General features: G+C 41.8%; 1 protein-coding gene across 7 annotated transcripts; it reads right to left on the reverse strand.

Moving 5' to 3' along the window:
- Positions 1 to 5619: 5619 nt before the first annotated feature.
- lmo3 (LIM domain only 3) lies at positions 5620 to 50575 on the reverse strand. 7 transcript variants are annotated; one of them, XM_037461839.2, is made up of 7 exons: positions 50203 to 50575; positions 48507 to 48813; positions 47223 to 47288; positions 46681 to 46783; positions 43627 to 43840; positions 18962 to 19087; positions 5620 to 7906 (listed from the first exon to the last, which is right to left on the reverse strand). In XM_037461839.2, the coding sequence occupies exons 4-7, from the start codon at positions 46703 to 46705 to the stop codon at positions 7801 to 7803; spliced, it is 471 nt and encodes a 156-aa protein (XP_037317736.1). In that variant the 5' UTR covers positions 46706 to 46783; positions 47223 to 47288; positions 48507 to 48813; positions 50203 to 50575; the 3' UTR covers positions 5620 to 7800. The 7 variants fall into 7 exon arrangements, with proteins under 7 accessions (XP_037317736.1, XP_037317735.1, XP_062416413.1 ...); XM_037461838.2 differs by lacking the exon at positions 50203 to 50575 and adding an exon at positions 49228 to 49736; XM_062560429.1 differs by lacking the exon at positions 50203 to 50575 and having other exon boundaries at positions 48507 to 49143.
- Positions 50576 to 72089: the final 21514 nt, after the last annotated feature.

Below are 72089 nucleotides of genomic sequence, written 5' to 3' on the forward strand. Positions count from 1 at the left end.
TTGTGAAAGTGCTTTAAATATTTATTCACTGTAGAGATACAAAAAATGCCTAAAAAATGACATAATAAAATTCTATAGATTGCAAAAGCGCTTTTTGTGTTTCCATAACAGCCTAATGTGTGTTTGACAGAGTTAACTCATTTTACTGTTCTTAAAGTCAGATTTATTATAGTAAAATTTTAAGTGAACATTGAATACAAATATTGGATGCATCTTTCTTCTTTGCCAAACTCATATCCGGGGAACTCTTTGATGTGAGTTCACGTTATTTAGCAACTGTAATCTGAAAAGTGGAGGGACCAGAATGGAGGTAGGTATATCATATCACCTGTAACTATTGGACAAGGTTGGACATATCCTTCCTAATAAGAGCACATTTGCGTCCTTTTCACACTTAACATCAACATGGATTTTGGCAGATCCTAAACACTGTGGTTCACACTTGGCATTGGTTTTGAAAAATGGGTTACATAATCAAAACACTATACACTGGATATAATCTTGGGGTTCAGGGCAAACCAAATTTCCCAATTTTTGCATTTATAACATATTTCTATGACCTTTGGCCATTTGTGGTCCAGAATATCTTTCAATGTTCAATCTTCAAAAACTTCTTTCTTTCTTTGCGAGAATGGGCAGTTACATTTTGGAATGCCAATTTCTGGTGTGGCAAGAAACTATAACACCGCGTTGCTAAAAGCACTGTACACATTAGAACAATCAGCAACCACATAGGTTCAATACATTGTTCTATCGTTTTGTGAGTATAGACCTCCTTTACAATGTTAAAGAGAATCTGTGATTTGAATTCATCACATAAATATCAATAGTAAATTTTGCATGATAGGATTCCTCAAAAGGATGTCAAAGCAGTTGCTTTCCATCATCTTTCCAAACTGCTGCTTTAACAGCTACTATTGAGATGTAATAGCAACTGTATTCCCTTACATTACATGTCATTTAGCTGATGCTTTTATCCAAAGTGACTTATAATAAGTGCATTTCAACCATAAGGATACAAACCCAGAAGAACAAGAAACAAAGTGTAATTTCATCAAATAAGCCAATTTACAACTAATGTTTTTAGTCAAGGTATAGTGTGAAGAGGTGTCTCTTTAGTTTGCGCTGAAAGATTCTCTGTGTTCCTAATGCCATCAGAGAGCCAGGACAGCAAAGAATCGTGATCTTGTCGAGTGTCTCCTAACAACATAGACGTTATCTCTAAGTATTTCTTAAATTAAAGGCCATTGTGAAGGAATTATTTTACTGCTCCTGGCCCCCTGTCCCTTCTATCTGTTGAAATGGCTTTGACTGGCCTTGAAGAGTGCCAGAATACAAATTTCCAGCTCAGATAGAACATCTACATATTTTAGTGCTGAGCTACTTTTTTTTTAAACAAATACAACATTGCAGCTAACAGTTGTTAATCAAAGAACGATATTCATTTTATGTTTATTGTCTTTCCATAGATCAAATATAGTTGGTTTTGGCTGCCGGCCTCTTATTGGTGAAGCACTAATGGTGACCAAGTGCGTTTTTACTGATGGCTGACTAATCTTTCAAAGGCCTGTACTCAGTTGAAGTACACTCAAATGAGACCAAAAATACAAAAGTCCATTATCCCTGCAATAAAGAGCTAATGACCCAACAACAGGAATATATTTGCCAGGCACACATCTTCTTGAAAGGGCCAAAGGATAAGGAGTCATTAAAGCAGCGCTGGTCCAGATAGCATTGGCATGTCTGAAAAGATCATTATTTTTGCCCCTTGAGTTGCTTGGTAAAGGAGAGCAGGGCTAACTGCACACCCAGCGCTAACTCCAGGGTCAGCTGTAACACAGGGATGAAGACTCTAATGATACGCAGCCTGGCAGATAATGCTTATTCTAAATGCTCTTAATGACTGCAAACCCTAGTGCGAGATAGTTCTCTGTTTTGCTGTGCTGTGTCAACTCACTGCAGCTGACAGGGACTTGGCTGAGTCCTTACTTTTTCCTTTTCTGTATTTTTTAAGGGTTCCTTCTATTTTGATGTTATTTTTGCCAAAGAAACCAAGGGCACTTCTCACTGTGTCCAGTGAGCTGCAAGCAGCTGATATTGTAATAAAGGCTCTTAAATAAAACTGTGGCTGTCTAGCCCTCCCTTTGGTTAGCTGAGTGTTTATGTGAAGAACTACTCCAAAGCGACTTACAATAAGTGCATTTCAACCATGGGTGTGTATGTAGGTGTATGTATACATGTGTGTGTGTATTTCCGTATATATATGTATATGTATGTGTATGTGTATATATATATATATATCTACTTCTGTCACAACGGGGTGGCGGAAGCAGGACCCAAATGCAAATTCGCAAATAATGACTTTATTATCAAATTGCCTAGGGACAAAACTTGACATGGACGGGGACCCGGAACTCACAAACAGGGTAACAACATTCAATGGACCGACTAGAGACATGCATGGTGTAAATACACTGGGAATATGCAGGTGATTGGACACAGGAGTAAACAATCAGGGCCACAGCAAATCACAGGGGATGACAAGACAGGGCAGTGCAAATAAAGCTAATCCAGGGACACAAGAGGCAGGAAACTACAAAATAATACCAGAAACAAACCCACTCCGTGACAGTAGACACACTATCTAATGGATTTATAATTTAATTTAATGAGAGGGTGCGTCCAACAACAGGGCTCGGGCGGCCAGGCTCTGGGGGAACCGGCGAAATGTATATGCACAGACCTCACCCAATGTGTAGGTCTGTGCATATACATTTTTCCACAGTGGTCATAATACCATCTCTTACATATATAAAGTAAATGGCTGTAGTATTTTCAGGGGTTTCCATCAGACTAGCCATAACGACACATGTCTGCCATTAGTGACACTATGAAAAAAAACAGGGTTGCCATGGGGGGGTTTTCCGACCAGGCTGTAACCTCCCTGTGTTTTCATCTACTAAAGAATCTCCAACAGCTTGAGCCTAATCAAAGACTTTCTCTTGCTCTTTTGTGTCTCTGGAAAAATAAATTCAATTAGCTTAATTGGCCAAGATATTATGCTCTGTAATGTGATTGAAGCATCAGTGTCGACAAACTTCACAGGGCACTTTGGAAGCACATTGCTAATTAGAGCAATAACTTTAATCCAAACGTTTTACTTTGACATTCCGGATGATTCTAAATTGAAATACAGGTAATTAGCTGAAACAACCCATGAGGAGAAAGCTGCTCCCCTTTTTGAAAGCTGCTGAAGGCAACATATAATGAAAGCATTGGTTCATTCTCCGGTTGAGTTCTGACTCATGGCAATCCAACTACTGAAATAGAAAGATGAAGTGTTTTTAAACTTGAACAAAGAATGAATTTGAAAAATAGTTCTCATTTGAATGCCGAATTGAAACCCTACAACCAATGCTCTTAATTCAGGTTTTGTTGGCTCCCCATCACTGGGACAAAACAAAAGTTTCTATGAATGCTGGAAGCTGCCAGAGGCAGTGCTTAACATACTTCTATGATGCCCAGTGCTAGGCGCTCCATTACATATGATCCCCAATCTGTGCAGTATTGGCCTGCATAAACTTGGGAAAAATTTACAATGCTCATTTATTCATTTATTAAATTCCTTCTAAAAATCTGGAACAGGATGAGAGGAAATAAACTGCTAATAATTCAATGGTGTGGCTATTATCCGGAATTCAGACCAAATGAAATTATAAATGTAATTCCTGTATCCGAAAAGGTATAACATTATATTCCCTGACAGGATACAATTAAAGTACATTCAATATGTGAGGAAAGAATGTACTAAGAATGTTGTATTTAAGATTAGGAATACAACAAACCTTCATGACCAAATACTGAAAGTATTTCTTGGTGCCTACCAAAATGATTCCAATAAAGGAATTATCTTTTTATTATTACTGAGCCTCCCACAATACAAGAGTGGATAGATATTGTAAAAGCCATGGAAGTAATGGAAAGGATAACTTTTTCTCTTCGTCCTCAGATGAACGTGTTCATTCAACTCTGGGACAAGTCGGTGAGATTTTGTAGAAAAAGGAATGAATGACCTTGTAACATGTCTTTGGCCGAGCAAGCCTCACTGACCCCAAACCCACACTCTCAGGTCTCCCTCTGTCTGATGTTTTTTATTTTACTAGGGCCTGAGCCGACTGAGTCGGTAAAGGCCCTATTGTGTGTCGAAATATTCTTATTATTCTTTTACAGCTTCAATTACACTTTTGAGGCCTCTATCATATTCAAAAACCCTTGAATTTTGGCATGTGCATCAGAAGGAATGGGACAGCCGAGCATACTTGCCAACCTTGAGACCTCACGGGGGGGGGGGGGGGGGGGCTAGCGGTCTCGACGGGGGGGGCTAGCGGTTTTCTTTGCGGCGCTATTTTTTTCCACTCTAATTGCCGCACTTGACTTTAAGGTGTAACCTTTATTATTGTTCGGTCTGAAACGGCGCGCCCAGTGACGGATGGTGTAGCAATATTGTTGTCTGGGTGGAAATCGGGAGAAATGTCGGTCTGGGAGATTTTCGGGAGAAGCTTTGAAATTCGCGAGTCTCCCGGAAAAATCGGAAGGGTTGACATGTCTGCAGCCGAGTCACAGCCAAAGTGACGTATGCGGTCGACGAATGCGTCCTAAAGGTGGGCCTGGGAAATTAAGACATGCCCTATATTTAGGATTGGATGTAAAACCATTAACGCCTGTGACAATGATCTAGTGAGCTGTTTTGAACACAACTGCAATAATTACTTATTATACAACCACAAATGAATGGCTGAAGTTTCACACTTCCACATACTACTGTGAAGGCACCGTAGCATCTGTGTAATCTGTCTGAGTCTGAGTTCAGTAAAGTTGATAATTACAAATACAGACTTTCCCGGTTCAATTTTTTTTACTGTTTTGTACCTGTATCTGAACCTTGAGTCTAAAATAAAAGTTTTCATTGATTGATTAGCTCGTCAGCAAAATGTTAAAACACAAATGACACCTCTGTCATCGTGGGGATGTCGCTTAGCAGACGGTCACTAAGGTCTCAGGATCACACTGCGCGATTTTGAAATGAATCGTGTTTAATCCCTGGGAGGAGTTTGGTATTGTACAACTGTAAGAAATCATGAAAAAAGGCCTAAAAAAACAGCTTGTTTAAGCTTTAAACTACCAGCGATGAATTTGGACTGGAAGAAAAAAATGGAAGAAATTAATAGTAACATTAGCTGTGTGTGGGTACCCCGAGCTCTCTCAGTGGCCGCGTTTAGAGACCTAACGTGAGTAGGACTTCCACAACAGGTAGAGTCGCTATGTCTTCCATGGTGCGGAAGAACAATGGCGTAAAGGGTGATAAGTCACATCCCCTCTCCATTGTGTCTAGTGTGAATGACGAGGTTCATGCCAATTGAATGCAACTGGTCCCCACAGAGTCCACAGCGCTTTTAGGGGGTTTGAGACGACACAAAACATTAGCGTCGTTTGGTGTGAACGTAGCATTAAAGCAAACTAATTAATTTCTAAAGGGCTATAAAAAAAGTGTATAGATATAACTCTTCGCCTGATAAAAAAAACTGTATAGAAGAAGTCATAGAAAAAAAGACACCACACTGAAGTAACACAATAAAACTGTATTACATTTGTGCTTAAAATCATTACAATTACAGTATTTACAAGCGTTGTCCTAAAAATAAACATCTCATGCTGGATGACACATAAAAAGAAATCAATGTACAATAGCAAGCAAAAATGAATATTTCTTTTATGTACACCCACAATTTACAAATGAAAGAACTTCGATACGGTGCTGAGCTCTGCTGAAAGGTCCTACTAACTTCTCTGCAGCAGGGCAGCTACCGAGGCCAAGATGAGCAGGCCTGAAAGTGACTGACCTGCCGCACGGTGCTGTTACCTGAACCCAAAGCCGTTTAGAGCTTCAGACAGCAACCATCAATATAAGCCAAATGTAGATTTAGAAATCCTTTAAATGGATTCTCATGTCAGCTTTACGAATTTTGGACAACAGGCGCTGCAATGTTTATCAAATAAATAGTGTACAAAATATTAACCAACACCACCATCCCAGACCAATCGCTACACTCCTGACGACCACTAAATAAACCCGGCCCCATGGCCATTTACCCACGTTTCCATTTGACAAGTGTGAAAGAGGTTTTCATAAAAGACTGTCTGCAGCAAAAAATACACAGCCGTCTCTCAGAGTCACAGTCCAGACCCGGGCTTCCCAAATACTGCTTATGGAGCTCTGACGGAATGCATTTCAGGAATGGAATGGTGACTCAAGTCACCCCATGACACACAACTACATGTTCGTCCACCTGCATTAGGTCTAGTCCTTGACGTTAAAAGCCGCTTCAGTTCTTCATTCTGACCACCTGAGGGCAGCAGAGCTGAAACGTCTGAAAGAATGTAATCCTTTAATTGTAACGTGTCAGCTGTCTATTTACACATCCAGGAGACACGGAGCATCATAAACCTCTCCCTGGAGAACAGGAGTCTTGTGTGTACCACTGAAGAACAGAAGTTTTAGCTCTTTTGGGGCCTCCACCAATTGCTGTGAAAAGAATGTGGCTCTTTTGCAACTAAATGCTGCAGCCAGTTGCTAATGTTGCTTGCGATTTGTTGCTAGGCAGGCAAGATGACGCAACGCTCAGAAGAGCTGAATGTTTCAAAGATTTTCTGTGGCCCAATCAGAAAAGAGACGTTTTTTTACTGAAAAATCAGGGGACATATCATTAAAAACTGACATACATTTGCGTGGGGCTGTGATTTTCTATTCAGACGATTTTCTTTGCAAGCCAATCAGAGCAGACTAGATTTTCTTTAGAGATGGGGGCTTATGCAGGTATACTCATAATGAGAAAAAAATATTTTTTAATAACACATGTAAACATTTTTGTGAAAACACAGCAAAAAAGTACGGCCCTGAAAAATAGCTTGATATGTCCCCTTTTATGTTCTCAAAAGCTGCCTACTTATATCAGCAAGTCTTTTTAACTAACAATAGAAACACCAGTCGTAAAGGATCAACTGTCTTCAAGTGACACAATGGTCTCAAATCTATAGATGTAATGGCTGTGTGAACGATTTCATCCATCCAGACAAACACACTGATTTAGTCACAAACAGATTGTTTTCCCTGGAGCCAATGTAGGAGTGTGATTTGGAAGAAACGTGTTACTACTCGATTCTTGTGATCAATTTTGGACACACACATACACACACACACACACACGCACACGCACACGCACACCTTTGTTTACATTCACTTTGTTTTAAATCAGATATCATCTAGTAAAAAGATTACTTCAAAATGACATTGATTGACAATAAATGTCAGATTCAAGTAGAAGTTCTCCTTCCTTTTCAGATAAGAAGAGACAAGACTGCTTTCTATATATATATTGTTTTTTCTTTCCATCGGCTGAGATGAGCCGTCGGTTAGAAATCTGAGCTCTGAGCTCTGCGTCTGTTGTCCAGGAGGGAAGAGGCAGCATCCGTCACAAACAAAGAAATCAACAAACAATTTTTTCACACTAGTAGTTTGCCGTAGGCTCCCCGGTCTTCTCCCTGCCACATGTGGCGTCTCTATGGCTATTCTGTACAGCAGAGTGTGTCGTTATCTTTCCGGGGAAGCCTGCTCAGGTATTTACATGTGGACTGGAGCTGGGCAGGAGGCAATAGTGCTTCTTGTTGTGTGATGAAAGCTCTACTTCAGGTCTCTCTTCCCTGCTCCTCTTCCTCCGCTTCCTCCTCATAGGTCTAAGGGGGTCAGCGGACCTGGGGAGCGTAGCCCTCCTTCATCAGCCCCTCCTCGTAGTCTGTCTGGCACAGGATCATGTTGTTCTTCAGAAAAAACTTGTCTCCCACACAAAACCTGTGCAACACAAAGAGACAAGTGTGAGGGGGGGTTCAGTTTACATAAGCATCAAAGCAAAAATAATATCAGTATGAAGCTGTAGGCTGGCAGGCTTAGCCTACTGCTAGCTTCTCTAAGCATAACCTTAACACCACCCCCCCCCCTCTCTCTCCTTCTGCTACAACACAGCAGACTGAGGGGTTGGCGATTCACCTCCAGTTAACAGTCAACTCAATTATATGGAGGCAAATGCAGTGCTTGAGGGGCAGAATTATCTCTGTTCCAAGCCTGGGTTCCTTTCCACCTGCAGCTTTTACAGAAACACCCAACGACCTCGGCAGCGGCCCGTCCTGCTCCAGCCAGGGGGGGTTTACAGTTACAGGAGGGTGTACAGTTACGCTTGACCTTTAAGCGCAGTGCTGATTGGAGATTATGTTGAACACGTAAAAGCAGAAAGTATCTCTGTATTGTCCTGAGGGCTGCTTATCTCCCTCACTCTGCAGGTTAGACAAGGGCGAGCAGAAATGCCAGTGTTTACCGGGGCTTAGGGGGTATAAGGGGACGCAGAACATTTGACTTGCTTGGATGTTTAGACTGCAGACTTCAGTGCTAGGACCGGCACTGAGCGAGTAGAACTCAGGTACCTGACGAGCTCAGGCTCCTTTGCAGCATTTATTCAGGCCTGTAGGGCAGATTCGCAGCATTATTTGTTGTATCCATTTGGGACCAATTAGTAGGATTCAACTACACCGTAGGTGTTGGCACAAAGTACCAAAAAGTGTGAGAGAATAGTTTCTAGAAATTATTTCCAAATGGGCTCTGGGGAAGTTGCACATACATTGCACATGACGAAGCTCCTTGAACTGCGGATTATTTCCTTTATTTTAACGTAAGACCTGAGCGTTACACTCTGTCAAACAGTACACAAGAAATGAAATGCCACATTAAGTTCTTTTCAGAAGCTTTGTTAAGAAAACTCCTTGTAACATCCAAAATATCATGAAGTACTTCTAAACTGTGGCCATAGGACAAAAAAAGAAAAGGTAAAAGGTAGCTTTTCAACCTGAAATCAGTCTTCTCCAGCTTTTTTTAATTTATTAATATATTTGTTAAATTTTTTCAAGATTGTAATTTCTGACACAAAGTAATGCATGTTTTTAGATTAAAGAACATTTGACACATTAACACTTAAGTAGGACAAGAAACACACTCCTATGAATGGGACAGAATGTCGCTTATCGTCCGTGGAGCTTTCAGGAAACAGCACTTAGTTTCTCTCTTTTAATAAGCTGAACCGGTCTTCAGGGGGCATTTCTCATTTAAGATGAGCTACCTTTTTGAGAAGGTGTGTGTGTAGGGGGGGGGGGGGTATTCTCATACATGCACGGTAGTGTGGTTAATGCCGGTCTGTTTGACACGGTAACTAAGCCAAGGCAGAGATGCTTTTTATGGAACGCCGTCATCCACTAATAAAAATATCCTGTTAAAATGACACCTCTCCTCAGATTCTATTAGTGTCTGGCTTTACTGAGGCCCGGCCCACTCCCACTTTAACTTGATCCCCTTTAGTTAGTTTGATTACACCCTCTCTCCATTCCCAATGCCACTTTCTCCCTCCATGTCAGCCCCTTCCCCCACTCCTAGCAGCTCTTATCCCAGCCCTCCACTTATTTTGCACTGCCAAATCGTTTCTGCTCTGTGAAATGTCAACAGCATATGTGACATCTGTGCACCAATTATGATGAGAATATTACACAGCCAAGTCTGATAAAGGACAGGGTGTTGCCCTAGAAATTTCTCCTATTTTAAAACTGTTGAATCTTTCATACTCTGTGCTCTAACATCTTATCTTTAGCTTTATTCTAACATATGGTTTGGACCTGACTTTCAGTCAAAAAACATGTAAATGGTGTGGTTGTATTGACTTGTTTTATATCTGTAATATTTCTACTTTTTAAGAAATATATAAATGTCCGTAACTCTAGTGTATGAACAAATATTGTGTGAAAAATGCCAATACAAACTCTGTAACCTCTTAAACAGCGCTGGTTTTGACAAGGTTAATGTGTCCTTTGTTGTATGCCAATGGAGTCAATGGGCTTTTGAAGAGAACAAATATACTGTATGTCTTTTCACATCTTACTCTGAGAATTATTAATTATTTCTGCCAAACAGAGTTGGTGCTTGTTGGAACAGATGTAAGACTAACCAATGATGAGTTTTATTTTATTTTCTGGTGAGTTTGAAAGGTGTTTCGCTGATGGGCGCAGTATTATCAGAGCCAAAATACTCCTGTGGCTTTGAGAAGAGAATTTCATTGTTATATTTAGTATGTTATATATCTTGTAAATCAGTTTTGTATGTTAACATTTAAAAAAAATTCCAAATCTCTGTCAATTTTCTCTATCATACAATCTAAAAGTAGCGGGATTATTGTGGCCACAACGCTATCGTGTTTTCATCACTGCAGTTTGGAGCTGCAGCCGAAAAAATACCTGTAGCTCATTTCATTGCAACAAATAGATTGTAACCTTTACCCTTAACCTCATTTGAAAGTAAGTTTTGCACTTTCACATACAGTACTAATCCAAACTTTGAACTGGTAGTATATTGTTATTCATTCTAGTTCAGTAGTTGGAATGCATTGATGCATTCCAAGTATTGTTCATTGAATCTTTATTGTTGGAATGCTCTCAGTAATTTATACACCATTTGCAAACTTTTGAGGCACTCACCAACCATGCAAAATGTTTTTATATTTTATCTTGACCTGTTGGCAGGATCTTCTCCCGTCTTGTTTGTTCTGTGCACATGGGCAGGTGCCACTGTGTATGGTAGGTCCTGTCATTAGTGTATTAATGGGTGAGAGATTTCATGTAGTATTAAAGTGCTTTGAGTGGTCAGAAGACTAGAAAAGCGCTGTACAAGTCAATTTACCAAGTTCATTTTCGTTTGAATGAAAAACATTCTCTCCCAACCCCCCCCCTCGCCCAATTCCATTATTTCAAAATAAAAGTCTCAATGATTATCTCTACCTCAACAATAGGTACACCACAATTGCTTTCAACTAATAGTGCAACTAGTACTTCTTCTACTGCTAGTTCCACAATTACTATAACTAGTACTAAACCTTATATTACTACAAAAATGTATTTTTTAATTCTCAGCTTTTCCTATTTCTTTTAGCAGTGTTTAAATTAATTTCAGCGTTTATTAGTTCTGTATTTTTTCCAATTCATAGAAGCTTCTCCCATTTCTGAAATAAACTTGAAAGAATTGCAAAAAAACAGCTTTTCTCATTTCTGTATTTTCAGCAATTTTTTAATTCATTTCAGCTTCTATTTTTATTCTTTCAGCAATGTTTAGAATTAAATTTCAGATTTTTTCATTTCTGTATTTTAAGCAATGTTTTGAAATTAATTTCAGCTTTTTGCATTCCAACGCATTTTCAGCAGGAAATGCATTTTCTAGTTTGACGCACTTTCCATGCTGCTCCAAGATCTGAAATCTGTGTCCAATTAGGGTTGCGATATGTTGACGGTAAAGAGCATGGCATATGATTTAATTTATTAACCAACAAATGCAGTGAGACCCGGAACGCTTTGTGGGAGCATCTGCTTTCATTATCTTGTATTTACGATTCAGGTTTTCAGGTATTTTGACACCCATACGGAATGTGTTTGTAACACTGATAACGGTGTGAGCAGCTCATTGGAACTATACCTCAACCTTAGTTAAAGGCCCTGCTTAACACCACATCTGTTTGTAGCTACACAGTTGTGCAATAGTATCATGGTTTCTATCTTCACAGTCAGTCAGCTTCTCTTCCACTCTCCTGGTACTGCCTTCACTTTCCTCCTTCCTCAACTTAGAGGTGATTGTGACTAATGAGTCTTTAGAGACCTATTGTTGTAAGAGGAAGAGAAAGACTTCTACTGGGGCACACACTTAAAAGATGTATTGCGATGCCAGCGCGTTGCCTCAGAGGCCCGTGTTAACTAGAATATTCACTTTCCACTCAAATGAAGATGAGGTTGTCAAGGAGAGAAAATAGTCTCAACTGCACCAAATATAATTACTGTTAGGGTGCTTACAGGTTCAGAAACACTTGGCCGTCTGACACTGATTCCTAATTGTAACAGCATGTAACAGCAAATCTTTGGAGGATTGCTGCTGGGCAATCAGACTACAGGATAAGGACACACTGAGGATGATTATGTGTCTATATAAATGTCCGTAACTGTAGTCACTAAACGCTCTGGTTTTATTTTTCGGTTTGTGAGGATCAGCGGCCACAGTTTTCTGGTTACTTTATCACTCAAAAAAATCCATTTTCAATGAGAACAATATTAGTTGTATTAACTGCCTTGTTACTATAAGTTTAATAAGCAAGTTAAATATGCAAAAATATATTAACTAAATCAAAAGATTAGAAAAAACAAATTAATCGCATATTTTGAAATGTATTAATCACGATTAAAAGTTTGTTTTTCTTGTAGAGCCTACATCTTACGTAAGTAATGAGTAATCAGTTCAGAAAGTGCGTACTTTCATTTATTATTATTATATTTATTATTTATTTTTATCACAAAATTACACATATTTGATCATTTTTGGAGACTGAATTCCACTGGGTGGAACAAGTTGACCCAGCGACTCTTGCTCCTGCTGTCCTTGTGCGCTTTGCTCTGCTCACAACTCTTCATCATTTGACGGCTGTGTTTGAAGTGCCAACAATCTCCCAACATTTAGCCAGGATGCTTTCCATAACATTGTCTTTTAGTACATCAGTGGTGGTCCTCTGTCTGCTGCGGAGGTTAGATGTTGAGATGGAAGTAGCTTAGCGGCCAGATAAATCACATAGATTAACGGGTTCATTTTGAGAGCTCTAATATATAAAAAAAAATCTCTGGACTGATTTGAATATTTGATTCAATAATCCTACACAAATGTAGTCCCTAAACGTTGTTATTTCCCCTTTGCATTCTTTGTAACACAGAGCCCCTTAAAACGTGCAAATGACTCTAGTCAACTCATAGTGACAACACCTTGAGGAAATGATCTTTGACGTTAACACAGCTGAGGTCTTTATAAGGCTAAAAATATATTTAGCCGTTATTGGTTAAAACACTGTTCTCTCAACTCCGTGAGTGAAGAGACACTGACATTTATTTGTAATAAATATGTCCTTTGTGCTTGAAATTGGGCAGGATAACGCAGTGAAATTGTGTTCTCTAGTAGGGTGGCTGCACAGGCTCAGAGTTCTCAACACCAATCATACACAAACTGACAACTGTGTCCCTTATTGGCTATTAGGCCCTGTCTAACAAGCCTTACTCGTGACATACAAGGCATCAGTGGCTGAGCTTAGCTGTGCTGAACCCAATTGGTGTCAGTCTCTCCTTCCAAGGCTCCAGTATGGAGCCTTCCTCCCTTATCAGCACTGACCTTCCCCTACACTGTCACCCATCCTGCTCTCCTCTACGCTAACCTTCCTTCAGCCTCCCTACTGTGGCCTCCAGCTCATCAGGGGGAAATTGGGCCAGCACTGGCTAGATGATGAGGCTGGACGACAGCCCCATCGATTAGCTGTCCCTCAGGGCTGATCTGTGGCTAACTGCTTGCTGGATGGAGTCTCATATCTCTGTCCTTATTCCCAACACCCCTACCCATGCCAACAGCTCCTTCACCTTTCAGAACTAGCCCTCCTGTCCCTTTGGCTCTGAGACCACATTGTTGCTTAGCTTCTTCTCGATCGGTAAGAAAAATAACAGGTCTTGCAGGTGGGAAGGTCAACACTGTAGATTTATGTCCAGTTTAGTAAAGCCACATTGGGTGCAGACATGAGCAATCAGAGCCAATGTGGGATCCTATATTTTCAGTGATAGAACAGGGACAGGAGCTATTCACTCCCCCAGCTTGATACCAATTTCAAAGAAAGGGTTGCAGATGGACCTCCGCAGATAAACAAGTAAGATAACTGGTGAGACTGTTCCATTTATCTTATACTTGAAGTTGGCTCATCTTGCAATGCTTCTGTTGAGGCAAGTAAGAGATTGCTGCCAGTTTTATGGTGATAATGACGAAGGAGGAAGTGGGTGAGTCATGACTGCCCCGACACGTCCACTCTCAACCGTCGGGCCAGTCTTTTCGTCTGGTCTTTTTAAGCAAGGCCCTTAATACTTTAGGAATGACCATTAGAGTCTTGCAGAGAGCTTGTGATGAAATCAGAATAATTACCGTGGATAGTGTGGGTACAGTAGGGTGGATGTAGTGGAACAGACGGCATAGATTGACGCATGAGTGAGTATGTTTCTGTGTGGGGGAAGGGAGTGTTCATAGTTAATTGTAGCGATCCAACCTTCAAACAGCAACACAGGCTGACCCGCCGGAGCGACGGATAATTACACGGCGGGACCCCTGCTGACCTTGTGATGGCCTGCTCTGTTTATCAGATTTCACATTTTCTGATGATGTTCCACAGAGAAATCTCTGGGCCATTTGTGAGATGGATTAGATTTCCTTTTCGAAGGGCCCCGTCGGGGGAAGGTGGGTTAATAGGGGGAGGGGGTCTTTCATGTTTGTTTGAGGCTGGGAAACGAGAGGGGACAGAACGGGCTCAGATGAACAAGGCAGCAGATAGGTATGCCAGACAAAGACCAGAAGCTCATTTTCAGGCAGCAAGACGCTGAGAAACTTTTCAGGAAATCATAAGTGAGATTTCCTGATAGATCTCAGGCTAAGGCTGGGAATATTTTTAAAAGGTCATTTTATTTATCTGGATAGAAATGTTGAGAAACTTGCTTAGACCAGACTTATTAAGTGATGTTGCAAAGAGAGTTCAAACAGATTTTTCCCATCAAATGTCATCATTCTAGATTGTTTTGGTCTCGGTCTCAAATGCTGAGTGTTGGAGATACCTGTGGTAGAGATGTCTGCCTTCTCTCTAACGTAATATAATTTAATGACAGTGGGTTTTCGATTTTCGAAGCCACCCAAAAATAGAAATATTAATCTTACAAGTTTTTAGTGGACAATTATTTTTCTGCGACAATACAGCTGGCTAGGCGGTTGTAATCCAGTGCTCCTAGCTTTACAAAGGTCATATGGTCTTGCAGAAACATTGAACAAAAAGGAGAGCCTCAAATATTCATCATGCCACATTTCTCTGAGGGAACACCGTCCAAAAACCTTTTTCGAGCAAATGCAAAAAGCAGAATGTTATTAAAGGTGTTTTGAAGGTATGGAAGCCCATTTCCGCCACAAAAAAAAAAAAAAAAGAAGGGTGAGAAAGTCGAAATTATGACTTAAAAAGTCGAAATTATGACTTAAAAAGTCGAAATTATGACTTAAAAAGTCGAAATTATGACTTAAGAAAGTCGAAATTATGACTTAAGATATGCGCATGCGCAGCTTCCAAAGGTCAAACGGTTTTCTAGCCACTGACTATGTGCAATTATTTGACAAGTACAAAAAACAGTCGTAAAGCCTCTAAGCTCCAGTAGCCGATGGCGTAAGGCATCCGTCCTGGATATGTTGTTATTTTGCTCGACATGGTTCGAATCCAGGTTGTGGCGATCTTTCATTAATATATATTTTCTTGAATTACTTTCTTAAATGTCTGTGATGCACGTCACTGTATGACCGTCTGAACATAAAATCCTCTTATGTCCAAATGTTTCGGTGGTTCCAGGCTGCAGCCTCGCGAAAAAAGTATCGATACACATGTTTGCATGTGTTCCATGATACGCCACCAAACCAGTTGTCTTGGCTCACCCTGAACCAAAAGGCTTTCTTGCCACTGACGATGTGCAACTTTATAAGACGTATTGAAATCAGCAGCGGCACCGGACAGCTCGGTTGGCCGACGGCGTAGCGCCGCTGTCTTATAAAGTGTTTCTGTTTTGCTCGACTGCATGGGTCGAATCCAGGTTGCGGCGATCTTTTAATAAATGTATGTTCTTGTATGTTCTGTATTTCTTTATACGTGGCAGTGATGTAGTGCTCACTTATACAATCGTAATCGCTGCATTGGATATGGGATGCATTTTGAACATTTTCAGCAATATGTTTGCGAATGTGTGACGGATCAGGTGACCGAGGCAGACAGCATCTGCCGCTGTCGGGGCAAAACAAACACGCACGCGTAGCCAAACCAGTAGGTTCAAAAACCAGTAGCTATGTTGATGTTGCTGTAACGTCATCCCCCTTTGAGGAATACAGAAAACACATCCCTGATTACTAACAGTATTAATTTCCGTGTATGAATCAACATCACAAAGGATAGCGTATACATTGAAAAACCAGCGACGTTGTGATCGCGTCACGGAAGCTGCGCATGCGCATATCTTAAGTCATAATTTTTATCTCATAATTTCGACTTTCTTAAGTCATAATTTCGACTTTTTAAGTCATAATTTCGACTTTCTAACCCTTCTTTTTTTTTTTTTTTGGCGGAAATGGGCTTCCATATGAAGGTTACACCATCACAAGTAGAAAACCTCAGGGGAACGTCAGGAAGGTTACGTATTAGTTTGAATTCTATGTTTTTCTATGTTCTTCTTCTTAGCTCGGTTTCCAAACTTGGCTTTGTTGCAGATGGATAGACACCAGCCTCCACGTGCAACCACACACACACACGACCCTGTTACGCACAATTAGCACTCAGTTATTGTCTTGCCACTTCAGCCGGCTGCACCAGACCGCCTCTCCTAATGGAAGAAGTCAGCTAATCTTCAGCAACCAGGTCGAGGCAGAGCAACTCTGCTCTCCCACATTAGAACACATTAAAGCTTGAACAAATCTTTCTCTTTACATTAGGCCAGTTGATGAACTATTGAATAAAATTGACGCCAGTGTGTTTCACATGGTCAGCTGTGCCCTCGCAAGCCCATTCAGATGCCCATCACAATTTCACTGGTGCCGGGCAAAGATTTATGGCATGGCACCAGCTTTAATAGAAGATGTTACTCAGCTCCGACTTTTTGTTTTCCATTTTATTTCTCTATATTATGAAAGAAAAACCTGTGCAGGAATAAAAGATTGTTCTGTTTGCATTGAATTCATGAGTTCAAGATTTTTTTTTAAAGCTATGGCAAACAAATTAGGGTCCTCGCTAAGACTGGTCGTAGAGGAACCTATTGTATTTCTAGGAATTATTATTAGGGCCGGAGTCGACTGAAAGTTGGACAAAAGCCCTATTGTTTTTTCCGAAAGATTATTATTCACTTCAAGCACAGGCCTTTTCCTTATTCAAAAACTATGCAAAATCAGAACTGCAAAAAATGTAGATTTTCACATTTGGGTATAAAGAAATTGCTTTATACCCAACTTGAGACTACAGCTTGCCTTGAGAGGAACTCTTTTGGGGTTCTATGCCTCAGCAAAATTTGGAGTTTAGAGAAAGTTTAAAAGGACAGTTCACCTTAAGATCAGAACTACATACCTTTCCTCTACCCTGCAGTGCTATTTATGTAATCTAGATAGAAAATACACAAATACAACACACTTACTTAAGCACCCATCCAAAAATACATTAAAAAAAAAGATAAAAGAAACTAGTACCCAATTACTAAAGATAAACCACAGACCTCATTTATGTAATTGATTTCTTTCTATAGAACTTCACCAACCAGTTTTACATATCCTACACATCAGGAAAGTATCATGGTCTGGGTTGAAATATGAATGGTGGTTCATAAACTTTTAAAAACTACGTTATACACCGATTTGGTTTGCACGGGACAAGAACATCCGTCTCCTGAGTGAATGTTTGTTTCCAACCTTCTCTCCTGACTACCCTGCTTTCTTTCTTTCTTGCTCTTTTCACTGTGTCAGTTGCTACTGCTACAAAAATTGATGTCCAAATGACCATCAGTGTGGGAGATTCACAAGGGATCGTGTTAGCTTAATCCACACTCCACAATGACAATGTTTTTGCTGCACTGTGAAACTTTTTTAGTCAACAGGACTTTTTTTTAATGTTACAATACACCTTCCAAAAGCAGAATAATAATTCAATCCACAACCAATAAATATGAATCTACAATGTGCTATCTTTTTTTCCAACATTCAGCAGCACTTTAGATTCACCCATACCTGCAAACTCATGAGGGGGGAAAAAGTTATCAACAAGGGGATGGGGGGGGGGTCATTGCCTAACTTGCAAAATTGTAATTGAAGCTGACTGCAGATGGGAATGCTGCGCAAGCAGCGAGGCATGCTTTTAGCAAGAAAGTCAAAAGGGAGCATGAATTTGGAGTGAAAGGATGAAAATTTGGAAGGGAAATGAAGACAGAGATCTCCGCCAGAATAGCTCAGTTGGGAGAGCATCAGACTGAAGGTCCTCGATTCAATCCGGGTTTTGGCATTTGTAAAATGTGCGCTTGCTATGTGTACAATCAATATTTGGGGCGATGGAGTAGCATGGTGTGCTGGGAGCCGCAAGGCTGGCGGTTCGAATCCCGGCAGTTTTCCTGAGCAAGACACCCAACCCTCAATTGCTCCCCAGGCAAAACGTAACGCATGGGTTATAATGCTTTGTAAGTTGCTTTGGATAAAAGCGTCAGTTAAATGACACGTAATGTAATCTCAACGCTGTTTGGCCAAGGCTAAACACGTCACATCAAGTATGTTTTATTGCAAAGAGTATATATAGCATCACCTTTTCTCCATGTCTCCTCCTATCACTTCAATCTCGGGAACGCTGGGCGGCCAAATGCCCGCCCCCCCCCCCCCCCCCCCCCACGCTTAAAAACTATTTGGATCTATAAAATCCACATGGATGACCTATTTTGATTCCAAAATATTGCCGAAAAAGCAAGCCTGACCAGTCAATGGGGCGATGGTGGTGCATGGAGTAGAGAGGGTGTGCTGGGAAGGTTGGTGGCTTGAATCCTGGCTGTGCCATGTCAGAGTGTCCCTGAGCAAGACACCCAACCCCTAACTGCTCCCCGGGCAAAATGTAAAAACCACGAGTTTGAAAAAAAAGTATGTCGCTTTGGATAAAAGCGTCCGCTAAATGACATGTAACGTCATCTACTTCAACGAAGGCAGTCCAGTCCATTAACTCACCTCTGATTGCATAGCTGGCAGGCAAAGCAGTCCAGGTGGTAGACATTCTCTTTGGCCCTCATGACCATCTCGAAGGCTGGAATTAGCTTGCTGCAGGCTGCGCAGTTTCCTGTGACGCCAAACAACCTGAGATACCATAAAAAAACGCAGGATGTTAGTTATACACCCAAAACCTCAGAACAGCGCAGAAAACATGGTGTCTTTATAATTTCTATTTTCATATTGCGGTACCGTTTGTGTGCTTGTTTGTCAGCAGGATCATGAAAAAAACTACTGGTTGAAGGCTGCAGCGTGAAAACGGTTACATTTTGAAGCAGATTCAAATTACTGGTTGAATACACATTATGTTTGTATGACCTCCACCAACAGCCTTGGTTCCTGCTATTAAGGTCTGGGTCAGAGCGTACTGGTTTCCTACTCTGTTGATGGCATTATATACCATTTAATATGAAAGCACCCAGCTGTCATTCGTGCTCTGGTGAGAGCTTTACACTTGAAGCCATCGGTGTGTCTATCAGTTATTAAGTTTGAAATAAAACCAATAAAAAGTAGGACATCCAGAGAGGGCAGACCTCCACCAGGCTCTATGATCACAATATGATCTCTCAATGACAAAGAAAGTGAAAAGCAATGTGTACGTAAGAAAAATAAAGTATGGGTTCTTCTATGGTCCATGCCAAGCCCTTCCAGAAAATCTCAGGAAAATGGGGCAAGGGAACTCTTTGGCAGAGGTACATTCGGTGAACAAGACACAACATTTCAGTTTTCCTAAATGTTTTACGAACACACACAGTTTAACACCATTGTCGAAATGGACTAAAGTCCCACACTCGCGTCCCATTAGAATTACAAGGGAACTATTGCTTGCGCTGCTTCTCAGTGCCTCTGAGGACCAGAGTGACAGCTGTTGAGGAGATTGCGGTAAACATACTAACATGAGCTGCTGAGACAGATTGAGTCCCTGAATCAGGCAACAGTAGTGCAGTAAAGAATAGCAAGGCAACAGCTTGTGCTGTAGAAATAGATGGGCCATGGCTAGCACTACTGCCCAGGGAAGACCCTATTATTTCTCCTCTTGCTCCAGGGACATTAATGGGAGTATTCATTAGGGATTCAGGGTTGTTACTACCCAGCGACCTAGACCAGACTACCAAGGAAAATAAATCTGATAACGAAATCATATAACAAAATAACCTATTAGGCAGACGTCTTCAGGCACTTTTAGCTGTCGTTGTTAAAATGATAAAACGCAATGCCACTCTCAGAGTCTGTAAGAGATCACAATCTGATAAATGATCTCAGGGCTCAGGATATGCAGGGTTGTTTATTAACCTTCAGAAAGTATGTGTCCCTGCAGCATAGGAAGCAGATAGATTGTGCCCTCATGAATAGCTACAGAATTAAGAGCCACTGTCAACACACCTTGAGACAATGAAGGATATCTCTTGTAACATGGTAGGTGGTAGAAAACAAAGCAGGCCAATTCCACGGATTAGTGCTGACTTAATTAAAACAATGATGACTTTTTCCTTTTGAGCCATCTAAATTCAGATACATATATTTTGTTTTCTGCACAAATAATTATTGCTGAGCGCCTTTACATAAAAACATTTCATTGGTTTCTCTTTTTTCAAATAATGTATCGAAAAAAATATTTTTTTTAAAAAAGAGGAAGAAATTATAGTTTCAGTGCGAGATAATGAGCGTGAGTGTTGAGCAAAACACTTACAAATACTTATGGCATCTTCCTATGGAGAGGTTCCTAATCTTGCAGTAATCAGAGTCATTTTCAGATAGCATTCACTCTGTACTATAAATGATGGAAGGTATTCAAGTAAAATGTGATGTGAAGTTTTTGTCTGCCCATCAAGTCACACCCATTCACGAGGATGGATGGATGAATTAGCTTTATAATTTATCTTATTAAGGAAATGGAATCCATCTTTTGTCGTTCTCAAAAGGGGGCATGTGAAGGCACTCCAGGGGGTATGTGAGATAGTTATTTTTTCTTAGGGGGTACTCGACTGAAAGAAATATTTATTAGAGGGTACATCACCAAAAAAAAAGGTTGAGAACCACTGATCTAAACGACCCATTCAATATGATAACATGAAGAAAAGCAAAAGAAAAAAACAAAACAAGCCAGGGTTCCAAAGAAGAACGTCCAGATAGTGGTGGTGTTTTGCTGCATAATTCATCCCATACCTTTCTATGCTACTTTCAGCACTATGTACATTTTTAAACACCACCTTGAGGGAACAATATATACATTTTTTTGTGTCTGCGACACGCTGTGTTAAGGTTGTGGAACGACTGATAGCTCTCTTCAGAGGTTAACCCAACGTGTGTCTGTGGCAGCGCCAGCATGTAGCCAGCCGGCTCGCTGGGTCTTGTGTTGCGAACACTCCTCAAACCGGCATCCCTGGCTCACCTTGCGGGGAGGGAAGATGGATGGAGCGAACCTGCCACTCGTTTTTTCCCGCTCTGCCAGTTTGATGCTGAAGACGCTAATAGCTCTCAAGGGAGCGTGCAAATTAAGCGCGGTTTGGTTGCAGTGAATTCAACGGCGTAGGCTCACACAATCAGAGAATGGCGGTTTAGAGCCTGGGAATATAATATTACACTTGGTTTTATATATATAAAACCAGATATTTATATATATAAAACCAACTGTAATATTATAGTATATAAAAATAATATATATATATATATTTGATGCATCTCTGTCAGGCGTACAACATTAGAGCTGTCTAGCATATCTGGAGGGCTTCTAACTGTGGTTCTGCAGAAAACAGAATAACATATGTAGCGGGCTACATACACTTCATATCCGTGGCAGACAAGACAGCATATATATTTAAAGGTTGAGGATAAAACATGAAATTAAAATTCATGCTTTGCTTGAATCTGAATTTTAAAGAGAATCAAAGCAGTCAAAGCACCAATACCTTATTTCAGTCAAAAGGCATTCACTGTGCATTAAAGCCTGGTATGGCTCAGTGGTACCTATTTGATGAGGGGAAAACAGACACCAATTAAATTATTCCACAAGGCTGTAGCCCACTGGACCCTAAATCCCGATATGAATGTGCAAGCTTGCGCCCATGCTTTTCCTGAGCTTTGTCAAGCTAAATCCAAAATCCAATGCCAATTACTGGGTGTAGGAAGTAAAATGCATAATGATGGAGAATATACATTGCGCCAGCGATATTGTACGAAGGCAAGCATGTCTGATGGTGAGGTGGTTAAGTATTTCCAACCGTTTTTTTCAGGGGAACTGTTCAGTACTCAAGAAATACTTCCATCAATGCGATTAAGCTGTAGGTAGGGTTGGCACGATACCAAAAGTATGACTTCGATACAATACGCGCCATAAATATCATGATACCACAATTCCACACAATACTACAAATAAAATAAGATACTGGCATATTTATCTATAATGGTAATAAAGCCGAGACGAGCATGTTGATGTCTCCCCTCTAATCACGCGCTGTAAGCTCCTTGCAGTCGATGCGTGGAGGCAGCATGACAGGGAGCAGAGCAGTGAGTGCGTTCGCGCTATTTTGATTGTTTTTTATTTTAATGCAGTTTCGACAGTAAAAATATGAAAAATTGTATTGTTTTTTAACGTACAAGTAATGCTGTACCTTTTTACAACCCAATGAAGGTAATAAAAGAGCGCCAATTCAATCTCAAGTGGTGAACTACAATATAGAGAATCCAATGGGGAAGAACTATTTGGAGAAATTAATGTAATTTGATTTGGGTATTAATGTTTTGCGGTCGTCAGTGCTTGTTGAAGTCGGGCACTTTGTGTGTTGGGGTCCATAGCACTTTGGCACATTTATCAACCACCAAATTTTCATACTCTTTACTCTTATACTTTTTACATGAAAGCCGAAATAGTGATTGATGCCCACTTTTTGCTGTGAGTAAGATTAGACAAAACCCAAAACCAGACAAACGAGGGAAAATATGTTTTGTTGGATTTAGCCCAGCCCTTTAACAATAGAGCTATTGTTGAAATCTGCCTACTGAACAAACTGATCAATATGATCAATCAGCTCCTCCATCATTCACCTGACATTTTGCAGAGGGGAAGGTGAATTGATAGCACAAGTCCCTCCAGTTGGAATTCCATCCACTCCTCAATCTCCCCTTGCCAGCCCCCACCTTTCCATCCCTCCCACCACTTCAATTGCTCCAGCCTCTGCATGCATTCATCAACTGCCGGATTAGAATTTGTTTCCTCTCAAACCATTGATCATCGGCCTATTACTAAGCAAATGACAGTTAATTACCCACTACATTAACCACCGGGACCCGGCTACCGACTCCCTGTGCCATCAGTCAACATGATAAATGTGGCAAGTTCAGTAATGTGCGGCTGTTCCCTCGTCCGCCTGCCACACAGAGAACAACTCCTGGATCTCACGTCCAGGCAACCAGGAAAAATCTATGGCAATCTGCATAATCACAGGCTCAGGGTTAATAACAGACAAATGATTTGTTGCATCTCAACATAGGCTTTTTTAAATGGGACAGTGCTTTGTCCTTTCGATGATCCAACCTGGCATTTGTCCCACTTGAAATGTAATCAAAGTGAGCAGCTAGTGTTTGGTGTCTGTCCATAAGAAAAGGACAAACGAGGCAAGGAAAAGTTGATGTGATTTTTCCATTAGTGATCAGGGCTTCATCTCAACAAAATTTGGACATGAAAGAGGAAAGTGGGGCTGCAGAAATCCGAGGGGCTGATGTGAACTGTGGCACAAGGGCTGAACATTTAATAAGACTGAGCTTTTCTCAATTGTGTCTATCCGTGCACACGTAATTGTCGGTGATTAAACAACTCTGGGGGCAAAATTATTTCAATTACCAGTGGGATGACCTGTGAATTGTTTCTGGAATAAGATTTTCCTCCTTGACTGCCCCAACTTGCCTGGCTGCCGGCTCCATCAGTTCTCATCTGCACCTAGACTCTGATATCCTAATGATGAATTATTGCCTGCTTTCTGAGTGACTGCAGACCATAGAGGGGAACATTCCCCTGAATGATCGGCCTGGGGAGCAGCTGCAGAGTGCTACCTAATTAGCTACTATAGAAAACTCACTGAAAAGGTTGTAAAACATGCGCCTTTCCACATCTGTGTGAAGACTGGGGGCGGTTCTGACCTCAGTTACAATCATCAAAGTAAATGTTTTTAAAATCACATCCTACCGTATACCTTAAAAGACACATTGCCCTATCATCTCTAACCGTTATCTACTCACACCAACATCACATGATTCCTGGTCAAGTCCCACTGTCCTCAAACGATAAACAACTTTTTAAAACAAAAAGCATGAAAAAAAGTAACAAGGGACAGGCTTTCAGCACAGTTTTTTGGCACTGCAGTATCTGTGCCCATTTAAAAGAGGGCATAACAAAATATTTGGAGCCCTGCGAGGGCCAGATGTGCAGTTTGATAGGCACTTCCCAATGCCAACCCACCTGCAATCCTGAACTGGGTGCCAGGCTATGGCACAACAGCCCTGCTATTATCTGCATCAAACACGCACAGTCCCGTGAGTCATTGCTCTTCACAGCTAATTTAGCTAATCTCAACTGGAGGGGATGGTCCAGCAAATGATGTGTCTAGCCAACTAAACTGAAACATTTTGGTAGAAACTAAATACCAGTTTTGGGTCTCGAATCGAGACCGACTGGTTAAAGATTACTTTAGGAAATAACTAGAATGCATTTTAAATCAAGAAGTGGAACAAGGTTTTGGAAAATACTGAAAGAGACTAATTAGGTGGCACAGGGATGTGGTGGTTAGCACTGTCCCCTCACGGCTTGCCTGTGTTCAAAGCTGCCCAGCTTTGAACACTGTGTGGAGTTAGCATGTTCTTATTGTGTACTCTGAATTGAATTTATTTTATTTTGAACAGGCCAAAATCACAAACCTCCCCTCCAGGCTTTACAGTCTGTACACATGCAACATCCTCCATCCCAAAACCCTCACATCGCTCCCAAAAATGAAAAAAGCCTTCAACATGGAGAAAAAAGGAAGATACCGTAGGGTCTCTCTGACCAAATCCATTGTTTCCCGTTGAACACTGAAATCTGCCCATCTATATATACACACACAATAACAACAGTTCCAGAAAATGAATTCACAGAGGACTGTTTCAGAAGCGATTAGTTATCTTAAATGAGTTTAGAATTTTAGTACTCAAACAGATTACTAAAATGTGTAACCTCTACCTATTAATTTAACCCAATTCTCCTTATCCTAAACTATGTTAACTATTATTAACTGCACAGATGTGATTTTGGTTGGTTGCAATCTGCAACAACAAAAAGAAAAGACAGCCCTGAGGAGTAAACCTGTAGTTCTCAATGACAGGCTTGGAATATTGTGAACCTTTAAGGAATAGATTGTAGTAAACTGCAACAAATTCGATTTTTACAGTGTGAGAATTCATGAAAAGCTTCTGTTTGGTACAAGTTAGGAGTGACAATCACCGTCAGTGGTTTTAAACTATTTATGACTGGTAGAGCTTCTCTATCTAGATATTAGAACTGACAACCCTTTAAGAGCTTTGGTTAATATATTTCTTCAAACATCATGCTGGCTAAACTTTAAATGCAGGCTAAATTGTATTGTGACTAAAGGACCAGTAATTGTTTCTATCCCAACGTCATTCCTTCCCTGCTTTTGGGAGACAAAACAAAAAGGTACCGACTCTTGAACTCCCCTTGAGGAAATGTGACCCCTCTCTTAGGGACAATTATGCGCTGGAAAGAAACAAGACCCTTCGGTATTTGTGACCCTCCTTCAGACTCAATTGCTTGTAATTAGCGGGGACCAGTTTGACCCCATAGAATTTGCAGATTACATGTGAAAAGCCCAATTTAAGTACAGGAGCTTCAGAACACACACATTTGCAAACTCAGCATTATTCCTGAGGTAATTGCGGTGGTTGTGTAGTGTTTGGAGGTTAATGGCAGCCAAGCTTTCCAAAGCCAAACATAATAATTATAGGGTACTTTCAGAGCTTTTAACATCTATGAGCCATTTTATTAAACAAGGTACACATGCAGATATGAACGTATCCGCTATTTTAACCTCAATGAAACAGAAAAGTTGGATCAATGACTGAGAATTTGAACAAAAAAGAAAAACACAACTTCCTGTTGTTGGTTTGTAGCTTGTGATGCACAATTCCAAAGCCCAACAACTAGGACTGAGGCATGTAATTGCATCTCCAAATCAGCATCTGGAGGATGAAATGTGCCCCATCAGGTGAAATGTGGCCGATAAACACATTGTTGGAACACTAATTGAGAGTAAGATTATACATATTTCCACATAAACATCCAAGCCACCAGTCCAAAACAATCAACAAAAATATATTTTTAATATTTCTTGCATGTCTCATCATTTTATCTACCTCGCGTGAAGGAAGAAAACAGTCAAATTTGCCACAAATAAAGCTTAAGACATTCTCCTGACAGTCATACATGGATAATTACTTCTGCTTTCTGTCTTCAAGGTAATAAAATCTATATCATATTCTTGAGAAAATGACCAGTTCAACATTGAAGTAATTCATTCAGTGTTAAACAACACTAAGATATAGGATTTTGGATGGTGAAAGATTTGGGATAACAACTAGAACGATTTTTTGGAGAACATTAGTTTAATTATATTTTCTAAATTTATATACAATTGTAACAATCTAGACGCAATGGTTGGAAGACCAGTGACTAGTACGCCTCTACACCTTTCATCAATTTCATTTGTACTTGGCTAAGAAACTTAACAGAGCTTGTGTAGCTGTCATCGGTGTGTGAATGTTATTTCCTCAGGAGTGTTAAAGTGCTTGGAAGCTTAGTTTGGCAACATTAAGTCATGTGACCAGGGTGTAGTAGGTTTAACATTAGTTTTTGCTTCTATTGATTTCTGCTTCAAAAATCAAATGAAATTTCATTTGGGAAAATTATCTTGCTAAACAAAACTTGTAAGTATAATAAATGTTGTTTTGCCATGGAATTATTTTCTGCAATAATCCCATATCCTATTGAAAAATCCAAATGGTTTATCGTTGAGGGAACCAGAGAGACACTCTTTAGGGTTGGCAAAAAGGATATGTCATCCCTGTAGCATTGTAAGACGACATACTGTAACTGAAGGTGAACTACTGGATCAGGCTGGCTGCACAGTACAAAGACACCGTTTAGGGATTAATTGAAACGGGGAAGGAAAAGCATTTCATATCGAAATTGCTATTGACTGAAACACATTTAGTCACTGATACAGTCATTCTGAATAATGATGCTTTAAGGCTGAGTGCATCTGGGTATCAGTGTGGCATTGTGGACAAGATTGCCAACTCATCCTGGGGTTTAATAGTTTTTTATAGTAAAAAACATGGTGATGAGGCAAAAAAGTGTGTGGAATTCAAAGCAAGCTGTGGAACAAAGGAGATATTGATAATGAATTGACCAAGTGCAGCCAATTAAGTTATATTTGGACAAACCTAAACATGTAAAAGCCATTATAATCCAAGAGCAACATTTTAACATTTTGATATATATATCATATATATATTATTGTATCAATAATTGTCATCCTTATTTTATTGGCAATATCTTCTAGACACTATGTTATACCTGGATAAAACCAAAGAAGTCTGACAATAGGAAGATGATGAATATTTCTGCCGCTCATCACCATTGTGGGCGCGGCCTATGGCTGCTGCTCTTGATCAGGCGTCCTTAATGCAGCCTAGGTGGCTGTGAAATTCTCCAGAGACACATGGACGCTGTTCTGCAGCACGGCTCCAAATCGCTTTGATTGCTTCTTTAGCATTTCACAGATTAAAATGCTATAGGAAACTGGTGGAAGAGGCAATCAATGGCGCGGCAGCAGCACCCTTGCAGTCCCTGGTGCTCAGAGCCCGTACTGTGAGCAGCAGTGTATCAGATACACATCAGAAATACAAGAGGCAGGCGTGACCCCGGCGACACATTGATTCTTCTATGCCTCCAAAACCAATTATAGATTGGATGTCTCCTCAATATAGAGTCTTTGTATGGATTTGGCCTGACAGATTTCTTTTCAGTTTTACAAGTCTTGGCATAGATCTACATCTTGAGATTATATGGTAAAAAATATTTTAAGCTAACAAATGTTTTGTAATGTAGCAGCATGGTGGTGCCCAATGCAGTCAGGTGACTCAATGAAGTTGTTAATTCCTTCCCTTGGTGATTTCTTTGTTGACGTGCCTCTGGGCCAAGGGCGAAGCGGTGTATAGCATTAGCATTCTTCTCCTTTTTTTGGCTTGCTAATGAATAATTCAGGCTGTTAAAAATGTAGCATTTACATCTCATTTTACAGCAAGCTCACAGCATGGTGCAGACAAACTGAATCAGCCTGAGTTTACGCAGAGAGCACAGCTTCCCCCCTTGACAGAGCATGTGTTATCACAGAGATCCAGGTTATGTGTTGATCATGGAGGATAGAGAGACATTTTGGTGGCAAACGGTTTTGCGTAAAAAAAAAATATTTTCTGTTTTCTTACTCCCAGGTGGTAATCTTACCAAAAACACAGTTCACAAAAGAATTCTATCGCGGCATGTTCCCACTGAGTCGGCACAAAACGACTTGACCAGCTCCAGGGGTCCAGGTGGCATGCGGTTTGAGGAGGAAGCTGCGGGATTGGGGCTGGGTGGGTGATGGTGGTAGTTGGGGGCGCACAGTAGTGTGTCTGGCAGTTCCGCTAGGCCGCCCACTAATTGAGAAGTCGCTCAGGGGTTCAGCGAAGGCCTCACAGCTCTGCCTAAACCATCCAAATAACGCCTGTAAGTGGGGCTGACACCGACCAATCACCCTTTTGAAATCCTGTTTTCCACAGTGCTGCCCCCTGCCCCAGCCCCCCCCCCCCTCACACACAGTTTTAACAGCTGCAAGCAGCTCCAGTGTCCCTGTCTCCACGTCCTCGTCTCCCATCCCCCCACGTCATCTCCATAAAGGCCATATTAACCAAGGGGTGGCACAGAGGCCTGGCTGAAGCGCACCTCACCCACACACACGCTCATACAGCTCCATCCACACAAACACTCAGGCTGCTGCTCCTTCCACACACACACACACACACACACACACACACCACGGTAATTGCTGGAAAGCTGAGCCGTTCAGGTTCACCCATGCTGACGTGAAGCCTCTGTGCTCCCACAGGACAGCCGGAACTGTGCATACTCATATTAACATTGTGAGGTGACCCCCTCAATGTGGAACACCATCTCTGACACATGTGGGCTGCAGGGCGACCGTTATCAAGTCAAACTAAGTCAAACATCCACTCTGTTTCAGCTACATTTGAATGTGCAAATTATAAAGTCAGGAAGAAGCTGAAATTACACTGCTGGAAAAAGAATACATATAATTTCTTATTTTGGTAAGAACATGTCCAGAGACAGAAAAGACGAGTATGTGAATTAACGTTTCACTCTCTCTGCGCTCTGTCCACCTTTTTTTAGCCTTTTTACCTCAAAAAGTGGGACGTTTTTAATTCACCTCCTTGACAAAACTGTGCGCTAAATGCATCATCTTATAATATAACACGCCCGTCTTGTTCAATGGTAAGGGGAACACTACACACCAACACCTTACCAGAACCCTCTCACACCCACCGCGAGGATGAGAGCTGTGGACGATTCCCAAACACATAACACCCAAAACCAAACAATGCCTGACGCCAAAAACCTGTAGGGTTGGCAATGAGGGGGTGGTGGTCTGCTGCTGCAGCATTTCACCGTGTCGAACAGCAGGGCTGTTATCATACTCCCACATGCCTGCAGAAGAGAGGTGGCAGCCAAATATGTGGCAGCCAGAGGTGTGTTCCAGCCAAGGTACGGGGCCGTGCTGCAGAGGCTGTGACCGCAGATGTAACCACATACACAAAAACAGCAGAGAAAGAACACAGGATGACATTAAGAACACACAGCGAGGGCTAGGCAATGTATCAATATTATATCAATATCCAGCCATGAGACTCCTTCATTGCGTATTTGTATATTTATGTGGAGGAGTAATTGAGTGAAAATCTGTTAAGGGAGCTTAACCGTGACTACCAACGCAATCACTTAAAATCGACTTCCCCTTAACCATTTTAACTTAAGTCTAATGCATGTATTCTTCTCCATTAAAGAACTTCCCACACAGAACATTAAAAACAGGCAATACTCAGGACTGAAACCTCTCCCTAATCTGGACGGCCTTGCGGATCATTGCCTAAGAGGAAATGGCAGGGGGGCAAGCCATTAATATATGCATAGAAATGACCTGCGGCACAACCCATAAAGAGAGGGCAGCAAAGGTCAAATAGCCTCCAAACTGCTCCTGAGTTTAATTAAAAAGACAAAGTAGAGCATTATTTCCGAGAGGACAGGCACAATTACTGTTCGTGAGAAGGGGAGCCGGGCTTGGGCTCTTTCAGGAAGCCCTGCGTTCCTTTTCCCATAAGGCATAGCATCATCTTCCCATTCCTTTGATGTCAGTATAGACCATTCATTAGGGCCATAAAAGGTTAATCTGAAAGGAGAGAGGATATCAAATAGTCAAGATGAGGAAAGAATTCTACACGAGTTGGCGCCACGAGGGAAGTTATATCTAACCCAAGTCCAGTCAGCAGGTAATGGAGTTACCAGAATCTACTTCTACGGTTTGAAAATGAAATGAAGAGCTTGAGCGCTGTAACTTGGGCGCCCTCATGACCAGAGTGGCGGCACTGTGGTTTTCACACGTTTCAAATGGCTTGACTTGCTTTAATGAATTTAACGCATTCTGAGTCAATATTCATTACAAATACTTTTGCCAGGTCGGAGGGGGGTTCGCGACAGGAACAGTCACATGATATACATTATTACAAAAGGATGATGATGAATGTATTCAATTAAGAAAAGGTATCTGACGCAATTAATTTATTCACATTATCCCAGTTGATGTGTTTGGGACAATGCATTAGATAAGCCCACTGATGACTCAAAGCAAAGCTCCAGGCTGAATGGGAGCAGCCCAGCAGGGACAGAAATATTATCTTTTTAGGGGGCGGGGCACGAGGCCAAAGCGTTGGATCTTTGGTTTCCAGATGACCCTTTAATTTGGACGACTTGAATACTTAAAGTGTTATGCTGCGTTCACACCGAAAGCGAAACCAATTTTCGCCACGCTTTACTCGCCCGACTATTTGTAGTTATTTTGCTTCATTTGCGTCCTTCTTTATGCGCGCCTGGAAGGGGGTGTGGCTTATCTCCATTACTTGTCTCCATAGAGACGGTTATCGTTTTCGCTATCCACCATGGAAAGAACCACTATTTTTGTTCTTTATTTGTTGTGTGAATTACACAAACGTCGGCACCGCCAACAGTGTTGCGTTTAGGTTCATGAAATCATCCGTCGCCGAACACAGCTTTCAATTTCACAGACTCCTCTGGGAAGTGCGTCTGGATGACTGCTGCTTCCAGCGCTACTTCAGGCTGACCAGCAGCCGGCTTGATGACTTGTTTTGTTGGCTCGGTGCCAGCGTCTCTCGGTTAGACACCAACTAACTTACAGGCGCTCAGTCTCAGCTGCCTGTGTGTGTCCAGTGAGCGGCAGTTTCATAAAGTGTATTCACGCTTTGGCAGCAGGACGGCAGTGATGATGATTAGCGGAGCATCTCAATACTTTTTGGCCTTAGCAAGACAGTGTTGAGTCCATTTTTTTCGTCAAAAGATTAAATATTACAAATTGAAAGTTTTTTGCGGCCCTCTAGGTGGTGCTTGTGGCCCAATCAGGGGCCGTGGTATGGTTAAGAATCACTGGGTTAGAGGACTTGTCTCAACCGGATTTGGAAAGACTTCCATTTATTTATCTTCAGTCGACTCGACTATTGTAATGGTATATTAACAAATCTATGTCAATGGTTTAGGGCCAGGAATGCGCCTTCAAAATGCCTTTGAATTGACCTTAAACGTTTGAAACGTTTGTCAAAATAATTTAAAAGAATGTTAAAAAACTTTAGATTAATAAGACTTTTATTTTAAATAGACCAGCAGTCCCCTGATGCAGATAAACTACAGATATGTTACTTAAAAATTCTCTTTTTTTATCATCTCCTTTTACTGGGTTGATTTAGAACTTTCTTGTATGCTTGTGATATTTCATCAACCAAAGAACAAAAAAATATTCCTGCCAAGGTGTCCAATGACTCACCTGACATGTCCTCACCCCCCTCTGTCGGCCACGCGCCCCACGCATCGTGGTGCCTGCCCACGTGCGCCTGTGTATCTCTCCCCTACATAACAGTGAATGCGCAAGTCTGTCGTCGCCATGGAGACGGCACAGCTTTTTCCCGGGCTGATCAAAGACCAGAGAGAGTAAACAGGATCTAAAACACACACCTGTAGTACCAATCCAAAAAATAAGGACACGTTGCGAGACCAAAGACTCTGACGAACAATCCATGCAATTTATATGTCCCTGCGTTTCATAAATACCGCTCTAATGGCAGTTTACAAAACGTGCACCTTCTGGTTTGTTTTTTAGAAATAAGTCAGCAGATTTGTATTGGACCATATGCAGCTTGAGACCGACTTTGTGTCACTCTCAGATTTCTGAGTACGACCAGCACAAGCGCAACATCATTTTGGGATAAAATTTAGCAGGAAGAGTTAAAATTCTGGAAATGGTGGCAAAGTATAAATTATTTTTGTACAAGATTCTAAAAAGATTAAATTAATTTCTGAAAATTGCAGAAAATACAGAAACTGCAGAAGCTGAAGTAAATGAAAAAAAATACAGATAAGAAATAATGAAATTACTTTATTACACCAATGATGAAAATACAAGTTCTACTTTTTATAGTAGTAAGAGTAGTGTCACTACTACTGGTAGTAACATTTTTAGTACTACTCGTAGTATTAGTAGCAAGTATTTTTACATTGTCATTTATCAGACGCTTTTATCCAAAGCGACTTACATTGCATTATAACCCATGCATTACATTTTTGCCTGTGATGCAATTAGTGGTTAGGAGTCTTGCTCAAGGACACTTCGACATGGCACATGTAGCAGCCAGGATTCGAACCACGTGGCTCCCAGCGCAGCACACTACTCGATGCGCCACCATCGCCCTATTTTTAGAATTAATAGCAGTTGAAATACTAGTAGTAGTATTAGTAATGGTAGTAGCAGTATCAGTTGTATGGTACTACTAGAATTACTAGTAATATTAGTAGTGATTGTAGTAGTATTTGAAAGAGCAATATGTATTTCAACAAAACAGCTTCATTCTATGCATCATGGTTTAGGTACAGATAATCATTGAGGCTTTTATTTCTAAATGATGGAACTGGATGATGAGGGGTGGGGGGGGGGGTTCGGGAGACAATGTTTGTTAAAGGGGGGGGGGGCTCATGTAAGGGAGGGGGTGCAAAGGAGGTGCCTAAATGTCCTCTGTAAGACCTGAATAGGTCAGACTGCACTAATCAGCTAATACGGAACAGCCGTGAGTCACAGACAGAGAGAGACTGCAGCGCGTGTCTGAGTAACCGTGGTAACGAGCACCTGTGATCATTAAAGAGCTGCTCAAAGCAGAGAGAGACAGCGATTTACACAGAATCCACACCTCAAACAAGTTAAATTAGCCTGGAAACTACAACAAAAAATAAGATTTGACAAGGCCGAAGACTCTGACGAACACTATCTATATACGTCTATATGCTGCATTCCAACAATAAAGATTCGAAGACCAATACTTTGAATGCTTCAAAGCATTCCAATAATAAGTATGTAAGTTTGGCTCTGCTTCGCAGGTCCTCATGCCCTTCAGTGTTTTCTGGGAGAACGGCTGTTCTATATATATATATATTTGTAGGGAAAGCAGAGCTGGCCCAAATCTTTCAGCCTACAAAGAATCAGGGAGGAGAGATGGTTATTACAAACTACATGCAGCTTCCTGCACATCTCCCAGGAGTGCAGTACCTGTCGGTGAGCGGGTTGCGGAGCTGTGGCGGCTCTGAAGTCGCGGGCCTTTAGGTCTTTGTGGAGCCGTTTGCAGTCCATCGCAGCCATAATGACATTTTCGTAGAGTCCAGTCTGCTCCGCCGAGGAATGTATGAATGCGTGTGTAATTTGGGAGGAACAAGGCTGTATCTTTAGCCAGGAAAGGACATTTAATTACCACTCCATTATTCAGTCTGACAGTTACTGCTCTTTTGGTGCTTAATCTGTTATTGTAGCATTGTAATGTTTTTTCAGTCTACTACCGAGTGATGCGTCCATCATTTTCCGTAAAGCTACATTAGCTGTTTAACAGAAAAAGGCTTTTGATAGTAGCTGGTTTCAGTGTTGATTCATGTCAATTACATGTGGTTTCATTAATGATTACACATCTTTGAATAAGCTAGGCTTAATCAAAAAAGTTCCTGCTTCCGTGTTCCAGGAAACAAAGGGTTTCCCCTCCATGCACAGAGTTTCTATTAAAATGCTTGCACTTACTGTCTAATATACGTTACCAACTTTGTCTTGACTTGAAATTAAGCTGCTGTACAACCGCTCTTCATTGTTTTGAAATTCTACAAGTCTACAATGTTTGTCTGATATTTATAAAATCAATTGTGGCTGTGTTTTCAGACTGAATAAGTCTACGGCAAATTTGCATAGGAAGATGGGTCTGCAGAAAGAGTTCTGTAGTTCGTCTAGGTTCAGCTGGAGGCCAAGCGCTTAAACAACACCTTGGTGACATGCCACGTTCCAGCCTGCTTAAAAGCCTCCACCATCATCCCTGTTCCCAAGAAGCCCAGGATCACAGGACTGAATGACCACAGGCCTGTCGCCCAGGCCTCTGTAGTCATAAAGTCCTTTGAACGGTTAGTCCTGTCCCACCTTAAGTCCCTCACCGACCCCCCTCCTGGACCCCCTGCAGTTCGCCTACAGAGCCAACAGGTCTGTAGACAAAACTGTCAACATGGCCCTCCACTTCGTCCTCCAGCATCTGGACTCCCCAGGAACCTACACCAGGATACTCTTTATGGACTTCAGCTCTGCCTTCAACACCATCATCCCGTCTCTGCTGCAGGACAAACTCTCTCAGCTGCACGTGCCCAACTCCACCTGCAAGTGGATCACTGACTTCCTGTCCGACTGGAGGCAGCACGTCAAGCTGGGGAAACACGTCTCTGCCTCTCGGCAGCACCGGTTCCCCCCAAGGCTGCGTTCTTTCCCCTCTGCTCTTCTCCTTGTACACCAACAGCTGCACCTCCAGTCACCAGCCAGTAAAGCTCCTAAAGTTGGCGGATTACACCACCCTCATTTTACTGATCGCTGGTGGGGATGAGTCCGCCTACAGGTGGGTGTCTGACCACCTGGTGACGTGGTGCAGCCAGAACAACTTGGGGCCTGAAGACAGTGGAGATGGTCGTGGACTTCAGGAAGTACGCAGCCCCACTTCCCCCGATGGGCTCCATCATCACCCAGGACCTCAAGTGGGAGCTGAACTTCCGCTCCATCACCAAAAAGGCTCAGCAGAGGTTGTTCTTCCTGAGGCAGCTGAAGAAATTTAACCTGCCAAAGACGACGATGGTGCACTTCTACACGGGCATCATCGAGTCCATCCTCAGCTCCTCCATCACTGTGTGGTACGCTGCAGCCACAGCCAAGGACAAGGGCAGGCTGCAGCGTGTCATCCGCTCTGCAGAGAGGGGGATTGGCTGCAATCTGCCATCTCTCTAGGACTTGTTTGCTTCCAGGACCTTGAAGCGGGTTAGAAAGATTGTAGCCAACCTCTCTCACCCTAGACATAAACTGTTTGTGCCCCTTCCATCCGGAAGGAGGCTGGGGTCCATCGGGACTAAGACCTCGACCACACTAATAGTTTCTTCCCTTCGGCAGTCAGGCTCATCAACAGAGCCCGGGTCCCCCGCTGACTTTCATGTCACTCATGTACATTCACTTTGTCACTTTCACTTGTCACTTTCCGTTTAGCTGGTGCACTTTATTTTTAATTGTATCTTTATTTCTCAACTTACTAACCAATAGCTACTGTCCATTATTGTACTACCTTCAGTCATGCACCAACCGCCAAGTCAAATTCCATGTATGTCTGACATATTATGGCAATAAACGTTTCCTGATTCCTACTTTACGCTAAATGCCAACACTTAACAGTTTAACCACACACACACACACACACACACACACACAGGTTAATGTAGAGGGTGCCTGCTCTTCAATTTCCAATGTAAATCGCTTATCCAAAAACATTCTCACCAGGCAAATGCTTTGAGAGATTTGGGCTTCATTTCCAACCGAATCTCCTGGGCATACAAGCACAAATTGATACACATTGGCCACAAACATCAATTGCCCATTTTTGGCTTATTCAACATGAGCTGCATTTAATGTTATATTATCCTTAACTTCAATATGAGTACACAGTAGGCCTATTTGATTAGTGCCATATTACAAATAAATTACAAAATATGTGTGCCGGTTAATATCACTTTGAGCTCACAGTACGAGTAAACATTTAAATAATAAATAAGATTTGTGGCGGTTAATGTTGCCACAAGAAACAACGCAAGCAATGTATTCAGAGTTTGGCCTTGAACACTTCATTTGAATGTGCGCGCCTGAGCAAAGAAAACTATAATTTGACACTTTGTGAGTAGTCACAAAAAAAGGTGTGACAGATGCTCATAAGGAAGAATGTATCTAAATGAGATTTCTGGAAGAATAGATGAGTTTCAGACAGCCTGAGCCATTTTTCTACTCACTCCCTGTTGGCCCCTCAAGATAAAGCTTGACTTGATGTCACAGTCACGCCTGATGCCGACATACAAACTGACAATGCGTCACAAGCACAATGTGAGATGAAAAAGATACATTTTTAATTTACATATGTGGTTATACAAGGTGGCCGTGGATTGCAAAGTTGATCCTGAAAGGTGGACCGGGGGGGGGGGGAGGTGTAAGTTATTACACTGAACCATGCTCTACATGTTGGTTATCTCTCACTGATAGCCAGCTTTCCAGAACGTGAATAAATCCAGCCGTGTTGACGGCTCTCTGAGTTTACTTGCATTTACAATCTTAGTAAAACCACTGTAGAGGAAAATTGAAGTTGGATTAAAAAGAAATGAATGAATAGATAGATAAATAAATAAGTGTTCTGCTGGGGCTGTCTTTAAAATGGATGCCTAGAATTTACAGTTTTCCATTAACTGATGCCCACCAGCTTTTTTCACGCCTGCACCCGGCCTTGGAACCAGTGCCGTGTGTGTGCGTGTGTGTGTGTGCCACTCAGCAAGCCATCTTCATTTCCACAGCCTTTTTTTACTTCAACGTGTCAGTTTGCCTACTCTCCTGCCTTTGGGGCTTTCAAACATTATCGCTGTGTACTGGGGAAATCGCACATCAGCATAAACAGTGGCGTCGCCCTATTACTGGTACCATCAATGGAAGAGTCCCTTTCAAAGGGGATCATTTGTTGATAAAATCTTGCTGTGTTTCCTCTACATTTGCAGAGAGCAAAGCACAAATCAAGCTCCAGGAGAGAATACCTATAATTATGTTTGCACTCGCAGGTTTATGACGGGATGGCTTAGTTACACACAAACACATCTCTGTACATCATATTTGATCACTGCTGAAGTTTTTTTCTTGCCGTATTTGTTTTTTTCTCCCTCCCTGTCGTTTCTGCATGTGTTCCAGTAAAAGCATTATTTTTTTCTCTGCTGGTGGGATCACATCGCTCATGGTTCTAGACCCCTAAAACATTCTATTAACCCTAGTTATGTTGGGCCTAATAACATGCCACCCTGCTTAGCAGAAAAGGATTGACCTAAGGAGGGTGCGTGTGTGACAATGGCCCTAGTAACTTACTGTGGAACCCGAAGGGAATATTAAAATGGACAGAATGAAAATACATTTGTGGTTGCCTATGGAGTAAGGCTGTGTGCGTGTGTAAGAGTTGTGTTTATTTAGCCCGGTTTTCTCTTTGTCGCTTTGCAGATCTGATGCCGAGTACTGTGGTTTGTTATATTTGCCATTCATTAGCCAGCAGTGAGGAGATGTCAGGGCGCATTCACTGGGCCGGGACACTCCTGTGAGAGCGAGCGTCAAATTAAATCAGTCACCTTGAACTTTGAAGATGAAAGATTATTATGTTGGCACTTGTCTTTTTCTTAGCCTGCACTGCTGTTCTAAAACCCCTTCACCCCCCTCCCTTACTACTACTACTCAATATATTGGAGTTGGGGAAATCAATGTCGACATCAGCTGAAGCCATCTACGGATTTGTGTTATGGAGCTGTGCTAAATGAGGGCAATAGGAAAGTCCTGCGGACACTATTTAGTGGGCATGGTTCTCAGCTTGATGTGGAAAAACATGTGCATTGTAATTTCTACAAAGCACACAACATGAGAAGTTAGTGATGTCTTATATGGAAATTATATGGTTATTGAAAAGGAATTTGAATTGCGATTAATCGCTCAGTTATGTTGGCAAAATTGTTATGTGCACACACACACACACACACACACACACACACACACACGTTTTCTGTTTATTTCGGTTCAAAACAATCTAAGAAACACTTTGAATCTGTAGACTATTGCCTAATAGTCTTATTGCTGCCATTTGATGACAGTAATATCTACAGGAAGCCCAAATATATATTTATTCTTTTTAATAAAAGGTTGCCCCTGGTTTTCAGTCAGTAGGGGCAGAAATTGCCCCCTAAATAAACCTAGACAAAAGCAGTTTGAGTCATATCCAGGAATCTGTATTTTCTAATTATTGTCAACGAATCTTATGAAAATCCTGTTGTTTCTTCTCTTAATGAGCCCATTAATTTCCACTTACGAAGAAAATCTTTAAAAAATGAGCTAAGCTTGGCATGTATCGAGGCAGAGATTTTTTTATGTGGCTGATTAATAAAAATTTAAACCAGCAGGTTTTTGTCAAAATGAACTAGCGTGTTTTAATGGTAATAAATGAACGTGCCACCCAGTGATAAATGTGTGTAGAACACATTTATAAAATTCACAATACCTGCTACCAGCTCTATATCATTGTGTCACATTAGTGGTTCTCAAACTTTTTCTGTCAGCCCCCACTTTGGAGGAAGAGGCATCCTGCCCCACCGCCCCAACAAAACAGTGCATGCTGAATTTTTATTGAAATAACGACATTTAGTGACTCCATGTATGCTTTCATGAATAACACAAGAAAACTTAAATGCCCATTATTTTCATTGGAATTTAAGTATATGACTGATGCATCCATGAGCAGTGTTTAACCAGTAGCTTCAACCTGACATGGTTTTAAAAAAAGATGGTTTACCTAAAACACAAACATGACAGTGTTTGGGTTTTTTTAAACCCTCACTCCAGCCCTTTTCAGTCTTTTTCTTTACTGATAATTCAATCTAGCTCTTTAAGTTAACACTAACACATCTCAAAGAAGTCAATAAACCATTACTGGAAGTTTAACTAAGTTTTAACTTTAACGGTTAAGTTCAAGTCTCAAACTTGTCAGAGCTCTTTGAGTTAAAGAGAAGAAGTAAGTGGACATAACTAAAAACAGGGCTGTGATGTTTTACAGGTCCTGTTCCATCCGTGTTCTCTCCATAGTTTGCATGTCTCAGTGTCCACTGCAATAAGACTCAATACGAGCTGTGTTGTTGACTGACGGTTCTGAACAAGCCACTGAGTACAGAAAAGATACGAAGACTAAGCGACCATTGTGTTCAGCTAGATGACCAACTAAACCCAATCTGCAACATGAAAAACACTCCGATGGTTGTTTCAACTTGCAAAGAAACCCTCAAAGCAAAACCATAACAAGTGCTTTAATTAATTGAACTAACTTAATGCAAAAATATGCAGAGTGAAGCTATATTACGTAGGATGAGATAGACTAGTATTTAAATTACATTTGTTGTGATGGGGTCGAAGTCTAACAACGACACTTCCAACAGAGTTTTATTTCAAAGCAACATTTTTCTCCTCGAAGATGCAGTTTAGTGTTTTACAGAGCATGTGGACAGAGCGAGCTCAGCATCACCCCACAGTTACAAGAAATGAATGGCGGGAGGGCTACAAGCTGAGCTGCAGCCGTTTCTGCATCAGCATCAGTCATTTCAGTCACCAGCAGCTACGTGAGAGGTGCATTTACGCAGAAACCGACTTTATGTCATGATTTAAAAAAAAAAAAAAAAGTCTCAAATATCCCGCCAGCGCCAAGCTACACATTGAGCCATTGTGAATGTGCAGGTTGAGTAAGTAAACTTTACTGGGAGGTGGATAATCCGGCAGTGAGGTTCTAAACCTTTTGGTCGTATTCTCCACCAAAGCAACTTCTCCTCCAAGCATGCAAGTGTGCAGCACACACGCGCACACGTTTAACAGCAGGGTTTTTGCATTAAGTTTAAATTGGGTCTAAACTTGACCTCAAATCCAATGTTTTTTTTTATTTATTTGAAACTTCAATCAGCTGCCATAGCATACCATATTATATACTACTACACAGAAACCTGTCAAGCAATTCAAGATCCATAACTGCACGTGGACAAACACTCTTGTGCACCCTATTCTTTCTGTGATAATACTACACTGTGAACAACTAATCTGTGTGGAAATCTGCAGAAGAACAAGTTAGCTGTTTGCACATGGAGAGCAGCACATTCCTGCTTGTCTAAATAATTGGAGCAAACAGCAGACGTTGCATTGGGTTACGCGATAAAGCATTCAAGCTTCTTTCAGTAAAAATTACTAGTCAAAGGACATAAATCCAAACTATATGGTGTAATTAAAATATAATCTAGTATTTTTTGTGATAAATCAAAGTGTTTGAGAGATGTTCTCACAGTGATAGAATATAGACATTAGAGGGGGAATTACGAGTTGTTTAACTACCAATAGAAGAATGGCAATCTATTTTTACACTAAAAAAATATATATATTGCATTATCTCTACGGTCAACCTGTTGTGTTTTTAGTTAGGAGATATCCGCCACTGGGTGTTATAGACCCTGTTATATAGATCCGGCTTTTCAGTTCCACAAAGCAAGTTTGGCAAAATCACCATAGCAAAACAAAAACTTGAACCTGCTCTGGTGCAGGCTATGTCTGATGGATAAGCTCACCACTCCTCCAGAAAAAGCAGGCAGCTTACTGATGAAGAAGGGATATTAGTTAGATTAACGCTTTACAGGGAGAGAGTTCTCCATGATCACTTCCTGTACGCTAGTGATGCTGCTGAAAAGGAATCTTTTATTTATTTCAGACCTTCTTGAGCCGTAGATTGTGAACACTACACAATGTTTACCAATTAGATACCCTTTGGGCTTGTGTTGAGATCATTATTTCCACTAGCAAGATCTCATTGGATGATGCATGCCATGAAGCCTAATGCCGGCAAGCACATTTAAAGAAATAATATCGTTTAGATTTTCGTAACATTTACACATGTACTCCCCCCAGCGAGGGCAGTGTCAGTTCTTGACATAATAGTTCCATTTTTTTACATAATTATTTAGTTCCATTTTTTTACATAATTATTTAGTTCCATTTTTTTACATAATTATTTAATTCAATCTATAGCCCAAAATCGCAAATCTGCCTCAAAGGGCAAAGAGTAGAGCTGCAACAATTAGTCGACGTAATGGACGACGTTGATTATGAAAAATCATCGATGCAGATTTCTATTGTTATTTTTTCAATTCGGCATTGCAATGCACTACAGGAAGTGCTGGGGGCGGTATCACTTCTATTTTCTACATGCACCAAGGAAAAGCATAATAGCATAATAAAAAACTATGATACTAAAGCCTACAACGTGATAACTATGTGTTTTTCTCTTTCTATTTTAGTAGCAAGCAAAGGCGCGTGTGAGTTTGTACTTCAGTGGTTCGTGCACCCTCAGGTGAAGGAATTCAGACAGAGCATTCAACATGCTCGTCACTTTTAAACGCATAGTTGCACTCACATTTTGTTTTACTAATTTAATGCATCTATTATGATGACATTTGTATTAACTCGTTACTCAAATACATTTGAAGTTCAAAATCCAAAGTTATTGGATGGAAATAAACAGCCACACGTTGTAGCCAAAAGGAATACTTGCCTCGACTAATCAACAAAATAGTTGATAGATTCAAAGTCGATTACAAAAATAATCGTTAGTTGCATCCCTACTTTATAGTCTGTACACATGCAAAATTCTGTCCCGACACACTCACATAAGGCACTAAAGAAAAACTCCCTAAAAAATGAAAAACCTTTCAATTGGGAGAAAAAAAAGGGAAGAAATTTGAGGGAGATCCCTCTCCTGGGATGAACGGACAATGGACGTCATGTGTAGAGAATGGGCGACGTAAAATATGTACAGTACGCTCAATTCGTGCAATGGAAATTATTAAATATAGATATTACGGCCTTGAACTCCTCCTATGCGTTCATAGTTGTCATCATCATCATCATCATCTCCTCCTCGTCAGTGGAGAAAAAAAAGAGGTTCTTTCTTTGAGTCTGTTTGCCGTTGTGTGGTTGGAAAATCATGGTTTCACGCAATTATCCTAATGACTGCAGTCTGGTTCAAATTAACAAGACAGTATAGAGGGCCGATCAGCCTTTGAGGAACAAAGATAGCCCGATTAATCATCGGGATAATTTGAGCTGGCTAATAGAACATTTGATCAACTTTGTTGAACCACGTACAAGGAACAGGGCCCAGGTCTCAGTGCGACCATAACAGTGAAAAGAAGAATCTGCTTGTGTTCACTGACAGAAAAGGAATCTCCCTCTTGACTTTTAACACTAAAAGAAAAACAGATTTACGGGGAAAATGTGCTCACACAAGAAGAGATGATCCCTTTAATACCTTTGAAGAATCAGGTCAATTCACATTAGACATATGGATTTAAATTGTTTGTAAAAAAGGCACAATTTTGACCATTTGGTATAGTTCCATGCAGTGTTTCCCTTAGTTTTAAAACTTTTGAGGGGTGCGACAGATGGACAGCAACATATTTTCAGTGTGTGTGCAATGCAGAGAGCAGAGAGTTGTAAAATGTGCGATCATGTAGAAACAGAAATGACATAAGATAAATACAATATGATTCATAAAACACGAAAGACGTGAACTATTTTGGTGAATTAAAAATCAACCCTTGACCCCTGACAATAAACAGGTGGATGAACCATAGTCTAGCAAATCAATTCAAATAAAAACATAACAAAAAGGTCAAAGTCAATCCTGAAACCCAATGAGATGCTGGGGTTCCATAGGAAAGGCTAAAACTTGAACCGATTCCGTCGATCATTTTACGTGTTTGATTAGGTCTCCTGACAGGTATACGAAACCGAAACAAGTCTGTTGTCACTATTGTATATTGATTTATTATTTGTTGTGCTTTTGAGGAGAAGTTTCATTGATGATTTATTGACTGGTTAACTAGAGTAAAATAATATTGTACATTTACTCAAGGATTATTTCTGAGAATTATTTATTGCTCATCATGCTCATAAAAGAGAGTTCAACTTGACCTTTAAATGTTGCGACTGTGTTTATCTGTACGGCGTGCAGCGTTTGGCCCAGCATGGCCAAGACGGCGCCCTTCTTACCGTAGGTAGTCTCTCCGGCACAAGATGAGGTTGGCTTTGGTGTAGAGCGTGGAGCCCACCTCGCCCAGCCTGCAGTCACAGCAGGCACACTTAAGGCAGTCCTCGTGCCAGTACTTATCGAGGGCCTTCAGCAGGTAACGGTCCTTGATCTTCCGGTTGCAGCCGGCACAGCCTTTTGGCTTGGTGTCCGGCTGGACGGAGAGCATTTGTATACCTGGGAGAAGCACACAAAGAGAGAGACGAGAGAGAGGATTCAAAAGACTGATCCAACACCAGCGCGCTGACTGACAAGGAGGTAAACCGTTCCTCCTGGTGAAAAAGACAAAAGATTATAAGACAGGGGTAATATAAAATGATCAAGCAAGTAGTGTGATACTTGAAAATCACTGTTTCGAATGCATGAGGTAATTTCCCAAAGGTTTTAGTTGATGAAGTGAAAAGATGGATGGATAAAGGGAGCAAAACTCTGGTTTTATTTTAATGTTCTCATTGTGGTCTTCGATCTTTAAGCAGCACTATAAAGTAAGAGAAATACTCATGTATTTAGCAACAATTTCAAAGGAAATAAGAAACCTGCATTTAAGGACAATCTTTCTTCGTTTTCCAAAAACTGATTTGGACCTAAACTGCCATACATACATACAGCTTATTACGTATTATACACTATGTGGGCAATGGTTTTATTAAATGCAATTTTTTTTGTACCACTTGTGTGAACAAAACTGATTATTTTAATCAGTGGGGTCTCATATCATCGGATTAAGACCGGTGACTGGACAACACATTGATCAGATGGTTTTGAGAAACAAAATCAAGTATACTCAAAATGTTTAAACTTTTTAGATATTTAGTTTGACTGTACAAAGAGCTGTAAAAATATAACCACATTGTGTGTGATGAGGCCAGTCTGCTTGGGAGGACAGAAAAATAAAAACACTTTTGCCCCCAGTTCAACTGTGTCTTAATTTTAAAAAATGGCACAATGATTGTAAGCAATTATGTGATATAAAAATAATGTCCAGCATACTAAAAGCAAAATCATAAATATCTTTCACTACGCATAATAGAAGCTACAAGAATGTATCAATTTAGTATGAGACTATATATTGTCTTTGGATATCATAATAGTGCAGCCTCTACATGGTTTTAAAGGCTGCATAACAGTACGAAAATTTATTTTTCAAATATTTCCAGCTGATTTATCATTTCCTTTACCCTTTTTACAGTGGTATTCAAGAAACACCATACAACATATGTTTAGCAGCAGGTGTTAAAGGAAAGTCCCAGTCCCTGTAAAACAACAGCAAGCCGTAGAAAGCCAGACGAAGAAGTGACCGGTAAGATGACAACAAACCGGCGCTACCAGCTGTCCTGCCTCGGCGCTGTGAGCCCACACAGACACAAAGACACTGTTTCACATCCATGCCAGGACACCTTCTCTATTTTTCTTTTTTACTTTGACCTCCTGTGTTTAAAGGGGCGTGGTTACAGGCAAGAGCTTTGCAACAGCCTGCATTGTTTGGCCTGAGCTGACCGTGGAGAGCCTTTGTTGGCCCATTGGGGGCAAGAAGGGAGGGTTCTGGGGGATAATGTGGCCTCCACCGGGCAGGAATTAGTATTCTCCTATCATTCCCTGAGGAGAGGCTCACCCCCACTCTCCTTTGTGCCCCATTCAACACAACATCTCATAGTTTTCGTCCTTTTTACTGCATTTTTTCTATTTAACCTCAATGAAAATCTCAGCAGATGTTATTTCAAAGTACCAAACATGTTTAGTGTCAATGAAATCATTACGGCTGACCATTCCTAAAGCATGTTGTGGCGTTTTACTTTTTGGGGATATTTTTTCATGGGAAACCATCTGATTTTATTGATGTCCCAACAGTTACTTGTAACTGTAAAGTTGTGCATCAAAGATGTACACATCCTGTCAGCTGTCATGGCCGTGGCTGCTACAGTCTGGGTTGACAACACGTGATGTTCGACCAGGGTCATCCTCAAGCAAGTTTCTGTTTTTAGTCAAATGTTGTGTACACACACACGCACACACACACACAATTAATATTTGAAGAAAAAAAAAACACAGGTTTCCAAACTAACCCAATTGCATTAAATAGAACTCATTGCCATTTCAGGAGTCATGTGACCCTTGAATCAAAGTATGTATCACTACACATCAAGATGATTGGTCTCACCTGTCACCCATCTGCAGAGCCCGTATCAAACAGGCCACAGTGGGAGCAGCTCAGCGTGGCTGTTGATTTGTTAATTGGCTGGATTTGGGAGCGTGGCCGCATACGTTCAGCGGCACTGATCCGTCCGGCCCTCGTTAACACTACAAAGTCCCCGCTGCTCATTACCAAACCAAAAGAGGGAAGAGTTTCGACTCACCCTTTTTCTTTTTACTGTGCAATCAACCCGGGGGGGTTAGAAGAAGAAGCACGGCAGGAATTTGACCACTTGGGTTTTCCGCTTGCCGAGGTGAAGTGCTGAACAAAAGCCTCATTTTGTCCGTGAGTGGAATGGGATCACAGCTGCTCGCAGCCCTAATGATATCTGTAGTGTTTGTGCGCCGGCTCGTATCCTCTCCTCTCCCCCATTGTGGACTTGAAGGCGGCTGCAATTGCCGCGCGTACGCGGCCACATGCATCATCACCACCCGAGCCGGATGGAGGAAGACGGCGAGCGGCGCGGAGCAGAGCCTTTTCAGTCCAACGAGATGCTGACATTTCACCCACCCGTTTAATTACTGTTGCCATGGTAGCGGATAGCTGGTAAAAGGCCAATAACGAATACGCAATTTGCCATGCGGCTGTGACAAGCAGCCGCGCGATCAACAGACACGACATCCGAGCACGTCCTGATGAAAGAGATGTCCGCTGAATAACACTGGCGGTCGGTTGGGTTTAGAACGACAGCGGGTCGGACCTGGACGCGTCGCACTCGACGCAGAACGATGCTGCAACTTGCAACGACGCAGAGCACACCAAAACGCACGCACACGAAAACGTGCCGTTTTGCACACAAGCCAAAGCGCAAAGTGAGCGTCCTTACCGAAACTTTTCTCCCTTTTCTGCATTTGTTGAGCCCGCTGAAGCGCCTCACCACGCCAGGTCCGGGGAGCTGCTGTCTGCAGGCAGGCTGGGATCGGGGGGCGCTTTGTTAGAGGGACCGATCCGACACGGCGACCAGCGAGGAATGGGAATGGAAAAGGAAGGCGGTGGGTAAGAGAGAGGAGGGAGGGCGTGCGAAGGGGGAGGTCGGGGGAAGGTGGGGGGGGCGGCGGCAATATGCAGGCGGATGTGATGAGCTTTCACGCAGCGTGTGGGTGCACGTTTTTTCACATCGCCGCCCGGAGATGCACTTGTGGGGAGAGACGCATCTCCCGGTCCGCGCACCTCTTCTTGTCCCGCGGAGTGCAGCGCTAATCATCACCGCTCCCTCGGTCTACTGTTCCCCTTTGCTCACTCACATTGCTTGTTCAAATATCCCAGCACTGCGTGGAAACTGAAATAAGTCTAGCTTGGTTTCGATGATGGAGAGCATTTAAAGCAAGAGCGAAAGGTGACCGTTTCAAAATGATCCAGCTCACTCACCTTTCTCAACAAGTTAAGCAGAATCCTGACTGAACTCCAGCGGCGGATTCTGCTACAGATCCTTCTCTGAACAGGACACAGAGGGGAAAAAAATAACTTTACCAAGCTGACAGCGCTTTATGGGAAGAGGAGAGAATGAAGTCCACGTGGAACGAAGGGAACCAGCTGGTGGGAGACTGTACACCAGCTACAGGTGCTCAAGCAGTGTGAGTGTGCACGAATAGTGTGTGAGAAGCTCAGGCCGGTCGGCGTCCCAAATGTATCAGCGAGAGACGCACGTCGAGTCGAGCTTTATTATCGCCAAAAAAAAACAACCCCTCACCGGAGAATCACAAGCCACGCCACGATAAGGTCGCTGACTTCTTTCTAAGCGCTCCCCCATGTGACGGAGAGGGGTGCGCGTCCCCGGAACGCCCATTTCCGCCCATCTACGTTCTTCAATCTTGGAACTCTCGGTGCGCGCGGCGCTCTCTGTCATATACTGGACTGTCTGTCCAGAGGCGCGCGCACATCGGGCAAAACAAGTTTGCTCACTAATTGTGGAAGTGCAGCATGCTGCGTTCAAAGACCCGAGATTGGACGAGGTAAAACACACAGCGGAGGCATTGTGACACCTGCTGACGCGCGTCCCTACAAGGCCGTGGTTGTTCAGAGTTTTAACAGTCCAGAGAGTATTCAAGTGAGGCAGAGGGACGCGCACACAGCACATTTTGTTTGAAAAAGCTAAATCAAAGACGACTGTTTATTAGGAACTCTATAATGCATCTTAAAACAATTAGTGCACAAAGAGTGTGTGTCAGGAGGAGACAAGTCAATAGTTGTCATGAGACTCCAGCCTAAAACGAAGCGATAATGAGATGGGTCATAAAATGCTCTCTGCGTCATTATGAGTGATGCGATGCATAAAAGCTGACAGGGTATTTACCTGCCAGTAATTAGGTTTTGTCATGGATTGAATTATTTCAAGGCGGCCTATCTCTGTAATCATGCAATTTTCCCGCAGCGCGCCTGTGGAGTGTGGGCCACCACTCTCGTGCATTTCTGATCCGTTACTCCAGAGTAAATGGAAGATGTAGACAGAAGGCAGCGGTGCAGGATGGAGGGACACGCGCTGTAGGCCGGCGCACGGATCCAGGCCTCCAAAGGAAACGTGCACCTGCTTACCAGCTTGCGTGATACGACCGAGCGGACACAAAGCGGAGGATAAGTAATCTTATTTTACCGTACATTGTGTTTATGTGTTATTGAACAGCCAAGCAGCACACCACCGGACAGAAAACCTACCTTTTAGCAGTCCAGAGATGCTCAAAACAGAGCGGCCAGAGGCTCGCTGCAGCAGTGCTCGTCTTCTCAGTCCTCTTGACTTTGACTCAAAGTGTCCACGAAGCAACTTTTTGCCTCAGAGCACGCACAACTCCGGTCTGTCAAAGAGAGAACTTGATGGCGGGTTCTCAAGTTCCCAGACGTGCCTAAAACTCTGCTTCCCACCCAGCGGCTCTCTGCGCGTCCTGGACCCCGGCTCACAGGTCGTCACTCTCCCACTACTTCGCTGCTTCCTCACCCTGTCCGTCTGCGCGTCTCTCTGGCTTCTCTGCCAAGGAAGAATAAAGAACCGCCAGTGAGCGGAGCCTCCTCTCCTATTTAAGCCCCTCCACCAGGTCCCCAGTCAGCCGCACACTCCAGCTCATCCAAGAAGCTGACAAGCACCGTTAGGGAAGGCAGCGCATGTTGCTCTAATGGACCTCATTAAGCTCTACTTACAGATGTTCTCTTAACATAATTGATCTGCAGCGAGTTGAGAGGACGGCAACCTATTCCCCAGTCCCCAATTATGGCCCGGTAATTAGATCCCCAACCTCCAGTTCTCCACATTCACCCTTCTAACATTCCGAAATATCAAAGTATCTCTTCCTCTCAAAGCGACCGCCCCCCGACTACCCCCACCTCACCCCCAAGTCCGCCCCCTCCCACCCACAAGATACTATTGACAGTCAGATCTGCTAACCTTTGTAGTGTAGCCAGACTCAGCAGTGCTCTCTCTCTCTCTCGAATTGACAGAGCTCACTCATTCTTCTCTCATTCGTCTCTCCCCGCCCCGAGAGAGAGAGACAGATTTTTTGATTTTGAAAAAAAACGTTATTTTACGTAAAGCAATATGTAGACAATCTAACGGGTGAATATAATTAAAAAAGTATCTAGTGTAATCAATTAGGCGACCTGGACTCCGGCGTATTCCTCTAGCGTCTCCTTCTGTCAGTGGGCCACCCGCTCAGGATCCTCCTCAGCCGGACGGACGTCTCACTCGGTCGCGGTAGTGCTGCCCCTTTCCCGGTTGAGCTTGAGGAGGAGCTTCCGGTTGAGCTTGAGGAGGAGCTTCCTCAGTCTAAAGACCTCCTGCTGGGTGAAGTCTCTAGCGCCCTTCTTCGTGCTGCCATGTTGGGCGGAGAGAGCAAACTTTCGCCCTGTCGGATAAGTAGTCCTCGAGCCTCACTCCCCACCCCATACTTGCTGGTGCAGTCCCGAGGAGACGCTGATGGCAGAGTCCCCCCCCCCCCCCCCCCTTTGCCTGAGAGCCTCCTCTACTGCCCCTCATATTCCTCTTCAGGTGGGAGACCTTAAAGCCCACACCCTCTCCTCCATCTCCTCCTCGCTGTCGGAGATGCCCATTCCACCATCGAGCGCCCCCCGAACTCCTTTACCGTCCTTCTCCCGACTCACCCCACCCATCCCCTCTTTCACTCCGTCACACACGAGACTTGCCCGCTGAGCTACATTCACCCCCCTCAAATCCACTCCTACACTCACCCCCCTCCCTCCCATGACCCACCAGCTGGGCCTCGCCCATCACCAAACTCACCCCCTCACCCACCTAACTGACCGACCGGCCGGCTCTCACCCGTCCCCTCACTCACCCCCCACCCACCTGACCGAGCCTCACTCGCTCCTTCACCCAACTCCTCACCGACCTCCTGGGCCTCACCTGCCGGTACGAACGACGGAACGTTCGAGACCGTGACTCTGACAGCCGGCTCGGCGAGAGGCTTCTCCACGCTGTCCACGAAGATGACCACCACGTGGTTCATCCGTCCAGCGGACTTCGCGCTACCGGCCAGGCCGCAGTCCTCCACGGAACACGCAAAGCGCGAGCTTCAAGCCGTGCTTCCGCGTTAGCCCCGTGAGGTCCATCGGTGCGGTGCGTGCAGCACGCCGACCGGCTGCAAACACGCACAGAGACAAAAGTCACACATCCACACCACCACACATTCACACCAGAAAGACACAGAAAATAAACGAAATACCAGATAAAAAACGCTACCAAACAATTCACCTCAACGCCATGCTCCGTTCACTCAGCCCTCCTTCCAGAGAGAGAGCGAGACGATGAAGAGGAAAAACCGAGAGGAAAGGGAGGGGGTAATTTTTTTTAAATAATTCCTCTGATGGAAACTGAATAGAGAAGTCGGGCTCATCAACAGAGCCCGGGCCCCCCCTGACTGACTCTGACTCCCATGCTCATCATCACTTAGTCACTTTCACTTGTCACCCGTCACTTTGTTTAGCTGGTGCACTTTATCCTTATTTTTATTCCTAATTTTATCTTATCTCCTCTAACTTACTAACCCATAGCTTTAGTTTTTAGCGTACTAACCCATAGCTTATATTTTATATTTTATTATACTTTTATTTTATTCTATTTTTATCTCATTTGCACTATGTTGTCTTTATTGTACTGTCTTCATGCACCTTCCGCCAAGACAATTTCCATGTATATGTACAACATACAATGGCAATAAACGTTTCCTGATTCCTGATTCCTGAGAAAGGGGGGAGTAATAGTGGCTTTTGTAATGTCAATCAGTGCCATACCAGCCATCTAATTAGCCGTAGTGCTAAAACAAAAAGCACTTGGGGAGATAGTAATGTCCCTATTTTGCATGTTGCAAAGAAATAGAAAATTCCCAGTGTTAAAAAATGTTTGATGGGACATGAAGAGTAATGACCCTTTGGTAGGTAAACTCACTAAAGACAGACGGCATACATGTCCCTTTACCGCACCGTTGTGACGACAAGAGAGCTGAGCCGAAAGGCAAAGGTCTCGATCTACCGGTCAATCTTCATTCCTATCCTCACCTATGGTCATGAAGGATGGGTCATGACCGAAAGAACTAGGTCACGGGTACAAGCGGCAGAAATGGGTTTCCTCAGGAGAGTGGCTGGCGTCTCCCTTAGAGATAGGGTGAGAAGCTCAGCCATTCGCGAGGAGCTTGGAGTAGAGCCGCTGCTCCTTTGCGTTGAAAGGAGCCAGTTGAGGTGGTTTGGGCATCTGGTAAGGATGCCCCCTGGATGCCTCCCTTGGGAGGTGTTCCAGGCACGTCCAGCAGGGAGAGGCACCGAGGAAGACCCAGGACTAGGTGGAGAGATTATATCTCTACAGTGGCTTGCGAACGCCTTGGGATCTCCCAGTCAGAGCTGGTAGATGTGGCCCGGGAAAGGGAAGTCTGGGGCCCCCTGCTGGAGCTGTTGCCCCCGCGACCCGACAACGGAAAAGCGGCTGAAGATGAGATGAGCATACATGTCAGTAAGATTTAAAATAAACCATTGACAAGGGATCTCATTTAAAACAACAGAGAAAACATAACACGAAAACTCATTTAGATAAATAGATGACTAAAATCGTCCGACAGTACCTGTAAATGAAACTGTAGCATGTAGCTACATCTACATTTAATGATGTACATTGCTTTTTACATCATTAAAGCAATGACAATACAAATAAGTACAGTGTGTTTGCTCTTCTCTCAGCATTTCTGTGCGTTTTTTCTTGTCATTTAAACTTTTCGGTCTTCTGTTTGATGCTCCCCTACTCATTTAAAAAATATCAGAAAAATGACAAAGAATTTTCTAGCGAAACAACACACAGACAGCAGGTGTTTCAAACAGCTGAAACCAGTTCTGGCTGTGGTAGTTTTGATATCATCCTGTCATGATTAGCAGATGTGAGCAGTCTGTCCCATCAAGGACTTTTTAGATATCTGTTCTTCCACAAAATCTTCTCACTGAGGGTTTTGACATATACTAGAAGACACAGCACATTTCTGCTCTCATTCTCTCACATGGAGCCCCATAGGTTGACCAGGAGCTTAAGGATTGGATGCTGCACTTTGGTCCTCCAGCACCTCATGCACACACACACACACACACACTTTTCTCCCCCCCCCCTAGGGGGATAAGCCAGGGGACTGTCTACACTAACGACCAGCAGCGACTCTCCTTAAAGTCACAGTCAGTAATTGCCACCAGTATGTGACCTTCAAGTGGGGTCAAGGGGTACGTAATTTGAATGACAACTTTTCTTCTCCCCCGAAGGCCAATTTTGTCTTTTGGCAGAAAGTGGCAGAACTAAGTTCCACAGTCATCTTTCCAAAAAAAATATGAAGAATCACCTTCGGTAATGGGTCAGAAGGGAGCCGTCCAAAAAAGAATAGCTTGGCCAAAGAGTATTGACCCTTCTTATGACTCTGCTGAGAGTTAATGGAGATTACTTAATTCAACAGCCTATTCATTTAGTCTGAATATAAAACATGGATTGCAGCAGTAAAAGAGCTGGGACTTCGGTCAGAGGCCGGTCTGGTGTCTGACTGAAGTCGGGGCCGAGGGGCTATTGGAGGACAGAAACAGCAACCAACGAGAAGAAACGGCTTTAACTTTTGGAGACACCAGACATGAATTGTTTATTTATACAGATCAGTAAGAATCCAGGGCTGCATTGTAATTCCAACACTATATGGTATTCGCACACTGAACAGGAGTGGAGCAAAAAATCAGGGGCTTGGCCCAAATCTTAGGGCCTGTGGGGTCTCATTTACTGCCATCTAAAGTGTTTTTTCTGTAAAGCCATCTGAGGCAAATAATTTATTTTCAGCCATACTAAATAAAATGAATTTAATGGAATCTCCAGCATACATATACAGCGGGTGAATAAGTATTGAACACGTCAGCATTTCTCTTAGTAAATATGTATATTTCCAAAGGAGCTATTGACATGAAATGTTGGTAACAACCCAAGAAACCAAACAAAGAAACCAAAACAAAGGAGTTCAGAAATATGATGTGTAATATTGTGAAATGACACAAGGAAAAAGTATTGAACACGCTTACTGATTTTTATTCAATACTTTGTACAAAAGCCTTTGTTGGTAATGACAGCTTCAAGACGCCTCCTGTTTGGAGAAACTAGTCGCGTGCATTTGTAACCCACATTAAAATATGACAAACGGTTAAAAGCTGCATAAATAAATCTAAGTTAGTTCATCAAAAAGTTAATTAAAAATACTCATACAACAATAATTCAATGTCTTAGATTATAAGTGTGCCGTCAGGAAATCTGTCGCTGCCCCTTTAAGAGACTAGCGACGCTAGAAGAGGCACGTCTGGCGCGAAAACAGAGACCGAAAGCAAGAGAGGAGAGAGAGCGTACGTAGCTTGTTGAGCAGAGAGAGAAAAGTGTTAAAATAGATTTTTTGCAGTTGATAAATATAATCTAACCGGTCGGGAACTGACGGGGATTTTATGAAAACTGAGCCACACCGGTTTGGTCAGATATTTTTGCTTGGTTTGAAGCTCGGTCGGAGCGAAGATTTGTCTGCAGTGTGCGGGCGTGCACATTCACGGGCGGGATTCAAGATGGCGAGCCAGACCCAGACCTTCAACTCATCGCCCCATCGCATCAGAGAGGGAATCTCCCGCGTGTGGTGACTCGCTGCCGGAGCGGTAAGAGTATCAGGAATTGAGTTTGAACTGAACCAAGAATTGATTGAACTATTCTTTTTGCGACTGAATCGAACTGGAACTCTTCATTGAGCTGAATAATCAAACTTAAACTGAGTTTAAGGTGTCATACTTTTATTTTCATATTGAGTTAATGTTTGAATGTGATCTGAAACAATCTGTTCTTCTATGTTTGATTGCACAAATTGAAGGTGTTTTCTCACCTGTAAAGGTAAATGAAAAAGAGTTAACTCAGGAAGTAAAATAGGAATTCAAAAATAGTTGCATCCTAGGAAAAAGACTGGTCTAACTTAGATTAGTTTGAGTAAAATAACTTCGGTAAACTGGAGAGCATAAGAGTGAAATACCTTTTCATTCATCTCACCAACTCCAACATTAAGATCCTGCAGGGTATAATTTTTTGTGTACTGTATTTCATATGTGTTTTTTGCATTCAGTAAATTGCCGGCCTTTTGTATTTAAAGCAGCGGTCTCTGGTGTAATTATTTTTGCTCCCCACTCTTTAGAACCTAGAACTGGTCCAGTGGCGCAGTAAGTGGTGTGACACCAGTGCTACACATTGCACTGGTGTGATTTTGGCCCATTCTTCCACACAGTCTTCAAATCTTGAAGGTTCCGTGGGCCTCTTCTATGAACCTTGATCTTCAGTTCTTTCCATAGATTTTCAATGAGATTTAAGTCAGGTGATTGGCTGGGCCATTCTGGCAGCTTTATTTTCTTTCTTTGAAAACAGTTGAGAGTTTCCTTGGCTGTTGGGGATCATTGTCTTGCTGAAATGTCCGTCTTCATCATCCTGGTAGATGGCAGCAAATTTCTGTCAAGAATGTCTCTGTAAATTTGTCCATTCATCCTTCCTTCAATTATGTGAAGTTTGCCAGTACCATTTGCTGAAAAGCAGCCCAACACCATGATGTTCCCACCTCCAAACTTCACTGTTGGTATGGTGTTTTTAGGGTGATGTGCAGTGCCATTTCTCCTCCAAACATGGTGTTTTATGGCATCCAAACCACACTACATTCTCCCAGTATTTCACTGGCTTTTCCAAAATGTTGTGCAGCAAACTTTAAACAAGCTTCAACATGCTTTTTTTTTCAGCAATGGAGTATTGCGTGGTGAGCGTGCATACAGGCCTTGGCGGTGGAGTGCATTACTCGGTTTTCTTTGAGACAACAGTACCAGCTAATGTCAGGTCTTTTTGAAGTTCTCCACAAGTGGTCCTTGGCTCTTGGACAACTCTTCTGATTATTCTTTTCACTCCTCTGTCAGAAATCTTGCGAGGAGCACCTGGTCGAAACAAATTTGTGGTGAAATGATTGTCTTTCCACTTCCGTATTATGGCCCCAACATTGCTCACTGGAACATTCAGAAGGTTAGAAATGCGCCTTTAACCAATACCATCATTGTGTTTTGCAACAATTAGGTTGCAAAGGTCTTCAATTCAATTCATTTTATTTTGTATAGCCCAAAATTGCAAATTACAAATTTGCCTCAAAGGGCTTTACAGTCTGTACACATGCAACTGTCTTGAGACAGCTCTTTGCTTTTACCCATCATGGGATGTGTCTTGTGTGACACCTTGGCAATGTGAGCTTTTTGTAGGCCACCAGTTGGGACTGAACCAGCTAATATTACTTTGCACATTCAAAATGGCGGAAAATCTAGTTAGGTGCATTTCCATACCATGATTGACTTTTTTTGTAGAGCATGTTGTAGAGCACCTGTGTGCCAACCTTCAAGTTGATCGGACATCGGGGGCGGAAACTGGCCTAGTGTGGTCTTTTTTAAATTATCAAATTTTTGAACAGTCCAGATATCCATGGCAAATTTAACAACTTTTTGGGGCCTTTTAATATGATAAAGGCCCCAAAAAGGCCTGTGGTTTTTGAGAATAATAATAATAATTCCTTGAAATACAATAGGTTCCTCTACGACAGGGGTGTCAAACTCATTTCAGGTTCGCTGACGAGTGGGGGGGGGGGCGTGGCTCACTGAAGCAAAACAATACGTGGACAATACACATCGGAGCCAATAGCAGCGAGTGTAGTCAACTACTGCTGCTAACACATCTAGAGCTGCAACTAACGATTATTTTAATAATCGATTCATCTGTCGATTATTTGTTCGATTAATCGATGAATCGGATAAAAAAATTAAAAATGTAAAAACATTAATTTCCAACCCTTTATTGAAAAATAGAACTGACTGTGCACTTTCTAAATATGTTTTGCACTAACAGATTGCTCCTTGAACATCCCTACGTAAGCATATAAAATGGACTAACACAAAAAACATACACACATCACATGATGTATACTTTACAGCCGCCAAATTAAATATATTAGGCACAAAATCATGAATCATCGCCGTGGTGCTCCCGTGCCAGGCCATGTCGCTTTTGCATATCTTACAATCAGACATGTCAACCCTCCCGAATTTCCAAGCCCCTCCCGAAAATATCCCGGACCGACCTTTATCCTGATTTCCACCTGGACAACAATATTAGATCGCATTGGCTTCTCTTCCTCCGCATGTTTCAGAACAGTAGTACGGGTCTCTCCGATGTTCTGCTGCGCGAGCGTTCAACTTTTTTTTTCTCAGCTCTGCGCGGCGCGCGCAACTTTCTTTTAATACTCAAAAGATAATAGTCGCGCGACACAACGAATCGATAATGAAATTCGTTGCCAACGCTTTTAATAATCGATTTTAATCGATTTCATCGATTCGTTGTTGCAGCCCTAAACACATCCCGTCAGACCAGGGTTATTCATTTATATCCGTTAATTAACTTTTCTCCTCTTGTTACCCTGGTAACCGCTGTCATTACAAACGGTTGCCTCAAATCTTACTGTGAAAATCTACGTACTTCCGGTTTAGCGGCTACGCTTCGTATTTTCATTTAATGGGAAAAACCACCAAAAAAATGAAAGGAGTAAAAAGTTGTTGGTATGGTTTTTACGGTAAAAGGGACGATGATAAGTTGCACAGCGAAAGTTGACACAATCGGTATGTAATACAGAATGTGAGGCGCGCTTTCGCGGGCCCGCAAATGTGCGACGACACACGGAGAGTGCATTGTGGGATTTTTAGTATTATGGTGATGCGTGCAATATACCAGCGGGCCAGCTCTAATAGTAAATAAATTTGATCATGCGGGCCAAAGATAAATCATTGAAGGGCCGGATATGGCCCGCGGGCCATGAGTTTGATACATGTGCTCTACGACTAGTCGTAGCGAGGACCCTAATAAAGAACAAAGACTTAACATGTACATAAGGATTCACAGCCTTTGCCATGACACTCAAAATTTAGCTCAGGTGCATCCTGTTTCCACTGATCATATTTGAGATGTTTCTACAACTTGATTGGAGTCCACCGGTCCTAAATTCAGTTGATTGGACATGATTGAGAAAGGCACACACCTGTCTATATAAGTTATCACAGTTGACAATGCATATCAGAGCATTAACCAAGCCATGAAGTCCAAGGAATTATCTGCAGACCTCTGAGACAGAATTGTATCAAGGCACACATCTGGCGAAGGGTACAGAAAGATTTCTGCAGCATTGAAAGTCCCAATGAGCACACTGGCCTCTATCATCCGGAAAAGGAAGACGTTTGGAACCACCAGGACTCTTCCTAGAGTTGGCCGCTCAGCCAGACTGAGCGATCGGGAGAGAAGGGCCTTAGTCAGAGAGGTGACCAGGAACCCGATGGTCACTCTGACAGAGCTCCAGCGTTGTTCTATGAAGAGAGGAGACCCTTCCAGAAGGACAACCACCTCTGCAGCACTCCACAAATCAGGCCTGTTTGGTAGAGTGGCCAGACGGAAGCCACTCCTCAGTAAAAAGCACATGACAGCCCGCCTCGAGTTTGCAAAAAAGCACCTGAAGGACTCTCAGACCATGAGAAACAAAATTCTCTGGTCTGATGAAACAAAGATTGAACTCTTTGACCTGAATGCCAAGCGTCATGTCTGGAGGAAACCAGGCACTGCTCATCACCTGGCCAATACCATCCCTACAGTGAAGCATGGTGGTGGCAGCATCATGCTGTGGGGATGTTTTTCAGTCAGGATTGAGGGAATCCTCGATGAAAACATCCTCCAAAGCGCTCTGGACCTCAGACTGGGGCAACGGTTCATCTTCCAACAGGACAACGATACGAAGCACACAGCCAAGATAACAAAGGAGTGGCTTTGGGACAACTCTGTGAATGTCTTTGAGTGGCCCAGCCAGAGCCCTGACTTGAACCCGATTGAACATCTCTGGAGAGAACCGAACATGGCTGTGCACCGACGCTTGAGAGGTTCTGCAAAGAATAATAGGAGAAAATGCCAGAAATAGGTGTGTCACGCTTGTGAAATCATACCCAAGAAAACTTGAAGCTGAAATTGCTACCAAAGGTGCTTCAACAAAGTATTGGCTGTGAATACTTATGTACATGTTAAGTTTTCATTCTTTATTTGCAATATATTTGCAAAAAACAGTTGTCACTTTGTCATTATGGGTTGTTGTGTGTAGAATGTTGAGGAACATAATGAATTTAATCCATTTTGGAATAAGGCTGTAACATAACAAAATGTGGAAAAAGTGGTCTATGAATCCCAGCAAGTATCATGGGGCAGGTACAGTAGTGGATACATTGTGATTTTGAATCAGTAAACTGTGCACACAAATTATTATTGGTCACTAGTTGGCAATAGATAGAATTAAACATTAACTTTACCCAGCATTGTTATAGGCAACATAAACAGGTGATGCGGTAGCTGCGAGCTGTCTTCTCTACTGCGCCGCAGTCTGCCTTCTCTACACTGACAATCCAGGTCTTTGCCACATGAAGGAGGCTTGGGAGGTTCAAAGCATGATCATTCAAGATACACAATCTAAGTACATTTAAACATAATTAAATTCCAGTAAGTATACAATTAATACACAAAGTATTCTGCTGCGCAATACATTATTTGATTTATGCCAACACAATTAAAATACCTGAAACCTTTGACTTAATGTCTGATCAGTTAAATCAGTGAAGATAAGTTTCATTTTAATGTGCAACAGGCAGTAACTAATTATTGACCATTTGGAAGAGAAATGATGGAGGAAAGCTTAGCTCAAACATACTGCCCGTAGTCACTCAGGGTGGATTGATTTGATTTTGTGTGGGATGAACATTCCCGTAATTGTTTTAGGGTGGCAAAAATATCGCCTGTGGTGACTGATTTTGGCGTAATTCCCGGATCAGCCGATTGAACTCCATTTTCTGTGCGCCGCTACAAAATGGTTAGAACCCCAAATTATTTTTTTCCCTGTCAGGAAATGAAGGAACTACTCATTGACTCAATTTTCTTCGTTCTAGATAAGCTTTTTTGTTCGTTTTTGTTTTGACAAAAATATAACAACTCAATGGACATTGGACATGTTATGCAAGGATTTCCCCAAAAACCGTCCTTATTCCTGCGCAGGCATTTTTGTATTGCACTGTGAGATAGGGAAACAGAATGTTTTTTATGTTCTATTCTAATAAGTGGTATTGACGGTTCAATATTTTATGTTGAAATCACGGGCCTTGTTCAAGTATAACATGAAGACGATAAAAGAACCAAGCCAAAGCCCTGTCTCATTTCTAGTCCATTACGTTCTTGTGGCCAAGCCACATTGATCTATGAACATGAACATACGTAGGGAAATGATATGTAATAAATACTTTTTTTATTTCCTTGAGTAGTTTTGGCTGAAATTACTCATGTGTTCAGAACTGAGCATTTCAAACAGCCTGCCGTAAACCTCAGGAGCAATCAATCAGCCTTAATCCAAAACCAATTTACTCTGCCTGAGGAGGAAAATATCTTTTAATCTCTTGCAGACAATCCCTGATTGCGGTGCAGAGCATCAGTTGACAGTCAAACTGTGCCGCTTAGAATGGAATATTTATATAATATATAAAATAGCCAGTCCGTCACACTACAATTAAAAAAGGATGTATAGAATTCCACCTGCCGTAGTGGCTAGTAAGAGTGACTGCTTTACCTGACAGAGCTAAATTATACCCACATTTGGCGGGTGCTAATGCAAGACCGCTAAACTACCATGGCAAGTTAAGTTTCTGCTTGATAAACTAGAAAATTGCAAATCAATCTTAAGCTACCCAGGTCATATAAAATAAAAATGCTGTGTAGGTGTAATGTTTTAGGTTGGGTATTTTAGATGGATAAATGAAAAATGTAGTGGTATCTTGCATAACTTTTTTAATACATGTCACTATGAATACCCTCCTAGAAACATTATTTTCTTTCTTTAAGTTGATAGATTGTGGGTCAATAACCAAGGCCATAACATTAAAACACAGAAAAAATCATTCTCTGTGGAGCAAGAAGCAAGTGCCATTTCGGCCTAAGCTAGGTGGAGTCAGCCTAAAACTAATCCTCTTTGAGATTTGAAAACATATTGCATATTGGAAATGCAGATCAGATCAAAATCGCGTTCTGATCTGGTCAATCTGGAAACACACCTTTGTGGTAGAACTCTTGTATCAATGCGTATCTTTTCAAGTAAATTTATTTGGAAAGAGGAAAGTTGAAGGAACTACAACAGACCTGGATACCAAGGTTTGGGGAAAAAGACAAAAGTGATGATTTCTCTTATTAAGCTGTTGATTATAGAAAAGGTCTAAGGCGTGGACTTCAACAATAGCAAGAAGTGTACCGTCTATTGCAGGGGTGTCAAACTCATTTCAGGTTCGGGCCAGATACTGCCCATTTCGACTGAACACGGGCCACTGACGATCGGTACGGCTGACAGGGGAGGGAGTGCGCGCTGACGGTTCGCTGACTGACGGTGACGGCTGTCACCAGGCATACGCACTCTGGACGCCCTGGCCGTGAATTTGACATATGTGGTCTATTGACTCGATGAATAATGAGCTTAACAGATGCCAATAGCGAGGGCAAATGTCTCTACCCAATAAAGCCTGCCTACCCTCGCTTTCTTTCAGTGTTTTAGCTACCAAGCAGAGAAACAGTTGATTAAGAAGGGGCTTGTGGGTGGCTGTTGTTTTACTCGCTATTGATCCTCGGAGCACAACATTCCATCATGTAGAGAAGGCCAGCACCAAAGACAATAGCTAATTAAGATGGCAAACCACTTCATTTAAACTCAACATTTAGATTTACATTGAGATTTACATTTAGATTAAATATTTATATTATTTAACAACTTTGTTACTGCCAAACATTGTTGCATGTATTTACATGATTTTGTCTCTAAATGTTTGAAAAAGTGACATATTATATAGTATATATAGTGAATATTGTCCTGCTTTTTTTATTCATATGATAATGCTAAATGTACCAAAACTGCGCAGGATTTTAGAACGTGCAACATTTTACAAACGGCGCCCCATAGTACACACTTTAAGACAGACCGTATAATGCATATACTGCAGTCCTGGGACAGAATGATACGTGCTGATTCCGTTTGAAGACACTGAAAGCAGCAGACATTTGCAAAGTCTGCTCAAGCAGCATTTTATGACCCAAGTCAACGTTTATTGTTGGGCCGTAGTAATTATGACATAAGGAAGGGGGCATTGTTGGGCGGTGGAAAGAGCCCTTTGAGGAACTCCTAAGACGGAAAACCCTGAAGACTTAGGGAGCGGTTGCGTCCGTATCCCTAGCAGAACTTTCTAAGGTGGTCTATAAGCTCCCTGGTGGCAAGGTACCCAAGGTGGATGAGATTGGCATTGAGTGGCTGTATGCGTTGGACGTTGTTGGCCTGTCTTGGCTGACATGCCTTTTCAAGAGTTAAGACTTTGAGTTATTTCATCAACAGCTTGAGTACAATGGCTCCTGTTGGTGTTAATCCAGGGAGTTAAAACAGAAGTACTCTCAAAAGCCCCGCCCATCTCCTCACCTCATTTCTAGTTTTGTAACACTATCAATTGTCAGGCAGCATGGTGGTGTGGGCACTTTTGCCTTACATCAAGAAGGTCCTGGGTTTGACTCTGCCCAGTGGCCTTTCTGCGTGGAGTCTGCATCTTCTCTCTGTGTCTGTGTGGGTTCTCTCTAGGTACTCCAGGTTCCTTCCACAGTCCAAAGACATGCTCTGGGGATTAGGTTGATTAGCAGAGGTGGGAACAAGTCACTGTTAGGCAAGTCACAAGCAAGTCTCAAGTCATTGCCCTCGAGTCTCGAGTCAAGTCGAGTCAAAGACGAAGCAAGTCTCAAGTCGAGTCACAAGTCAAAGCCAACAAGTCTCAAGTCGAGTCACAAGACGTACCATTTTAGTTTCGAGTCATTTCGAGTCCTTTTATTATAGTGGGGACGGGGAACCCTGGGTGATGGTGCGCTGCCTCACAGACCTAGACTACGAAGGGAAGGGTAATGGTGGATCGACTGTGACTGTGTTATAGTACTGTAACGCTCACCCCAATGCTGCAGCGTAAATAAGGAGGCGATGACTGGCTTGCAACTCCGCTGCATTTATTTATATAAAACAACTCAACTTCGGTCACTGTTGGCCGTCACCACGCCGAACGAACACTTCCGCATACACGGACCCCCAAAACTCGGGTTGTCTCGCATAACTACAGCTGTAACAGAGCATAACGTGAACACATGCAACATCTGCATAACTGATTAACTAATAACTTTAACTCAGCTCATTACACTACTTTAAAACGGACGTTGACATAATGTTGGCGAGGATTTCCATCGGAGTCTGAATCCGGGTTCAAAAATCCCAATTTTTGTAACCATGAACGAGCTGTCTCGTTGATACGGTCAAATGGACTGCAGTGATTGGATGTCGTGCAGGCAGCGCGCGCTCTCTGCATACAGGTGGCGCACATTTTTTTGACAGATGCAGATAAACAGAGCGGCGCGGTGGTGTGAAAATGTTTTCCCCCAGTTTTCATGGGAAGTAGCAAGTCTTCTCGAGTCAAAAGGCTCGAGTCCAAGTCAAGTCACGAGTCATCGGTGTTCAAGTCCAAGTCGAGTTGCAAGTCTTTGTACGTTTTGTCGAGTCGAGTCTCAAGTCATCAAATTCATGACTCGAGTCTGACTCGAGTCCAAGTCACATGACTCGAGTCCACACCTCTGTTGATTAGTAACTTGCCCCCCTAGGTGTGTGGATGTGAGTGTGAATGGTTGTTTGTTTCTCAGTTAGCCCTGCGATTGGCTGGTGACCAATACAGGGTGTACCATGTCTCTGTCCCAAATTAAGTTGGGATTGACTCCAACATCCCTTCAACCCTGCATGAAGGATAAGCGTTTTGAAGATGGGTTAGTAGACATTTACAGACTATTTTACAGAATTGTTCATCTGGATAAACACACATTTCCAAATAGATCTGCGACAAGAAAGGATCCTCTGATTTTTTTTTCATTTTTCAAACCATCAAAATGATCTTTAGCCACAAATACTTATTCAAACAAAACAACTTATTTTGGATCATTGAAAGAAAAGGACATGGCAACTTGCAAAAAAAAAATGCAATCCTATAATTACAAAGGGACAGATACACACAAAGCAGCATGGTGTAGCACCATTTTGCGGCCCCTAATGTACAGACCTGCTGCAAATAAGGCATATAGTTCTTCCTGCTTCGGGTTTGAAAACCCCTCAGGATGAGAGGACCCAGATAACATGGTTGATTTACAAAAAAAAATACATCTCACTCCGTTGACTTTTTTTCCTTTCTTTCATGTTTTAATTGACTGCTCTCTGAGTCAAGGGACCAAGCGTAACAGTTTGCCAATCCCCTTGTGATTATCACACCCCATCCTAGCCTCAGAGGAACTCCGGTACTGCTCGATATCTGTGTGTCGCCTGCAACAACCGCCTTGGAATACATTGTCGAGAAGTGCTTGTTATACTATAAGAATCCAAGAAGAAAGCGAGTCAACTCCGTCCTTTTCAGAATCACTCTCTGTGAGGTATTAGATGCTGCTCTTTATGACAAGAGGACTTATTTTGATTCTCACAGAAAAAAGAGCCAAACATTACTCAACGGGTGAAGGTGGATGATTGTATTTATGCACATTGGGTACAAGACCACCAAGTGCAGAATTTATTTATTTTTATACCATCAAAGCAATATTGATAATAGGGAACTCTATCTGGAAAGCCAACCCCAGCTGTGGTGTCACTACCATATTTATTTGTTCTTTTCGACCATTCTGAAAAGTGATTTTATTGTGTGTGTGCCCGTTCAAACAGCAGAGCTAAGCCCCAACCAGCGCTTATGAAAGGAAACAAACAGTAAATGAATGATTTCCCACCTGGATTCAGCCTGGATAAGCAATTTGAAAAAGGCAGCAGCGCTTTGTGCACCGTCCACTACATCACGGGCAAGGCCGCATATTGCAACATTCATACAGTCTGATGCCACTGCTTGACTGCAGAAAGAAGTCTTCAGTAAAGAGTGTGAGAAGTTGTTAAATCATGCCAAGTGGAAGAATACACAAACTTAGTGAAAAATTAAGGCTGGAGTCACTTCACATCAGGAAGATCCACCAGGAAGCTAATGGAGACAGAAGAAACAGAAGGAACCGTCTCTTCTCACTCTTATCCATTGGGGGGGATTGATATGTTGGGGAAAAAGAAAGGGAATCACAAAGGATAAGGCAGAGAGATGTTCGCTACACGTTGGGCCTGTCAGCCTGTAGCCATTTTTATATTTGCTCTCCGTCTTTGGCTCCCTTCAGATTAGGCTAAGAGCTGGTTTTGCACTCCACTGATGATTCTGGAGGAGGATAGAGATAAGGGAAGGTTTGGAAAATTCCCAAATAGTCTACTGATAAAAAGGAGAATGGGAAATTTAATATCCTTTCATGTAAGGTTTCAGTTGTCAAACACTCTGAAGCTATCTCTGGAAAGAAAGTTGTTTCCACACGTCTAATGGTACGTTCACACCAAAAGCAAAGGAAATTATTTGCGTGAGTAGATTCCATGCAACGTCAATGCACTGACGCGAACAGTTGCGAACAGAGTTTCGGACTACCAATCTAAACATCTGCACTAGCAGAGTTTAAAACCAAACTGGTGAGAGCAATAGTGACAAGTGATAATACAAAAAAAATCAGAACACATTCAGAAAACAACGGAATAACTGTTAAACCTGTTTGTTTGCGATCAGATCAGCTGATTTAACACATGAGGCTGCAGGATTAATCTTGAATGAATGAATTTTTTTTTTTTTTAACTATTTGTACATACTCTTCCATTCCTTTTTTTTAAAGAGCAGAATAAAAAAGCCAAGACATAACACGCCATACATTGTTCGAGAGGGAGTGGGAAGAAGTACAATACTTTTTTGATCTCCCATTATAACTGCTTATCAGTTTTCACCGATAACTTCTCTACATAACCCACCTATATACATATATACACTTCATAAATATCAATATAAATATATAATCACCAAAAAATAAGTTTATACAAATATCCCTGTAAATATACCTATAAATATAAACTTAAACTATCCCATATAGTAGTATTATACCATATACTAAATTACTACAATATGACAATCAACCCTATTCTATTTAAAAGATTAATCCCTCATCATCTTCCTCTTTCAAATAGTTGTTTAAAAAAAGGTATAACATTTTTTGTTTAAACAACTTTAGTCAACCCATAGCTCGATACGCACATGCTTTTCATATTTGTTCGGACCTTTGATTTTTTTTTTTTTTATTTAGGTCTCCTCTTAGATTATATCCCCCTTCCCTTTCACTAAACAATCCTTGTATATTTTTTGGCAGCAGATTATTTCTTGCTTTATACATTATAAGTGCCGTCCGAAATTTGACCAGATCCATAAATTTCAACATGTGATTTTATGAAAAGTGGGTTTGTGTGATCTCTGTATCCTGTTTTATTTTTTGTCCATATTGCTCTTTTCTGTATTGTGCATATCGGCTGCAGAGTGCCTTTGTAGGTGTTTCCCCAGACTTCGACACCATAAGTCAGATATGGCAAAAATAATGCAGAGCTGCCAACTCTCACGCTTTCGCCGTGTGACACACGTTTTTGCCTTTTTTCAGACGCACTCACGCCACACATCCAATTTCTCACGCAAAAAAAAAAATCCGGCCGAGACTGGTTCTTTCCTTTTTCAAAACTCCAAGATGGCGCTGATGAGTGCCACTGAACCATATGCGCTGCACAGAAGAGATACCAGTGGCGCGAAAGAAAACCAAAACTGACGAAGAAACGGTCACTACCGACTAGCTAGGTATGTAACAATGAAATAGCATCCAATTCAGTATTCACTCTCTTAAACTTTAAATCTTGAAGTGTGGTGAATGTAAACTCAGCTGTCAACAAGCAGCAGGAGAACACATTATCACTAGCCTCTTGGTAACTAGCTTAAGTTTTGTAAATAATGTTAATAGTGAGTTTTAATCACTATAATTGACCATTTCCTATAGACTGTTTTAAACTCAACATGAATTTCTTTTAAGTGCTTTTAACCAAAAACTGGTTAGCCAAAATTTCATAATCTGGTGATGGCAATCTGCTTTCCTATGATGGGATAAGAGTGTGTCAATTCAACATTAAGTTGTTGTTAGGGTTAGGGTCACATCTATATAATCCAAAATGTCATGGGCGGTGGACCTTCAGCTATGTCTGCTTAACTAATATTGTCCATCTCCAATAGGCTGCCCCTATCAATGGCTTTGTGCCTCCCCACAAACCACCAGAATGCAGGGTACAACATGAGTTCAACAGCAAATTAATTCCAATTCTCTGATATATGAGCCACCAACTTGTGTGGCTGTGTGTGTGGCATGATTTTAGTCACCCCCGACAAAATCTCACTCAAAGGTTTTTGGATAAGTTGGCAGGTATGTAATGAGTGATAGTGTGCAACGATTTATTATCCAGGATATGTTTTGTTTTCCGCAGAATTGATGAGCACTTCGCCAGTTTTGGTCGTATCTATCTTACATGCGGTTTCCAGCAGACTTTTATTATCCAAGATCACACCAAGGAATTTTATTTCCTGTATCCTTTCTATTTTAGTATTCTATTATTAATGCTAAATTCCAATCTAATTTATGTCTCCCAAACAACATGATCTTTGTTTTGCTTAGATTTAATGATAATTCATTTTTATCAAACCATAGTTTTACTTTATTTATTAGGGTCCTTGCTATGACTAGTCGTAGAGGAACCTATTATATTTCAAGGAATTATTATTATTATTATTCTCAAAAACCGCGGGCTTTTGGGGGGCCTTTATCATATTCAAAAAGTTGTTAAATTTGGCATGGATATCCGGACTGTTGAAAAATTTGAGGTCTCATATTCGGGTACGAAGAAATGTCTCCATAGCGCCCTCTAGAAATTTAAAAAAGACCACACTAGGCCAGTTTCCGCCCCCAATGTCCGATCAACTTGAAAGTTGGCACACACGTCCTCTTGGACATGCTCTACACAAAAGTCGATCATGGTATGCAAATGCGCCTAACTGGATTTTCCGCAATTGGGAATTTTGTGATAAACACATGTTTGGCAATTTCTCCTAAACGCTGTGTTTGATTGTCACGAAACCTTCGGGGGATCATTATTGGTTCAATGTGCCCTTGCTATATCAGAATGGTGCTGATAACTAATTGTTTTGATGAGATATGGGCTAATTAACTTCACAAGGGGTGTGGCTTAATCTGGCAGATATTTAACTTCCAAATGACTTGGCCTGCCCTCACCAAAATTATAGCATGTGTAAATATTGAAGCCCTGAACACACCCTACTTTTTTCATAATTTTTGAAGAATAGAGGGCGCTGTAATTAATGGTTGAAAATCTGCCTTTTTGGCCTGTTTTTTGGCTTATTTTCATGATTTCTTACAGTTGTAAAAGTCCGAACTCCTCCCAGGGATTAAACCCGATTCTTTTCAAAATCGATCAGTGTAATCCTGAGACTTTAGGCTATAGAAATTGCATTTTGCCGGAAGAATTTTCAAAAAAACACCATTCGCCACGAACGTTGAAGTTGTTTTAACTCGACCATACTTTATCTAATCTGCTCCATATTTCTCATATAGCATGAACTTCTTACCCTTTCAACATTCATATGATCATTTCTAACCTGTCTTATGGTTTTAGAAAAAGATATTACGGTTAATGAACTTTGCAAGGGGTGTGGCTTAATCTGGCAAGATTTATAACTAACAAATTTATAACTTGGCCTGCCCTCACCAAAATTGCAGGATGTTTAAACATTGAACCCCTGAATGTAAATGTCTGATTTAAATTGCAAAATCCTCCTACACAATATTATATTCATGTGTTGACAAGGTCCATTCTGCTTTTATTTTGAAAAGCGCCGTTTTCTTCTTATGTTTTTGTGATGCTAACTTCCTGCTACTTACTTTTTTGCAACGTGGAAGTCACGCATCGTCGAAGCAAGGGTAAAACGTGTAAACTTATTAGTTATGTATCGTGTTACATACATTCGAATTATGTAAAGAGAGTTTAATTAGTAATTTATTTCATTATTTTGTATTGTTCGTACCTGTCATTTCTAAAAGCTCCTAATCATGAGGGTGTATCGAGATGCTAGCTGGTGGAGGAAATTCCTTTGATTAGCGCCCTAGGAGAGCGGATTGAGGTATGATGGACGCATGTGATGTTTTATTTGTCATAGCGGTTTAAACATATTTCATTTCAAGTTGGCTAGTATTTCAAATGATTTGTATCGAGGGTAAACATTATTTTGTATAAGTTAATTGTTGAAACTACATAGAAGCATTGTCTATTTCTTCTGTTTCATTCTGTAGTGTTCACGGTGTTCAAGATATTCACGACCTTATGGTGCTTATGGTGCTCGTCGAGAGAAACAAAATGAATCATCACCCGTTGAAACTCTCTGCGTCTTGATCAATCAATCCGAGGGGCCGCTACACTGAAAACACCCTAATCTTTTCATAATTTTTGAAGAATTAACACCAAGTCACATCCTGGTTATGTGTACTCTCTGCCTGAAGTGGAATGGTCATGAAAGTATTGATTGTTTCCTTTTAAATCTATTATGAAAATGACTAAATTTTAATGGTACATCAGAAGCTCCTGGTTATATGTTGACATAAAAGGCCTAAGACCATGATGATGTCAAAGATAAAGTTTGCAAAGCAGCATTCCTGGCGTTGCTCCACATGGTTAACGACCACTGACTTGCAAACGCTTCATCCGACGGCCGCAGGGTTCCTCGGCTGCAATTGTAACCGTCCTGCCACTGCCCCGACGTGCAAGGAGTAGCGAGGACCCGTCTAACGCTGCTCGTTGTTTATTTATGATTTGTCATTAAATTAATACAATTGTTTCCAAACGGAGTTTGGTTTCTAGATTAACCACTACACACAAGTGTAGGAAAAGATTTTGATTTGACTTAAATTAACTTGAATTCACACTTTATTTGATCTGGCTTTTTACAAATCAACCTAAGTTATCAGGAATCACTTACTTTTTTTAAAGCTTCTAGAGCAGGGGTCAAACTCATTTCAGGTTCGGGCCAGATACAGGCTTATTTATTTTTCTTGAAATGATTATTCAGGTTTTTAAGGCCATTAAATACACAGATAAGAAAAGTTTACCACTTGACTGAATTCAATTTACTAATTTAATACTTTTGCTGTACAGTGAGATTGATAATTTCCTTTCCTGCCTGTCACTACACCATATTAGGTGTACATAATAGACTGTATTTGTGCTTCTACAGCTAAATCAGCGATCGACCCATTTAATGGCAAATGCAGTTTGGAAGGCCCACTTTTTTGCTCCATGCATAGGCCTATAGTGGAATCAAACACAGTAAAGTTTATTTCAACTAATTGGCAGCATCATGAAAGGGAGATTGAGCAGCATTGCAAGACACAAAATTAGTTTTTTTATTTTATTCATCTAACTGCTTTCTCTCATACACAAAGCATTTGCTCGTTAATGATGAAAGAGCTCCATAACTCCCATGTTGACTGACGATCACTGAGATGTATGACACCTCTCAACTTGTCATAGAGGAGTTATTTGTACTCTGCTGCGATCCATTCTGTGAGGAAAGACCAGATGTCCCATCTTAATTAGGCCGGCAGTGATGTTTTTAATGACTTCTAGCCCATTACAGGCAACGCAAGAATTTTCAGATCTTCCTCCTGTCACTCCTGTGGGCCTGCTGCTTTTTTTTCAGGCTTGAATGTGAGTTTTGACACATTTAATTCCTCCAAAGACAGTCAAGAAGAACAAGCCCTTTAGTACGTACGTACGTACGCACGTGTGTGTGTGTGTGTGTCTTTGTGCCATAGCAGGCCAAAATGAGAGCTGGAGACAAAGAATGGAAAAAGATGCAACTTTCCCTTATGTGTTCTATGTTGTTCCTTTATCATGCACACTTCATTTATGGGGATATTGTCAAGTATTGTAAAATATATTTATTTCATGTTATATAAACCTCAAAACTAGGCCATGATAGTGCAGGATCTGCTGTGTGTGCTCCTTAAATAATAGCGCAAAGGAAGGAAAAAAGACGCCCTCTAAGGAATCCACGTAGTTCTCTCTCTAAGGTTTTAGTCAGAAAACACCTGCCCCCTCCCCCTTTGCTTCAGCTCTCTTTCTTCTGTTTGGTTCCCCAGATTTTTTTTTCTTTTACTTTTTTGGCAGCCAAAACACCATAATATTGTCAGGGAATGTCTTCCCTCATTCATTATAAGTAGATCATTGCTCAAATTGTGAATACAATGAAATAGAATGGGCATACGGGGCAACCTTTAGAGCTACAGTTCCAATATGAATATAATACATTTGTATTGATATGCTGCCCTGTGATGTCTCAATGAGTTCCACCTAAGAATGAGAATGAGACGATGCTGGCCTTTCCCGTCATATCCGCAGCACATGGACGAACTCAAGGTAAAGATGGAAGTAAGTTGTTATTGCTTGCTGTAATGAGGGTATAAAATGTTATTAATATTTTAGAACAAGCCCTATTTTTCATTTCTGAAATCCACTGTGGGGCTCTTTTTCAAAGGGTTTGAGTCAAAACCCGATGGGACATTCAATTGACTTTAATCTTGCATTCGTTTGAAAATTTGAGCCCATTAGTTAACTTTGCTTTCTCTGTGCGATTTTATATTGCATTTCAATGAAGTCGCTTTCCTGTGGTGTTAAAACACTAAGTTGCTTCAAATAGCAAATGAGAGAGCAAGTGCACGAGAGAGAATAAGAGGATGGGCAGCGGAGGGGATGTTGAGACTGTTTCAACATCCCCTCGGTATTCCATATAGTTGACTTTGTGGGCGTTAAATAAACCCTATACCTTGCTGTGTGTTATAGTTAAGTGTTTATGTGCTGCAGTTATTTGCAGATTGAGATAAAACATTAGGTATGCTGTGCCACCTTTCATGCGCTGACGGCATACCAACTGCATCCACATAGCAAGGCTAATTGGTGAAACACATTGTGGCTGCAGCATTGAGGTCAAAACAGTCATAATAATAATAATTAAAAAAAGAAATAAAACCTGAATTATTCTCTTTGATGGGCATCGAACCTCGGAAGTGACTCTCTAATTGATGCGGTTCAGTAGCGTTCCCCTCTCTCCACTCTTGCACAGGGATCACGTATCTTTCTCTATCTCACCTGCTGCCATTGCACTCAGCCAAACTTTGTAGGTTTCCTCACCTAAGGCCAGCTCGTCTCCACTCAGTATGATGGATGTGAATGCAATTCTTACAATATATCCCCTTTAGATTTTAAGTTTCGAGCATCTCCGATATTGCCTTTCTTTTGGATTCATGAGCATGGGCATTGAAAACCTCCCAGCAGTGCTTTCACCAAGCATTTTTCAAAAGGTGTCTGTGTCACAAAGCTCATCTAACTCTCCGCTCAGCCAGCCCTTCCATCCGCCCGATTTGAAAAAGTATGCATGGGGGTTGAGGCAGTCAGTGGTGACTGCATCGCTCTGTCCACTGCCTTTAACCAAATGTCATTATGCTTTTTCATCACAGGCTAAACAGCTATCTAATTTACCCAAGAACTCTATTAATGAAAAGTAGGTCAAGTTCAGAATTCTAAAAAGGAA

This window comes from Pungitius pungitius, chromosome 2, assembly GCF_949316345.1.
Source record: "Pungitius pungitius chromosome 2, fPunPun2.1, whole genome shotgun sequence".
NCBI lineage: Eukaryota > Metazoa > Chordata > Actinopteri > Perciformes > Gasterosteidae > Pungitius > Pungitius pungitius.

What these genes read in the sequence shown, in the direction of transcription:
- lmo3 (XM_037461837.2), bottom strand. Translation starts at nt 47,640, where the DNA reads ATGGGCGTTCCGGGGACGCGCACCCCTCTCCGTCACATGGGGGAGCGC. An exon ending in GAAAAGGGAGAAAAGTTTCG is followed by an intron (nt 43,841 to 46,680) that starts GTAAGGACGCTC and finishes TGCTTCTCCCAG; the next exon opens with GTATACAAATGCTCTCCGTC. An exon ending in TGCCGGAGAGACTACCTACG is followed by an intron (nt 19,088 to 43,626) that starts GTAAGAAGGGCG and finishes ATGGTATCTCAG; the next exon opens with GTTGTTTGGCGTCACAGGAA.